This window comes from Miscanthus floridulus, chromosome 6, assembly GCF_019320115.1.
Source record: "Miscanthus floridulus cultivar M001 chromosome 6, ASM1932011v1, whole genome shotgun sequence".
Taxonomy (NCBI): domain Eukaryota; kingdom Viridiplantae; phylum Streptophyta; class Magnoliopsida; order Poales; family Poaceae; genus Miscanthus; species Miscanthus floridulus.
Window position 1 is genome coordinate 66,789,739 of NC_089585.1, and position 71,733 is coordinate 66,861,471.

The 71,733-nt window shown below is 43.6% G+C and overlaps 2 protein-coding genes and 1 long non-coding RNA gene across 3 annotated transcripts; 1 reads left to right on the top strand and 2 right to left on the bottom strand.

Moving 5' to 3' along the window:
* Positions 1 to 16,205: 16,205 nt before the first annotated feature.
* On the bottom strand, positions 16,206 to 19,585 carry LOC136458327 (uncharacterized). Its single transcript, XM_066458283.1, has 2 exons — positions 19,122 to 19,585; positions 16,206 to 17,346 (listed from the first exon to the last, which is right to left on the bottom strand). Exons 1-2 carry the CDS (start codon positions 19,385 to 19,387, stop codon positions 16,575 to 16,577), a joined length of 1,038 nt encoding a protein of 345 aa, XP_066314380.1. The 5' UTR covers positions 19,388 to 19,585; the 3' UTR covers positions 16,206 to 16,574.
* Positions 19,586 to 24,573: 4,988 nt separating this feature from the next.
* On the top strand, positions 24,574 to 33,493 carry LOC136456080 (uncharacterized). Its single transcript, XM_066455842.1, has 5 exons — positions 24,574 to 24,764; positions 27,814 to 27,956; positions 28,106 to 28,226; positions 29,560 to 29,751; positions 33,111 to 33,493. The coding sequence occupies exons 1-5, from the start codon at positions 24,705 to 24,707 to the stop codon at positions 33,321 to 33,323; spliced, it is 729 nt and encodes a 242-aa protein (XP_066311939.1). The 5' UTR covers positions 24,574 to 24,704; the 3' UTR covers positions 33,324 to 33,493.
* Positions 33,494 to 57,424: 23,931 nt separating this feature from the next.
* LOC136456083 (uncharacterized) lies at positions 57,425 to 58,983 on the bottom strand. The gene is made up of 6 exons (XR_010759345.1): positions 58,898 to 58,983; positions 58,718 to 58,773; positions 58,551 to 58,604; positions 58,371 to 58,458; positions 57,781 to 57,836; positions 57,425 to 57,678 (listed from the first exon to the last, which is right to left on the bottom strand). It is a non-coding gene; the product is annotated as an uncharacterized lncRNA (long non-coding RNA).
* Positions 58,984 to 71,733: the final 12,750 nt, after the last annotated feature.

A 71,733-nucleotide genomic window follows, 5' to 3' on the forward strand; every position in this document is an offset into this window, starting at 1 on the left:
AATCATGGCTCGGTGGGTAAAGATATACAATTTCTGTAGAAATATTTGACTTGTTATAACAGCCATGCTCACGAATATGAGCAGACTAGATCCTTCAAGATTAGTGGTTAATGTGGATGGTGGATGGCTGGAAATTGAGATAAACTTGATTATTCTTTAATATCACTTGGGAATTGGGATTGTTCACTAAAGTAGTGATACAGGATGCTAAAATTTGATCAACTAAAATTGTGAACCATAGTCAAACAGTGTCAAGCCTTTTGAACCTCATAGATCCCTTTGATATACTTGCTAATCAATGGTGACCTTACACTTGCTTTACATCCAATGAAAATCCCGGATGGGTACCAGATTGCTAGTCTGGAGGAGCTAGGCTTGTGGTCAACCAGTCAGTCATCCCTGTGGATTTGGAGACTTCACCTGAAGATCGAAGACATCTTTTTGCTATCTATACTTTGAGATTATATTATTTATACTAATATGTTATGTATTTAAGCATTGTCTATTGATATTGCCCTTATTTATGGCTATATGTGAGATTTGACTTCCTAGGCTCACATATAGTGTGTATCTGATTTTGTCTTTAAAACCGGTTGCGACAAAGTGGTATCAGGGCAATACTGACTGTAGGACGCAAGCCTAGTTAGCACTAGTCATTTGTAAAAACCTATTTTACTATAAAACTATTTCTCCACCTCCTTGACTCATTGAATTAAATATTTCCAATCCTTGTCCTATTGTCTCCTCTCCTTTATAGCTCCCTTTGAGCTATACTTTCTTATCTCCTTGAGTTGTTGTTCTTGATCTCTTGCAAACTTTCTAGTATCACCTCTATTCAAAGTATCGAAGCCCTGATAAGAAGTTTTCCCCTAAGAATGTCTACCAAGTAGCTAGAAGAAATGATTAGTAATGAGCTTGTATTTCATGTTTGAATGGTTTATATTTATGTTATGGTTGAGTTGGATCTTTGTAATGAGTGCAGTGAATTTGTGGGTTATGCTCACAATTTCATTTATATTAAAGGTTTAAGGTATAAGGGATAAGGAAATAAATAGTTTGGGTTCTCATTCTCTTGTTTCCTGCTTTTTGTCTTCCGGAGCAATCTGACTTCTATGGCCTATGTCTCCAACCTCTAGGCAACCAAAAATTCTGAGAAAATTCTGGGTGAATGCAGACTTCAAGATTTTTCTTTTCCTACAAGATTCACCTTGATAGATATTCTGGTTTGCGAAATATGAAAATCACAAGGCGATACATCTGTGTTGTCTGGAATCTAGAATAGTTCCTGTTGAACAAAGATTTCGACCAAGTTAACTATAGAATCTGAAGGAGTGGTCTAAAAGAAAGTTGTGGGAAATTTTATAAGCTTTCCAATGGTTTAAGATGCAACTTTATTGGATAAACGGAACTTGAGATATGGATGTTTTTCTACTGCTGCTGTTTTCTATCTAGGGAAGGATCAATTTTTCTCATTCTTATCTATGTCCACAAGCTCTCTAGGATGTCAGAGGATGATAATACACCTTGAAGAAAGTTACATGCTGGATGTTGGTGCCCCTATCCCATCTCTTCTTAAGGGGGGTAGCCAAGCTAAGAGTGTTGCAAGTTGGTGAACCACAAGGAGTTCGGATCTACATCAAGAATGATCTTAGAGCTAGCTATGGTTGGGAGTTCGATCTTCACATACCTAGGATATAGACAGTTGCAAGAATGCTCAAGACTAAGATTAACTCTTAAAACAATTGAATTGGTTTTGATTTCTATTTAAAGCTCTTTCCTTGAAATAAAAATTTTCAAAAGATGTTGGAAAATGAATTAATAACCTTTTGATTCAAGAACTTTGAAATTTTTCTTCAAAAGTTGATTTGAACTAAGTTCAAAAAGGGTTTAAGTTTGTTTTCTCATTTTCAAGAGTTGGTATTCGAAACTTAATTTCAAAAGTGTTTCGCCAAAGAATAAGAGTTGATTGAAAGGAGTATTAAAGTTTAAAAGATTCAAAAAGAGTTGTCAAAGACTATATTTGAGATATTTCAAAAGTTTTGATTTGAATTTTGAAAGACTCTTTTGCTCATTCAAAAGAAAACAATTTGATTTAAACTGCTTCACTCAAGGTTTTAGTTTAAAAATAGATATTCATAAAAGGTTTGAAAGTATCTTATTCCTAAAACTTCAAAAAGTTGAAAGTGAAATCAGATTTGAAAACCCACTTTGCTTTGAACTAAATTTCAAAAAGAGTAAAATGTATTCGGTTACTCTTCAAAGTGTTATTCTAAAAACATGTTTGAACCATTTTATTCTAAAACACTTTGAAAATGACTCTAAAGTGTTTTTAAAATGGGTTGTTTGGAAAAGACCGATTAAAAAAGAACAATTTGAGTTGTCTTATTTCAAAATTTATTTGAAAAGTGTTCAAAATGCTTTCAAGATATTTTACAAAAGTTTGAAAATTTTGGTTCAAAAGTTTGTAACAATTTGCATTTGGAAACAGAGCACTTCTGGCTTTGAATTAGAATTAAGTTTGATTTCAAAACAAAATTTGAAAAGAAAAGGTTTGAGTTGATTTCAAAAGTGTATTTCTAAAAGAAGTCTTCCAAAATAGTTTGAAAGGGTTGAAAATTATTTGATTTGATTTAATCCCCCAAAAGTCTTATTCCAAAAAGAACTTGAACATGTGTGTTAAGTCTTTTGTTTGACTTCAAAGGAAAATGGGAATCTAAAACTTACTCTTTTCATTTCTAAAGTAGTTTTGAAATTGATTTGGTTTAATTTTAGAAATCCTAAAAGAGTTCATTCAAAATGATTTGAAAATGAAGTTCGAATATTTCATTTGTTTTCTAAAATCTTAAAAATCCCTTGTTTGAAACAGATTTCAAAAGAACCTGAGTTGATTTGTCTGCTCTTTATCTGAGATTTGATTATAAAGTTGAGTTTTCGAAAGAGTTTGAAGAACAAAGCTTAGTATGTTTTCCTAAGTTTCCAATGATTTGAAAATGGTTGGGCTTATTTCAAAACCTTAAAAACATTTATTCAAAAGAGTTTCAAAACATGGTTGAAATATTTTCTTGAGTTCTAAACATAAAACATATTTTGAAAGCTATTTCAAAAAGAGTTGAAAAAGAAAATTTGTTCGGTTTTGATTGAAAGTCTTCCTTTTGAAAAGTAAAACATTTCAAAATGCATAAAAAATGAACCATAAAATTCAAAGTTCTAATTCAAGGTAAGCAAGATCTTTTGGAAGCTTAACATATGGATAATAAGATTCATTGGAACAGATTAAGAGAAGCAACAAGATCGGACTTGGAATAAGATGGAACAAAAAACTGCAAGAGTAGCCACGTGATGAATTATCATACAGCACAAGGTGAGTATCAAGATGGTGTTGCTCAAGGAAGTGAAGAAGATCCCAAGTTGAAGTATTCCTCTCTTCTTCGCTCTTCTTCTCCGAATCTCGAGGACGAGATTCATCTTAAGGGGGGTAGAATTGTAGCACCCTAAAATTAGCTACTTTCTAAAAAGAGTAAAATAATTTCTGTTAATTGTTTTGTGCTCATAAAAACATAGGTAAAAGAAAATTTTCTTTAAATTAAAATCCAACATAAGGGTAGCAACATGTTTGCGCATACATGCCGTTGCATTGATACTTTTATGATGAGTGGTTTGGAAAATAAATTCAAATCTCAATATTTAAAATATTGCTTTCAAGTAGTGGTTTAAAAAGATTTTGAAAACTTGCTAAAACAAAAGTTAGATAAGATGCCTTATTTTCAAAATCCAAAGGCTTAGAAAAGGTTTTAAGAAGCATTCGAATGATGCCTCTCTTTCTGGGAATCTTTCTGACCTTTTTCGGGATTAAATTCCTATTTCTTAGAGCTCTGTCTTTTTTCTTGATGAATCCAAAAGTCTCTTCCAAGAGCTAAAACCACTTTGGTCATGTTCCCTATCCTTCCATCTATCCCTAGGATTTTTATGGAATTTTTCAGAGCTCAGAGATATTTTTCGGAGCCTAAATAGCAATTTCATATTTTCTGGAATTATTTTTAATTCCAAAAATCAATTATTTTCTAAAATATCTCAGATTTCCAAAATCTTCCACCCTGTGTGTGTGTGTATATATATATATATGCCGGTGTAGCCCTCAATGCACTGATTCTGAAAGTACGACCGCTTTCGCGAGCCACCACTCGTAGCCCCGCAGATCAGACGTCGAAGTTGTGCACCTCTAGGTTTCCAGTGAACCTTCGGCGAGCGTTTCTGGCCATCTCCGGCGTTCTCTATGGAAACCGTCACTGCTGCAAGGTAGATATCGTCGTCCTCTACACCGTCTTGCCATCCTTTTCACGAATACGTGCCCGTTCGTCGTTTCCCTAACCTCTCTTTTTCTTCTCCGACAACGAACACCATGGACACGGTCTTCTCCTTCATCTCCGGCCACCCAGTGCCACCACGGCACCCTCCTGCATCCCGGCCCCGTTCCCACGCCGTCACCCCTGGCCCGTGGCCCTGCGCCGCCCCGTCCCGTGCCCCTGCTCGTGAGTGAGCAGGATGGCCGCCACCGCCCTGTGCCGTGAGGGTACGGGCGTGCGTGCTTGCTGCCCTGCTCCGGCCCGAGTGGGCCCTGTCCCGGTGCTGCGCCGCCGATCGACCAGCAGGCCCCACGGCCAAGGCTAAGCCCCCTCCCTTCCCTGCGTGGAGTAGCACAGCAGCACTTCCATGGCCATGTCTCTACGTACGAACAACCCAAGGATGAAGATGACCATATTTACAAGAATGCCACTAGTTCGATAAATCTTTGTCGTTTCTTCGTTTTAATTCCGTTTCAGTTCATTCCAGTTGTGTTAGTTTCGTGTCGTGGAGATCTACGCAGTAGTGCTATTAGTTTTCATATTAAATGTTTATGAATTTATTTTATTAAAATATAATTTGTGTTTATAATTAATTAATCGTTGTTTAATTAAAGTCGATTTAGATATTTGATTTCGATTCGATTACGCGAGTTTCATCGCAATGTGTGATACGTGTTAGCAGCATCATCCAATATAATAAATATTTCTAAATTTTAATATAAGGTATTAATTTAATTTATATTTATTCAATAGCTTTTAATTAAAAGCAACTACATAGGGTTAACTTCGTTCTTGTCGTGTTAAATCGTGTCAATATAAGGTACGCGTTAGTAGCAACGTTTATCACGCCCTATGTTCATAATATTATAATTTAAATATTAATTTAATTAATGATTATGTAAACTTGTTTCTAAATAATAGCAATCTAGGACAATATCTACCTTTTATAATTACTTGTTAATTAATGTCAACTTAAATATATATTTATTAATTATAATTTGCTTAGTTTCAACATGATTTATATAAAGTCAGTTAAGATGCTTTCACATGTATTTTTCTCTTGCAAAGTTAAAGTTAATTTGATTAAATGATATGTGCATGTTTATGTATAAAATATGACTAGTTCAACTCGGCTTTTAAATAAAATGTGATTTTATGTAACCTGAATTAATATGCTTCATATAGTTTTGCTTAGTTAAAATAAATCAAGCATATAGGCTTTTTCTCTCTTTTATAATATAAAATCCCGATAGTCGTTTCTTTTTAATGATAGTTCTGTTATCGGTGATTCTTGCATTCCCGTGATTGTAGCGACGTTCCCACTCTTTCAGTATATTGTTTAAAGCTTATGGTTTTCCGTTTTATAAGCAAAATCTTCCGGTAGATGTATCTTTTCAACCGTAGCTCCGATTAGCGTGCCTCTCGCAACTGTGTGTTCGTAGCGATGCGTAGAATCATATTTCAAACGCTTTTACTTATTTTTCTATGATTGGTGTATTGTTCTGATATAGATGCAATTGTATGCTATGCATGTATGTGTATAGATGTTGTGTGGTGTTCTACGATTACGTCTAGTCGTTGAGATATACGTGGTGATCCAGAAGAAGAAGAAGAAGGACGTTGAAGATTAAAGCTTATCGAAGGATTGGTATTTAAGGCAAGTGTACCAAAGGCCCCTTGTACCTATGAATAATTACTATTCATATTCATGCATGTGTTCAATTTGATATACCCTTAAGGACTTTACTTAGATGAATTCTTGTACCACATATCCTTGTTACCTATGGTTTAGGTATGTATTTTGGATAGATGCTGCAGCACTGAATATAGAATAATAGTTAAACATGACTAAAGACATTATGCAATATGATAACATGAAGCTTTTTAGCAACAGATAGGGGGGCTAGAGTATGGGGTTGAGTACTCTAGTGCCTCTCCATAAGGACTTATTCCTGAAGCGGCAACCTAGGAGGTTCTATACAACCTCGAGTGTCATATGGCTCTGACTTTAACCTGTTAACTAGATTGTACTAGCTCGTTTGTAGCTCCAGTAAGGGTAAGAGGGTATCTTTCCTTTTTCTACTAGGATGTGTGTACCATGCTGCGATGCCCATGAGTGCCACTCCTTAGTAGCTATGACTTGTTAGTGCGACTAGCTAAGGGTTTCATAGTAAAACCCTGCCACACTTCCTAGGTAGAGGTGTAGTGGGCTTTACAAACCCCAGCATTGGGAATCACGGCTTGGTGGGTAAAGATGTACAATTTCTATAGAAATATTTGACCTATTATAACAGCTATGCTCACGGATACGAGCGGTCTGGATCCTTCAAGATTAGTGGTTACTCTAGATGGTGGATGGCTGGGAATTGAGATAAACTTGACTATTCTTTAATATCACTTGGGAATTGGGATTGTTCACTAAAGTAGTGATACAGGATGCTAAAACTTGATCAACTAAAATTGCGAACCATAGTCAAACAGTGTCAAGCCTTTTGAGCCTCATAGATCTCTTTGATATACTTGCTAAGGATGGTGAGCTTACACTTTCTTTACATCCAATGAAAATCCTGGATAGGTACCAGATTGCTAGTCTGAAGGAGTTAGGCTTGTAGTCAACCAGTCAGTCGTCCCTATAGATTTGGAGACTTCGCCTGAAGATCGGAGTTGTCTTTTCATTGTCTATACTATGAGGTTATATTCTTTATAATAATGCGTTATGTATTTAAGCATTGTCTATTGATATTACCCTTATTTGTGGCTATATGTGAGATTTGACTTCCTAGGCTCACATATAGTGTGTATCTAGTTTTGTCTTTAAAACTGGGTGCGACAAGGTTTCACAGAGTGCATCGAACGCTAGCCTCAACTGGACCGATACGTCTGGTTAGTGGAAGCAGTGAAGACGCTAGCGTCGGTCTTCGACCGGACGCTGGGTCACTTCATGACCAGACACTAGGTCCGGTCATGAGTGGAGGCTTACTAGAAGTGACCAGACGCTGGGGTCCTACGTTTGGTCATGATCTAACTGACGCGTTCGGTCGTAGCTAGAACCTTACTAGAAGTGACCGGACGCTGGGGTCCTACATCTGGTTGTGGCACTGTGCTGCATTCGGTCATCACTTGACCATTGAGATCGGGCGATCAGCATTTGAAGCTGATGACACGTGGCAAGCATCGAGCGACCGAACGCTGGGGTTCTATATCTAGTCGATCTGATCAGAGCATCCAGTTACCTCGAGCTATGCCCGGTGAAGGTGTACAATAACTCTATTTCATGGGAGCTTCTATTTAAGTCCTATGGCTGGCTCAAGCTCACTCTCTTGGCCATTTGCATTGACATAGCAACCTTGTGAGCTTAAACAAAGCCCTCCCACTCATCTCCATCATTGATTCATCATCTTTGTGAGATTGGGGGTGAATCCAAGTGTATTGCTTGAGTGTTTGCATCTAGAGGCACTTGGTGTTCGTGTTTCGCTGTAGGATTCGCTTGTTACTCTTGATGGTTGCCACCACCTAGACGGCTTGGAGCAGCGAGGATCATCGAGTGGAGGTTGGTGATTGTCTCTGGCTCCAATCATGGTGCCTGTGAGGGGTTCTTGACCTTTTCCCAATAGAGAACCAAAAGGTACTCTAGTGAATTACTCATGGCTTATGTGATTCTCATCTTGTGTTGGTTGTGCGGCACCCTATTGAGGGTTTGGTGTGTGATGCCAATTAGCGCATGAACCTCTAAGTGAGTGAATCGCCACAACAAGGACTACCTTGTCGACAAGCAAGTGAACCTCAATAAAAAATCGTTGTGTCATCATTTAATTTCGAGGTGATTGGTCTTCATTGATATTGATTCTTGTGATTGATTGGTTCATTCCTCGATATGGCGGTATAACCATCTTACTCTCTCTCTCTCTTTTACATTACCGTAAACTAGTTATCAAGCTCTTTAGTGTAGCTAGTTGTGAAAACTTGTTAGTTTGGTTAGTGTGGCTCTTTAGTTAGTCTTTGAGAGCACACTAACTTAGTGTAGTGACATAGTCATTATGTGGATAGAAACTATAGAAACTAGAATTGTGGTAGGTAGCTTGCTTTTTTAGTAGGCTAGCACAACACTTGCTTCGCCTTATAATTGTCTAACCGGTTTGTTAAGTGGTGTTGTAGAAATTTTTAATAGACTATTCACTCCCCCCCTCTAGCCATTAGGACCTTTCACCACCTTTGGGATCGGCAGCCTCCTCTGCTTCCTGGCTAGGCAGCTGTGACATAGCTCGCCAGCATGCTTGATGTGGGGTAGCCCTCGAACCATCTTCTCTAGCTGACTGAGCATGTCAAAGCTGAGATGGCCAAAATGGGCATGCCATAGCCACGGCTCCTCGGTGTGTCGTGCTGCTAGGCACACTGGCTGCTCCACCTTTAAGTCGAGCAGGTATAGCTGGTTTCGGGACCTCTTCACCTTGGCAAGAAGCCACTGCTCCCGGTCCCTGATCCTAAAGACATTGTCCTTGATCAGTACCTCATTGTTGGGCTCATCTAGCTAGCCAATGCTGATGATGCTTGAACACAGCTGCGAGATGTATTATACATCCATCAGCGTACGATGCTCATTGTTCTGGCACCTGAAGATGATGGTGCCGCACCCTTGGATCGCCACCCTTGAGTCGTCACCGAACTTCATAGTGCCGGTCATGTTGCCATTGAGCTCGGAGAAGGCTGCCTTGGAGCTCATCATGTGGTTGCTGGCACCAAAGTCCAGGTACTACCGCTGCTCCTACTTGCCACCCATACGTTTGAGGTGGACTTGGGCGTGCGGTTCATCGAGGTTGACAGCCTTTAGAGCCTTGTCGTGCCCTTCCACCGCCATCACCTCTCCCTTCTCCTTGGTCTCAACGTCGTGCAGTGCACAGAACGTCGTGTAGTGCACAGAACTTCGCCATCAGGAGAGTGGACTCATCATCCTCATTAGCCTGCGCTAAATGAGCCTCAGCCTTCTTCTCCTGCTTATGATTTGGGCACTCTTTTGCCTAATGACCCATCTTTCCGCAGCACCGGCAGGCGGTGGGGTCGACCTTCTTCTTCTTCTCCAAAGAAGCCTTGTCGCGGTGCTTGCCATTGCCACCGTGGCTGGAGGAGGCTTCCCCAGACTTCTTCATCCGGACAGCCCACTCCTCCTCTGTCAGTAGCAGCTTGCTGCTGTCCGTCGTTGCTATGACCTGCTCCATGCGCTCGTCCACCGCCCGCAGATGGTCTGACACATTGATATGGACAAGGATAACTCAACCTCAACTATGATTCAACAGTTTGTTATAGCTGTACCTACAAAACTGGGCCATGTTTCTGCATCCTTATTCTATATCAGCAGAAAGATATTGAAGTCTAGTTTCCAACGCAACAAACAGTGCATCTTTTGGACTTCCGAGCTAAGAGTTATGATCGTTTTAGTGGAAGGTGCACATGCAGCCCAGCACCTGCGCGAGAATTGAAGAGATTGCTTGAGTTCCCACTTTAGTTAGCCAAAAGTAAAGAGGACCTTTGGTATGGTGGTTAGCACCCAGATTAAGTGTCAACTTTTCACATACTTTTTGTCATTGTATAAATACCCATGTAATCCTTCTATGTAAGAGTCTCTTTTGGTTAAAATACAGCCACCTTGTGTGTGTTTTTCTCCTCTCATGGAGAGAATATTTGGAATCTTTGGTAAGGCATGAGTGCTTTACAACTTTTGTTCTTTCGACTCCTAAGGGGGTTGTAGAACACCGAACTTCAGTTCACCCAGTTCGTGCCTTCATGTCTATATGGCGTTATTGCGTGGACTGGTTTTGTCGGCACATGGAAGGGTGGATGTCTCGGCAGTTCGTCGCGGGTGTAAGATCTCATGGTGCGCTACCTCTCCATCAGGTCATGCAACGATAGTTATCAAGTTTACTTATGCTCCACCATGAAGATTGGGCCATACAAGTTGTAGTCGTGTGTTCCATACACGTACTCACATCATTTGGTATTCAGAGCCTTGGTTGTCATGGTGTGAGCTGATTATCCTTACAAGCTTCCTTTGCAGATTGGTATTCAATTCCTAGATAGTGTTGAGTCAAGTCAGAATGCTAATAGGGTGTCTTGAGAGATTTAAACATTGGTTTCCTCTCATTGTGTCGGGTCAATTCGATGGTTTGGTTCTCACTATATGGAGTTGTTCTCAGTTTGCGCTCGAGTTTATAGTTATCTTGCATCGTCAAGTCTTGTTTTCTTTTGTTCTTTCTTGAGTCAAGTTTCCAATAAAGTTCGTCCAATGTTGATGCTACGAGCACGAGTCGAGGACGACTCGTTTCGAAGGGAGAGAGAATGATGTGGACAAGGATAACTCAACCTCAACTATGATTCAATAGTTTGTTACAGCTGTACCTGCAAAATTGGGCCATGTTTCTGCATCCTTATTCCATATCAGCAGAAAGATATTGAAGTCTAGTTTCCAATGCAACAAACGGTGCATCTTTTGGACTTCCGAGCTAAGAGTTATGATCGTTTTAGTGGAAGGTGCACATACAGCCCAGCACCTGCGCGAGAATTGAAGAGATTGCTTGAGTTCCCACTTCAGTTAGCCAAAAGTAAAGAGGACCTTTGGTATGGTGGTTAGCACCCAGATTAAGTGTCAACTTTTCGCATACTTTTCGTCATTATATAAATACCCATGTAATCCTTCTATGTAAGAGTCTCTTTTGGTTAAAATACAGCCACCTTGTGTGTGTTTTTCTCCTCTCATGGAGAGAATATTTGGAATCTTTGGTAAGGCATGAGTGCTTTACAACTTTCGTTCTTTCGACTCCTAAGGGGGTTGTAGAACACCGAATTTCAGTTCACCCAGTTCGTGCCTTCATGTCTATATGGCGTGATTGCGTGGACTGGTTTTGTCGGTGCATGGAAGGGTGGATGTCTCGGCAGTTCGTCGCGGGTGCAAGATCTCGTGGTGCGCTACCTCTCCATCAGGTCATGCAACGATAGTTATCAAGTTTACTTATGCTCCACCATGAAGATTGGGCCATACAAGTTGCAGTCGTGTGTTCTCTACACGTACACACATCACACATCCTCAATGGTGTGGGTGGACAAGTCCAACATCGTCTCTATGGAGAGAGCGATCTGGATGTACTTCACCAGCACGGAGTGGAGGTACTTGGAGACCACCTCTTCTTCGTCGATGGTGATGCCATAGCTCCTCAGCTTGCTGATGAGCGACTGCAGGCGGAGGGAGAAATCCTCCATCGACTCACCATCCTTGAACTTGAGGGTGGCGTACTCCTGCTTCAGCAGCTAGGCCGTCGCCTTCTTTGCGTGGTCGGAGCCGACGCACATCGCTACAATGGCCACCCACGCCTCCTTAGCAGAGTTTTTCGCCCCCAATGGCTCCTTGTACTCCGCTGGCACAGCTGCGATGATAGCCTCTAACGCTGACATGTTGGCTTCTTTATTGTCGGTGCCCTTATCAATGGCATTCTAGAGCCGTCGGGCTTTGAGCTTGACCTTCATGGTCACCGCCCACTCTCCATAGTTGGTGCGAGTCAGCGTCGGTCAACTGGTGTCGCTGACCTCCCGCACCGTGCGCACGACAACCTCCTGTCGTGGCTAGGCAGCCACAACAGCGCCACTGCTGTCGCCCATCTCCAAACCGTTCGTCATCGCCAGCGGTTAGTCCGACGACGGCGCTTGTACAGCTCTGATACCACTTGTTAGTCCCGAGATCTCCCACACGGGTGAGCCGACCGCTCACCGTCATTGCCGACCACACACACTGTGGCTGGAGGTAGAAGAGGGAGGGAGAACAGAGCGCGCACACACACAGCACAAGCACCAGCGTTGGCCAGAGCTCTGCACAGGAGATGGCAAAACTAAACTCACTCTCTTTACTAAGTTGCAGTGGGAAGCTATATATACAACTCTACACATCTAATTCTAGTACAGAGACATGTCAGGCTGCCATGCTGCTACAGTGACTAGATGTGACAGCAGGGCTGACTTTGGCGCCTACTGTGGCTACAGTGCGGCAGGGGAGCCTTTCGGCGCCTGCCCCTACCACGGCTACAGTGCAGCAGCAGAGGAGCCATTTCGGCGTACAGAGGGAGAGCAGCAGATTACTTTACAATACTGTTGTTACTAGGCTCTGTGTTTCACTTCACCTAGGTTGATCAATAATTCTTTGGATTAATATAACACCAAAACCTACGAAAGGCATAGCCCTCATAAAAGAGGTCTTAAGATTGTGCTTTAGAACTCAAGAAACATGCTTTTGGTCTTTGTGAAATAAAATATGTTCATTCTCCAAAAATTGGTTTTGGTTATCACAGGGAATGAAAAGAGTGGTCTATTGGCCGTGCACCTAGCCACCTAGGTCCTAGGTGGATCAATAATTTTTTGGATCTCAACATGACACCAAAAACTTACCAAAGGCATAGCCCTCATAAAAGGACTAGGTGAGTGGTCGACTCACCTGAGGCGGTGGTCGGTAAGACTGGTGAGTGGTCGACTCATCTGAGCTGGTGATCCTGTGAGCTAACAAGTTTTCTGATTCTCCAAAAATTGGTTTTGGTTTTGTCACAGGGAGTGAAAGAGTGGTCAGTTGACCAAACATGATGAGAATAACCTCCAAAGATAGAACGTGAAAGCATGAAGGCTGGAGACATGCTGCAGTTGATTCAGTTTTTATTGGTGAAGTGATGTATCCATGCTTGAGCAACTATCGATGTTTCCATGTCCTCATTTGAGATATACAACAGTAGCAGTGACTGAATGGCTTTTGTAACTTATAAGAAAATTATTCAGTTCATTTTGTTTTATCTGGATGGCTGGGTGCTGTAGCGTGGCTCTCTTGTTTGTTCTTGTCAGAAATTCAGAATCAAATGGCATGCATTCCTTGTGTTGATGCGCTGCTTAACTGCTGGAAGGCCGAGTATTTCTCATGCTTCGCTACGGTTTTAAACGCCAAGGAATATGTTACCTCTTGGGCTCATCCTATGCGCCATTGCCTGCCTCTTGCTCAGTTGCTCTGCATCATGCCTTTATGTTTGTGGCCGGCATAGCTTAACTGCCGCCAGCCACTCTTGGCTTATGTTGCCACCAAAGTCATCTGAACCGGTAATGCTTTTCGATCTAACAAGTCTGATCACGCAGATTGACGGCCTGAATGTGCTCACTATGCCAATTTGTCATGAGGAGATTGACATGGTGATCAAGCATATGCCCAATGACAAGGCGCCGGGACCGGATGGTTTCAACGGGCTTTTCCTGAAAAAATGTTGGCAGCTAGTTAAGAGCGATTTCTATTCGCTATGTGCAGACTTCTATGCTGCAAGGATCAATTTAGAGTCTATCAACACCTCTTACATCACATTGGTACCCAAGAAAGACAGCCCAGAAACGGTTAATGACTTTCGGCCCATATCACTCATGAACATTTCGCTCAAAATAATAACCAAGATACTGGCAGACAGATTGCAAGCAGTTATTTTACGAATTGTTCATAGCAATCAGTACGGTTTTATCCGTTCCCGCACGATACAGGATTGTTTAGCTTGGAGTTATGAATATATACATCAGTGTCACCAGTCAAGGAGGGAAATAATCATTTTGAAACTTGACTTCGAGAAAGCATTCGACACAGTGGAGCATTCAGCCATCATTCAGGTTATGTCACATATGGGCTTCCCCGAGAAATGGCTAGCTTGGATCCAAGCAATTCTATCTTCTGGTTCTTCTGCAGTCTTGCTTAACGGGGTCCCAGGAAAATTTTTCAAATGTAAAAGGGGAGTTCGACAAGGGGATCCACTATCCCCTCTCTTATTTGTTCTTGCAGCTGAACTACTACAAATTCTTGTCAACCAAGCAATGGAGATAGGCTTGCTCAGATTGCCAATACCTCAGTCGATGAGTGAGTTTCCCATTGTCCAATATGCTGATGACACATTGATGCTTCTCCAAGCTGATGCTAGGCAGTTGTTCTTCTTAAAATCACTCCTGCACAGCTTCTCCATTTCGACTGGACTACAGGTGAACTACAGAAAATCACACATGTACTCCATCAATATCTCACAGGACAAACTAGCTCTGCTTGCCAACACATTTGGCTGTGATGTTGGCTCAATGCCATTTACATACCTGGGACTGCCAATGGGTACAACAAAGCCACGTATGGAAGACCTTACCCCAATGATGGACAGAGTTGAAAGAAGATTATCGGCATGCTCCACCTGGTTGTCATACTCCGGGCGACTTGAAATGGTAAATTCAGCCATCACCCCTATCACCACCTATGCCATGTGCACCATCAAGCTCCCAAAAGGTGTGATCGACAACATTGACAGAGCCAGGAAGCAATGCCTCTGGCGTGGAAATGATGCAGAGAAGAAAGGAGGAAATTTAGTTGCTTGGCCAGTGGTCATGAGACCCAAAGAAAAGGGGGGATTAGGTGTAATGAACCTCCGCCTACAGAACGATGCGTTGCTCCTAAAACACCTAAGCAAATTCTACAATAAAGCAGACATACCCTGGGTGCAGATTGTCTGGTACAAGTACTACACTTCTAAAGTACCTCATGCTGCGAGAGAAATTGGCTCTTTTTGGTGGAAGGATGTCCTTCGGCTCAACACTATCTTTAGGCAAATTTCCAGGTGTGAGTTGGGCAATGGTTCCTCAGTCTGCTTCTGGGATGATCTTTGGGCAGATTCAATTCTATCCCAAATGTATCCACGCCTTGCTTCGTTTGCCAGGAATGATGATGCCTCTGTCATGGAAATTATGCAAGCTGAAGACCTTGATAGTATTTTTTTCCTGCCTCTGTCACAGCAAGCTCTTCAGGAGCTAGAAGATCTCCAGGCTCAATTACAGGTGCTGCCATATAATGAAGAGGCTAAGGACATTTGGGTGCCTGCATGGGGGGCTAGGTACACATCAAGGCGCTTTTACTCTCATGTCTTCAGTAACATGGAGTCACACCCAATCTTCAAGGCAGTGTGGAAATCCCGATGCACTCCACGTGTCAAGTTTTTTGCTTGGCTCATCTTGGTTGATCGTCTGAACACCAAGTCGATGCTGCGTCGTAGACATCTAAATATTCTGGATGACACTCTCTGCATCATGTGTGACAGTGGAGCTGAGGAGACCATCGATCATCTATTTTTTGAGTGCTCTTTTGCCCAGGAATGCTGGGCAGCTATCCACTTCGAATGGGATGATTTATTGCAGCTTAATGACAGATTGACTCAAGCAAGAACGACTAATAACCTTCCCTTCTTCACGGAGGCAGCGTTGATAGCGGCATGGGAATTGTGGAAGCTTCGTAATGATAAAGTTTTTCAAAGAAGGAATCCGAGTCTTAGTTTATGGTTAGCTAATTTCAAGAGTCAATGTCTTCTACAGTCTATTAGATGTAAGGAGGATCTTAGGTCATCCTTCTGCGTTTGGCTTGCTGCTTTCAGTTAGAAACTTGTTGTAAGTATGTATACTCTCTTTTAATCTAATTTAAAAAGGTGGGTACTGTGGGGATCCCCCACAGTCTTTTTCGGTCAAAAAAAAAAGTCCTGTCACCATGTGGTGAGTGTTGGAAGTGAATTTTCTTTATTGGAACCATAGAAGTCCTGGTCTTACAACTCGGCTTTTTTTAAGTCGGCCTTTTTTATGTGGCATGGTTCATTTGATTTTGCTGAGAATTGGCTATGTAGTTAAGCTCCTTGACGAGGAAGTGATTTTTCCTTTGCTTAGTTTTTCTACTCCATGATGAGGAAGACTTAAAATGTTTTGTTCTTAGGTTCATCTTGAATGTTGACATGGTTCGTCTAGAATCTGTTGCTGACAATGTCATTTTGGGCGTAACGTGCAGTTGGGTTACCAAGTTCTGGTTGAATGTAGACAATTCCACCGCAACAAAATCTAATGTTGCTATGGCTGATGGCTCGTCTTGAATGTGTTCCCCTTTAATCACATATTGCTAATTCAAAATGGGATTTTTCCCTTATACCTGAGCTGTCTTGATAAAATAATCTGTTGCATGCAACATTAGAACATTCAACCAGAATTTGGTAACCTCATTTCTTCTCTCTTCTCTCTCTTATCTCTCTCTCTCTCAAAATTACATTGTCCTCTCTCTCTCTCTCTCTCTCTCTCTCTCTCTCTCTCCCAAAATTACATTGTCCTTCTCAATAGATAAACTAATGACCAAAAACGATTACAATGTGAGCAAATATTTTAACATTCCACTTACTGCATGAAGAACGGGATTACAAAATTACCCATTTTCTCCTTCCTTTCGAGCTCATCCTTCTCAGCTATCTGTTTCAGTGTCGTCCACCCCTTTCTTGCCTGCTTCCTTGAGCTGCCAGAAACCTGTGAAGAACCCTTTGCTGCATATTTCACATTATTTCTAGAGTCATTTGAGGCAGACCTGCTAGAGCCTGAAAGGGTGTCGGTGACTGAGCCAGAAATCACGCTACTTCCTGTCTTGAGTAGTCCTGCTGAATCTTTAGGGACAGTCAGCGGTTTCTTTTTCTGAGGTGTGATAAATGATGAACCAACTGGAAGTTCTGCTTGCGAAGTAGCTTCACATATTTGAACCTTCTCAGAAGAAATAGGGTCAGTTTCATGCATCTGTTCATCAAGATTACATTTTAACCTTTCGCCATGCTCATCACTTTCAGAAGTTGACCATCTCAACAGAGATGACAATTCCACTTGCAAAATTGCTGCTTGAGAAAGCTCAAGCACTTCTTTCTTATCATGTGTCCATGTGTTGTTATTGTTTCCTCTCATAATTCTATGGGATGAGTTCATAGTAGCATGCTCTCTTGATGGTAACAGGCTCTTAACAACACCCTTCCCACTACCCAATATTAGGTTCTGATCTCCACAGAAATGGCATGCATAGGAAACACTGTTCTGACAACAGTTTGATTTCTTCCGACGTTTTGCTTTATTTCTCTTGTTCCTTATGCGGACAGTGCAGTTGAAGCCTGGCTTTAAGATTGTCTCACACCTGCAATATTGGAAACATCTTGTTACAGATCTGTGTACTGAGATATTTCTGTAGGCTGAAATAAGGGCTGTGGATAGACAGAAGTTACCAAATACTAGTAGAAAACAGACAGAATAGCATGACTATGATCTGAAACAAACACAGCATACTCTACCAGAATTACAGATGATTTTCACTAATTTTTGGAATTCCAGAATCACTTTGGCCTGGACACTAATATTGTATTGTGTCCCATCTGGGATACTTTATTATTTTAATTTAATTTCAAGCTTCCTTCTAGCTCATGAAAGTATTCTTAGTTATTTGATACAACTAAATTTCACATAATATATCTGAATTCCAAGAGTAATGGTTGAATAAGATAGAAATTTTGTCAGCAGGCCATGCTAAATGGAAAAGGCACACCCTCATTGTCATCACAACATTTTAATTTTACTTTGCTGATAATAAACTAATGAGTATGTGCAGACAGGCACACATGATCATTGTCATACATCATTTTCATTTTACTTCGCTTGTCGTAAACTAATCAGGTACATGCAGACTCATGTTTGTCTCACAGCTGACTAGTTACAGGACACAAGGAAGAACAACCAATCAGGGTGCAATGAAACCTTTTGCTTCTATGTAGGGATGAAAGCGGGATGGATATTTCCCAATATCCATCTGTCCCAAAAGGGTTTGAATACTAAATGGATAATCTATATCTGAATCCAGTACCGTATGAATCCAAATACTCAGTCGGAATTATGGGATAGGTATCAATATCCGACAGCATCCGACACTATCTCTATCCAACTCCGAATCCCAAAAAGAAACGACTACCTGCATTCAGCATCCATAATATCCGTTCAGATCCGATACAATTTTATCCCTACTTCTATGGTATTATGAATGTTGACCAAGAACCATCCTGGCATGCAGTGTGTGTTAATAAGCAGCAGGATTATAACTATCACGATCGACCATACATTTGAACCACCCAACCAATGTTTATTAGGACATGTCAAATGGTTATCAGAAACTTTATTGATGAAATGGATTTTTTTATCACATCACATAAACCACTGAAATATATTAATATATTAATTGTTCATCCATGTATCTTGACAGATATTGTTATCTGTGATTGAGTGGAGATTAGCACAAAATCTAGTTAAACATGAGAGTCGAGAAATATCCATTTGCAAAGACAAAGGCTGAGAAAGATATGCTCAAGGCCTTGCAACAGTTACTAAAATCCTTTACAACCTCAGACAAGCTGACATATTGGTTACAGCTGTTTTTTTAATCATTTCCAATAGACCTTAAAATCTTTGATAATTCTGTCTCATAGAAATGAATTATACATAATGGTATGGCTGCTTACAATTTAACAATTACATACAAGTCCTCCACTAGCAGATAATACAGCGCTAATCAAAACATAGAAATGACGTGAACGAAGTATGGATATCAGAAATAATATCTATATCCTGACAAAACAATATAACTGCTTGTTAACTGTCATCAAGTATTGTTGTCGGCGCCACTACGCCACTATGTTTTCGGCTTGATAGGAAAGAATTATAGTTAGTCTAAATGTTACATTGTCGAACATATGCATAGACATAGAGTCACTAGCAGAAGATCAATCTGTCTTACAATTGACAACAATACATTCCCCAATGTATAACAGCCAGTACAAGACAAGGTGCGGTGCCCTGGCGGCTAGAGAACATGCAAAGAGGATGAACAAGGCGTAGTAGTAAAGTAAGCAGCAACTCTCATGTCACCTCTGGCAAAGGAAAGTGGCGGCGTTGAGGGGTACTCCGGCGGCCTCGGCGCTCGCGGCGAGGCGGCGCCCCAGCAGCGCGCCGATCGGGCCCACCCCGGCCTCCGCGCCCGCCCACGCCGCTAGCCTCTGCAAGTGCTTGACCCTCAGCAGGGAGGCATCGTCTACGTGCGTCCTCCCGGAGGTCTCCTCGCGGAGCGACACGGCCTGGTTCATGGACCTGGCCAGCGTCGAGGTGCCATCGGCGCTGCGAATCTTCTTTCCCATGCCGGGCCTGCGGGTACTCTGTCAGCGCGAACGGTTGCTAGCCCTAAGCTTGCGCGTCTCCGGCGGCGAGGCGGGGACAGAGACGGAGGGCAGTGGTGGACGGTGGTGGAGCCAAGAGCAAGGCGGCGGCGCTCGATTCGGGCCGCTGTTGGGCTAGGTTTGTTTTTGACAAATTCCTCTGTCGTAAAAAAAAAAAAATGCTCGCTCAGTCTCTCTGCCATAGAAAAGGATTTTTTTTAATCTGAAAGCGCTTTATTATAGGTGCATGGCACCAGAACGGATCCTCGTTGGTTTTGGCTGGCCCAAACTAGCCAGTCAACAATATTTTTTTCTCACAATAAATCAGCACCATTCAGTCTAAACCAGCTCAGAAACCAATCAGCGAACAGGCCGAACATTTAGCTTAGTGCTCTTCCTGTGCTAGCTTTCTGTAGCACCTGATTTTAAGGATAAAACTAGATACACATCATATGTGAGCCCAGAAAAATCAAATCTCACATATAACTACAAATAAGGGTAATATCATAAGGCAATACTTAATATATAACGTACTTTGTTTAAAGGATATAACCTTAGACAGCAAGCAGCGGTAGGACAACTCCTATCTTCGGGTGTAGTCATCAACACCACAAGGATAACTGACTGGTTGATCATAAATCTAACTCCTCCATACTAGCAATCTAGTACCCATACGGAATTTTTATCCAAATAATAAAAATAAACAAGCAAGTGTAAGTACATATCGTACTCAACAAATATAACATGAGGGTACATGAGGCTCAAAAGATTAACACTGGTTTAACTGCATTAGCTTTTAGTGAGTCATCTTTTAACAATTTGAGTAGCAACAAGTTTATCACAAGCTCATGTAAACACATGATCAGGTAAACATGAATAATGAATAGCATAAATAATTAATTAATAGTGATCGTCTATTTCATAAGGGTTTCAAGGCCGCTCGTGACCATGAACGCAGCTGTTATAACAGTTTTACACTCTACATAGGTTGTATACTTTTCACTATGAGTCGTGTTTCCCATTTACCCGAGGTTTGCAAGTCCCCAAAACATTATCAAGGTGAGCAGGCAGGGTACACTATGAAGCCTTTCAAAGGTTCGTCTAACAAGTTAGGGTCGCTAGGGTTACAATTGATAAACAGATGTAGAGCTTCTCTTCTAAATGGCACATTCCACGCAGGCTATACACATAAAGACAGAGGCCGCGCTATACTCGATTCGGCTAGCCCCTTTTGCGCCATAAAGGTAACCACTAACAAGTTAGAAAAAGGTCCTCATACTTGACTAAAACTAGAGTCATGTGGCCCTTACAGTTGTATTGTAAGTCCTAAATAATCACTTACAGATAAGTCCTTAGGGAGAGGAATCTAGAGCATCTAAAAAGTAGCCAAACACTCCAGCCCCCTTTAACCATGTTGCTAAAAGTTATCTTTTCGTGTTTATTGCATATTCCATTAGTCAAGTTACAAGATCATGGCTTTAGTTGAGCACTAGCATTATACTACCCAATGCAATAACCCATAGGTGACAAGGAATCCAGGATATCAAATAGCTAGGAAAAATTACTATAGTTGTCAAGGTAGACACATGCATATGATTAAGTTATTAAAGTGAATAGGACAACAAGGATGATCACATGCTATACTTGCCTTAAACTCATATCCTTCTACTGAATTGTAACCTCTAAAGGACTTCTTCTTCTAGATTAAACTCATATCCTTCTACTGAATTGTAACCTCTAAAGGACTTCTTCTTCTAGATTACCAGCTTCTTCTATATCACCAACGTACTTCTCACCAACTGGACAAGATCATAAAACACTACACAAGCATCCATGCAATCACACATGAAGCAAACAATAGAACTAAATTATAATAGTACATCAATTCAATAAAAAGGTTTGAAAACTAATCTACGTATTGCTATGAACATACAGACACGAAAGAGCACGGTAATCGAAGCTATGGTAAAAAGAACGTCTACCGAAAGATTTACTTCATAAGAGAGAAAAAGCTTTAAGCTTCATTTATTTTAATCATATAAAAACATGTATAAGATATTTCAGAGAAATATCTAAGTTGTATTAAGCCACATTATATTTATATTAGAAAACCAGCATAGGACTAATCTTATCTTATTTACAAAAGACTAAGGTGGAGAGTCTAAGTTGCTTTTAATTGAAAAACTAATTGCATATAGATGGATGAAATTAACATTTTATTGAAAAGCACAAAGCATGTAAAACATCGATACTAACACGTAGCTTACGTTATTACGAATCTAACGCAACTTTAACGGGTCAAAACGGAGTTAAAACGGAGAAGTTTTGCATAAAATAAGACTAGTGGCACTTTTATAAATACTAAGATTGATTTTTGAATTAAAATAAATCAAAATAGGATTTTAATTCTGAGCTAGGGACTGCAGGTTGGATATCTAGAAAAGGGAGGGACTCTTTAGCAAAAATGCCAGCCAAAAGGGTATCGGCCGATCTTGGCCGCTAGATCTGAGATGAACGGCTGAGATTAGAAGGGAGAGGGAGAGAGAGAGAGGAGTCGACTAGCTATAGCAGCAGCGCGGCGGTGGACAATGGTCGGCGGCGAGTGGACCTCACCGGCACGCATGGCTAGGGTACTAGAGACCACAAAATGGCTCAGGAAAAGCACAGGAAGGACGAGGCGACCACGGCTAACTCACCTAGGTCGATCTCGGTGACGGGGGAGCGGACAGAGATGGCAGGGCTTGAGATGGCGGGCGGTGAGCTCCTGCAAAGATCGGTGGCAGTTAGTGACCAACCGAAAGTGAAAAAGAGAAGGAGAAAAGCTCTGTAGGCGTGCCCACAGTACGGAGAAGCACGGTGGCGAGCTTACGGTGGGTGTGAAGCAGTGGAAGGGTAGGTCCGAGCTCGACGGCGCTTAGGGTTTCACGGCCGCTGGCTCGAGGTGAGGCGGCGGTGCTAGGGTTTGGGGATGGGGGCGGCACGGCGTCCGGACTCAGGCTTTATAGGAGCGCAGGGCTTGGAGGACACGCCAAATCCTAGAAGAAAATCGGGCGGCGGCGTTTTCCTTATCTCGGGATGGAGTCCCGCTTGGCTACGACTAGAGGTAGGGGAAGGCGCTGACAAGCGGGCCCGGGGCATCAACGACACATGTTGCGAGGTCCGCCTATCGGTGTAACACGGAAGGGGAGGGGAGGCCTCCGCGTGGGCTCAGTTCGCTGGCTGGGCTAGCCTGGTGACGTGCGTCGCGCTAGGAGTTGGGCCTGCGGGTGAAGTAGAGGAGCACTGGGCCTCGGCCCGTTGCGTTGGTTGGGCCAAAGGGAGGGGGAAAACCGAGCTGGGTCTGCGGAAAGAGTGGGGGCGCGACCAGCTGGCTGGGCTACCAGGCCGAAGGGAAGAGGGAAGAGGGAGAGAGAGAGGCGAGGGAGCTGGGCCTTCGGTCCAAAACTGAGAAGGGGAGAGTTTTCCTTTTCCTTTTGTTTTTCTTTTATTTCAAACCATTTCAAAACCCTTTTTAAAGCAATTTGAATTATTTTGAATTTGATACAAAGCCACACATTACAACAAATAATATGCACCAGCATATATGCTCAACAATGTTGCTAGACCCTATAATAAATTTTAATTTAATGAAAAATTATTATTTCCCTAGGTTTCATGAGCACAAAAAATCCGAATTAAATTATTTTAGCTCTATTTCCAAATAAGAGAATTTTAGGGTGTTACACTTTCACTTTGGTTGCGAAACCTGACTTCGGGGCTTGTTTGAGCCTTTCAATTTTGCAAACTCATTCAAATGGTATTGCACTGGGTTGCACACCTCCCCAGCAACTCTGCACCCTTTTCTCCCGCATTTGCCCTATTCCTCGCCATCCACCACCTCCAAAGCCATACCACAATTTCCAGTTGAAGATCTAGTTACATTGCCCATATCTTTAGAGCTACTTCCTTCCCCGGACTGCACCGCACCTCCTCCAAATGCATGCCAACACTCCCGGGCCTTTTGCAATAAAAAAGAGGTGGTCGTAGTCTTCGTCCAATCTATTGCACATCGAACAGATTGTTTCGGTTTTGCTACTTCTTTTTAGTTATTCCGAACTGGTAGGCTGTTGTGGACGAAACGCCAAAAAAAAACATTTGGACCTTGTTTGGCACTTTCAGCCACCATATTTTGTGCCAAGGGCATTGAAATTTCGCTAAGCTCCACTCCGCAGACGTCCCAGCTGTCCGCCCAACCTCGTTGTCGCTAATCTGTACAACAAGCTTGTATGTCGATTTTACAGAGAAAAGACCCTTTGAATCGAAGTGCCAAGCTAGCCAATTCAGCATGGCTTCTTCGTTTGGGATTGTCAAAATAGCATCGGCTTCCTCTTTCTAGAAAGTATCACGTACCAACTGTTCGTCCCAACCACCTGTGTTCGGATCAATGAGTTCATCCACTCTTGTTAGCTTCATCAGAGTTTGATTTGTATTTAATAAGCCGTGACATAAACATTTGTTATGATGTGGCAATATTTTTTAGAAGAGAGAGAAGAATTAAGTTTCATGAAAATGAAACTCTTTTGGCATGGTTATCGACTCTATACGAGTCATCAAATTAAATTTTTATAAAACCGTAGAATGAATCTTTCCATTGAAAATAGATGTTTCAACCACATTTCATTTTATTCTATATAACTCTTAGAAATACCGCAATGAAAGTCCTTATTGCATATCATAAACGAAAAGCTCTATAAACATACTCTACTAACTAAGATATGAGAAATACTAATTAGTTAAAGTTGTAAAGATATAAAATGGTGTGGCAAAGATTTTTAAACAGCTACTACTTCTGTCTTGAAAGGAATACAAATTTAGACACATTCTCGATTAAAGTGTTCAAAGTTTAACCAAATAGTATATAAATAAAAATATTAATTTTTTTAATGCACAATAAATATATTATAAAATATATCTAATTATAAATTCAATAATACTTATTTAATGACATAACTATTTATATTTTTATATGTAATTGGCTAAATTTAAATTACTTTAACTCCGTGCTGAGTTATATTTTTCGAGACGAGGAGGGAATATATATCGATAAAAAATGAAAAAAAGAAAAAATTACGCAACTAGCCTGGATTAGGTGCAGTGCGGTGCGGGCCTGCGGGAGCAAGGTCAGGAGTCAGGACTAGGAGGGAAAGGGTTGGCCACAGCGCACCTGCTCCGCCGCGCCTCCTCCGCCTTACTCTTCAGCACCACCAACCCGTTGCGCTCGTGCTCCCCTCTCGTCCGCCTCCAGCACCCCTGCGCCGCCATGGCCACCGACTCCTCGACCGCCCCGTTCCAGAAGATCCAGATCCAGCGCGAGGACACCGTACGTTACCCTTTTCTTTCACTCCCGTCCCCCCTCTCCCCTCCGTCTCTTCGCGCACACAGCCCGTTCGACCGAAAGGGCTCTTCCAGGGTTTATGGTGCCCTTCCTCCATTTAATCCACCTACTCTTCATTCGAATCCGACTTGCATTTGGCGTCGACTGCCAGGCATTGAGGGTTCTCCCAATTACGTTCGATTTCGTTTAGGAAGCTCAAATGATAGTTAGTTTCTCTGTAATAATGAGATGAATTGAGTGTTTGTGGGTGGGCTGTCTTATGCATGATCAATCGATTTTATGATTTTCGTACATAATCCTTTTTTTTTACTTGCATGGATTCTTTTATCATTCTTCCCTGTCCTCTTCCTCTTCAACTTTGGCTTATTTTCTTGGTTCCTCTGCTTTCTCCTTTGCCTTTTCTTTTGTCTATGGAAGGAACATGTTTTTTTTCCTTTGCAAAAGATAAAAGGGCAACACATGTGGTTATGGTGTCGACAGAATACCCGGGCGAGTTTCATTTGGGTCCCTAAAGTACGAAATCACACGTTTTGCTCCTTAATGTATTTAAGTGATCCCATATAGGTCCAAAATAGATACGAGGAGGGTTAGAAGTTGACAAAGTTGTCCACATGGTCAGCCACGTACCCGTGGGATCAAGGCCTGCCCGTCCAGCCGGCCATGGCCACCGCCGGCAGTGACAGCCTCGCCGCTGGCCACCGCTGGCCGCGGCGACCCTGGCCCACATCGCGCTCGACCCCCTCGCACGCGAGCGCTACCCCAACGCCTCCGCGTACGCGCGGCCGCGTGCTTCGGCGCCTCGGTGGCTGAGGCTGACCCTGCCTCGCGTGCCGCTGCTGCCGCGTTCGCGCGTTGCCGCTGCCGCTCCTGCATGCTGCCCGCCCTGCCTGCTCGCTGGCCGCCTGTGAGCGCCGCTGCCCCCCGCGCCGCTGCAAAAAGCAGCTGCCGCCATCCTGTGTGTCGCGCCAGGCCGAGCCGATGAGGCAGCGCTGCGTGCGCCCCTCGCCGAGGCATATTCCGCTCCGTTCGGTCACTACGCGACGACCAACGGCCAACGACGTCTGGCCCATCTGCACCCACGCTGGCACGCTCTCTTAGCTTGGCTGGCCTTGACCGAGCCAGAAACTCGTGGCCCCCGTCACCGCCATGGACGCCGGTAAACACCGCCACCTCCCCGTTTCCAAATTCGTGCAACTCGAGGCCTCCCGCTCCAATTCCTCGCACACATAGCTGCGCCCAGTTATCGTGTAGCCCCTGGAAGTGACCCCGTTGCAAACCATCCACTACGAGTGATGAATTTTGGAATCTCGCCGCTGCGGTCCGCCATGGCCGAGCGAGCTCTTGCTGCGCCGCGTTCCACCGCCAAGCCTCCCCTCGCTCGACCACTGGCACCGTGAGACAGGGTCAGCCACGGAGGCGCCGGATCACGCGGCCGCGCGTACGCGGAGGCGCTGGGGTAGCGCTCGCGTGCGTGGGGCGTCGGGACGGGGTAGGGCGGCGTCTGGCCAGAGGAACAACAGAGGAGAGGTGGCCACGAGGCGAGGAGGTCGAGCGCGATGTAGACCAGGGTTGCCGCGGCCAGCGCGGCTGGTGGCGATGCTGTCGCTGCCGGCGGCGGCCATGGCTTGCTGGGCGAGTGCGCCTCGAGCCCACGGGTACGTGGCTAACCACTTGGACGACCACATCACCTTCTAACCTTCCTCGTGTTTATTTTGGACCTGGATGAAATCACTTAGATACATTGAGGAGTCAAACGTGCGATTTCGTAGTTTGGGGACTTAGATGAAACCTGCCCAATATTTTAAGGACCGGCCGTGCAATTTACTCAAAAAAAAATGGTGTCAACAGAATACCCGTAAGGGAATTGCTACGTTGCTAGGAAACTAGTTGAATCCAATTCTGTTATTTACTGTCTTAAAAATTAGTTGGTAAATCAATGAGTTTTAGAAGTGGCTAAAACATGTTCAGAGCATATTCGTTGGCTTCTCCTCCAATAGTTCGTAGAACCTTGCTCCTAAAATATAGAAGAAAATTTTGCATCGGAAATCCCGAACTATTTCTAAATCACAACACTTTTATACTTTCTTTATCTCTTACTCTTTATTCTTCTCAAATCCTTCCACCTCCAAATTGGCACGTTGATACACGTGCACACCGCGCGATTGGATCGATTTTCCCAAGTGCGGAAAGATTGGGAGTTGAGATAGGGAGTTGTTGGAGAGCAGTTTTTTTTCAATCTTACTAAAAAAATCTAGATTGGGAGTAGGTTTTGGAAACTCTTGGAGATGCTTACCTATCAGCTTAGTTCAATTTTGGATTTTGCTATGTTTGTTCGTCTGCTAATTTTCTATACTATGTACAGCCTTACAGTATTATAGTAAACTACCAGGAAACCCGGATTTATTGAGGATTTTACAGAATCACTATTTTTGACCTTGACTATTTCAGATTTCTATCTTATTTTTGACTTCGTCGCATTTTTATATTTACTTGCCCTATAATGAAATAGAAACACCATTAGTCCTTCAATGATTGGCCAACTATTTATTACCTAATTGACTTCAATGTGATTGGAATAACTTTGAATTTCAGTAATAAGATCTACGTGATGTATGGAATGCTATATCTTAGATTTTCATAGATTTATATACGAAATTGATTCTCTGGTATAACTTATGACCTTATCCTATCCTAGATGAAAGGGTCAGAGTATAAATAGCAAAAATAAGGGAGATGTGATTTCAGCCAGATAATTTGGTGCAAACAGTGTAGCAAAGCTTAGCTTTTGTCTTGGTGACATGTGCAGCTGGCTTGGAGCTTGGAGCTTGGAGCTCCCGACATGGCTGTCTTGTTACCAAAATTTGAATACTAAAAGAATTGCTAGATAAGGATGCTTTCGCTTCTTTTTTTTTTTCTGTGAGCAAAAAGTCTATATGTATAACAAGTTTTCCTGAGACGCTACATATACAGTTCTAACAAGTTCTATTGCTTTGGTCAGTTTATCTCATATTCAAATGTAACCTCTTACCTGTAGACTTTTGATGCCTATGTTGTTGGCAAAGAAAATGCTCCTGGAATTGTGGTTTTGCAAGAATGGTGGGGAGTTGACTATGAGATAAAGAACCATGCGATCCACATTTCCCAACTTGGTGGAGGATACAGAGCACTCATTCCAGAGTATGATCATATCTTGTGTTGCCACCTGTTTATCACTTGAGCATATAAAATGAATGCTTCTTAAGATGTCAATACTTGCTTATAATATAGTGACTTGGCCAAGAACTTCGTCTCTTGACATGTTCTTTTCCCTTATCAGTTTATACCAGTGGAAAAGTTGCTCTTGATGTTGCTGAGGCACAGCATCTGATGGAGGGTCTCGACTGGCAGGGTGCAGTCAAGGATATTCAGGCTTCAGTTAAATGGCTGAAGTCAAATGGATCACCCAAGGTAGGAGTTTCTTTATTTTGTTCTGCTTAGTCATTTGCTGTCTGTATTTTCTGTTATCGTATGTTATATATTCTTACATGGAAATCGTTTCAATGAACTAACTGTTGTGAATCTATCACTAGCACCATACTAGGGTCCTTTCTTGTGAAAGAACCCATGATTGGCCCCCGGATGATATTAAACTCCAAAAGTCTCCAATCCTCTTGTTGAAAAGAATAGATTAGGCTTACAATTATACAGCTACCTTGGGTGTTTCTTTTCTTTACAGGAAAGATATGGTGCTCTTATTCAAGGTCTTGTAGACTTGAATAAAAGGGGTGTATTTCACTTGATTAACATTATGTTAATCCTACAGTTTACTGGCTTGGCCATCCAAACGTGTTGTTTTTGAAGCAGATTACTAACAACTAAAAACATTTACTTTTCCATACTAGAAAAATACTCAAAAATCAAATCTCTTATGTTATCTTCTTTTCAAGCTTTATGAGTAGATCTCCATGCATAAAAAGAACAAAGGCTAATGATAAACTTGTACCGCAAAATTCTATTTTCTGAGATATTTTGTGGTCCTGAATCTCCTTATAGTGTGCTTAAGAATTTCCATCTACAGTATAGGATCCGTGGATCAGGATTAGCCTGATTAATGCACGGTGCAAATTACCTAATTGTGTTAAGGACTCAAGGCTACTGACTAGTGAGTAACAAATTCATGAAACAAAATCAGTGTAAACTTGTCTGAATAACTAAGGCATTTCATGTGCCTGAAAGTTTGCAGGAACTGCTGATCCAAAAACATTTAGAATAGGATTTTGTGCCCCGCACAGAATTTGTGCTATAGAGCAGTCTAACCATAACCAGTACAACATGAATAAAGGTATAACCCATACAGTATTATTTTATACTCCCTCCGTCTCAGGATAGTAGGCGCAACTCAAAAAACGCTAAGACCAAGGAGCATCTAATTACCGCATGAGTCTCTTCAGTTCCATTTCTAAATAAATGCTGCCTCTTCACTTCCACCTCCAAATATAATTGCAGGAAACGTCACCATTAACCAAATTGTCTGGCCCACGCGCATGCATGCGCATGGAAATTTTCTCCCTGTCAACTCTAACTGACGTGCGCTAACGAGACGGGAGTAGTACTAGTCCAACAACCAGCAGCAGTAATTTCTGCATGCAAGCCGAGCAAGCGCCCTGTATCCTGGGAGTAGTAAGAAAAACAGTTATGCCTACTATCATGAGACGGAGGGAGTAGTGATTAACACGCACAGCATCATACATATACACTAATCAGAAGTTGATAACCTTCTTTTCCATCTTTTTGTAACTAGGTTGGTGTTACTGGCTATTGCATGGGAGGTGCTTTATCAATTGCAAGTGGAGTTTTAGTCCCAGAGGTTGATGCTGTTGTTGCTTTCTATGGGACACCATCTTCTGAGCTTGCTGATCCTTCTAAGGCTAAGGCTCCTATACAGGCTCATTTCGGGGAGCATGACAGTTTTGTTGGTTTTTCAGATGTCACTGTAAGGCTATACCTCACAAGTCACTTATCTCTGTTGCTACGGCATTTGCCAAATATACATGATTTCCCTTTCTGTTTTGTATTTTTGTTTTTCACAATGCATACTTTTCACCGATTGATGCTGCTATTTAGCTCTTATTGTTGTCTCTATTTAGCTCAACTGTTGTCCATATCCAAGTTCCTTTTGATTAGAAAGTAGATTATTTTCTATGCTTCATGTGGCAAATGTTGATGAACCTTGGGATTGCACTGCCCCCATGATAGAATCATGACTACACTACAAGAGCAACACACACCAGGTTTCATAAAATTAGTTTTTATCAACAACAACAACATAGCCTTTCAGTCCCAAGCAAGTTGGGGTATGCTAGAGTTGAAACCCACCAAGAGCCCCAAGTCACGGTTCAGACACTTCAATAGCTGCTTTCCAAGTACTCCTATTCAAACATAGATCTCTAGGTATATCTCAAGCTTTCAAATATCTTTTTATTGCCTCTCCCATATCAATTTCGGTCTTCCTCTACCTCTCATATTATTAGCTTGGCTTAGGACTCCACAATGGTGTCTCTGGAGGTCTCCTTTGGACATGGCCAAACCACCTCAACCGATGTTGGATAAGCTTTTCTTCAATTGGTGCTACCTTTAGGACGATCACGTATATCATCGTTTCGAACTCGGTCCATTCTTGTGTGACCGCAAATCCATCGCAACATACGTATTTCTACAACACTCAGTTGTTGAACATGTCGAATCTTTGTAGGCCAACATTCTACTTCATACAATATAACCGGTCTAATTACCGTTCTATAGAACTTGCCTTTTAGCTTTTGTGGTACCCTCTTGTCACAGAGAATGCCAGAAGCTTGTCGCCACTTGATCCACCCTGCTTTGATTCTATGGCTAACGTCCGCATCAATATCTTCATCCCTCTGTAGCATCGATCCCAGATACCGAAAGGTATCCTTCTTAGGCACTACTTGACCTTCCAAACTCACATCTCCCTCCTCCTGTACAACTCCGCCAAAGTCGCATCTCATGTATGCCAAAGTCGCATCTCATGTATTTGGTTTTAGTTTTGCTCAATCTAAAACCTTTAGACTCAAGGGTCTGTCGCCATAACTCTAGTTTCCTATTTACTCCTGGCTGGCTTTCATCCACTAATACTATATCATCAGCGAACAACATACACCAAGGGATATCTTCTTGTATGTTCCTGGTAACCTCATCCATTACCAAGGCAAAGAGATACGGGCTTAAGGCTGACCCTTGATGAAGTCCAATTTTAATCGGGAAGTAATCTGTGTTACCATCGTTTGTTCGAACACTAGTTATAATATTGTTGTACATGTCCTTGATGAGGGTCACGTACTTTGATGGGACTTTATGTTTGTTCAAAGACCACCACATAACATTTCTTGGTATCTTGTCATAAACCTTCTCTAAGTCAATGAAAACCAAGTGAAGGTCCTTCTGCTCTCTAAACCGCTCCATAACTTGTCTTATTAAGAAGATTGCTTCTGTGGTTGACCTTCCGGGCATGAAACCAAATTGATTTGTTGATATATGTGTCGTTCCTCGCAGGTGCTGCTCGATGACTCTCTCCCATAACTTCATAGTGTAGCTCATCAACTTAAATCCCCGATAATTAGTACAACCTTGGATATCTCTCTTGTTCTTGTAGATTGGTACGAATATGCTTCTCCACTCCTCAGGCATCTTGTTCGATCGAAAGATATTGTTGAACATCTTGGTTAGCCATACTATAGCTATATCCCTGAGACATCTCCACACCTTGATTGGGATACCATCAGGGCCCATCGCTTTGCCCCCTTTCATCCTTTTCAAGGCTTCTCTGACTTTCGATTCTTGAATCCTCTGCACAAAGCGCCTGTTAGTGTCATCAAACGAGTCGTCCAGCTGAACAGTGGTGTTCTCGTTCTCACCATTGAACAATTTATCAAAATACTCTTGTCATCTATGTCTGATCTCATCCTTCTTCACCAAGAGCTGCTCCCTCTCATCCTTTATGCACTTGACTTGGTTGAAGTCCCTTCTCTTCCTATCGCGAGCCCTAGCCATCCTATAAATGTCCTCTCCTTCATTCGTATTCAAATGTCGGTAAAGGTCCTCATAGGCCCGCCCCTTTGCCTCACTCACCGCTCGTTTTGCAGTCTTCTTTGCCACCTTATACTTCTCTATGTTGTTTGCACACCTGCCATGATACAAGAGCTTATAGCACTCCTTTTCCTTAATAGCCTTTTGCACATCTTCATTCCACCACCAAGTGTCTTTCGAGTCGCATCTGCTCCCTTTGGTCACTCTAAGCACCTCTGAAGCAACCTTCCGAATGCATGTTGCTATCTTCTCCCACATACTGTTTGCATTGCCTTCATCATTCCAAGGGTCCTCTTCAATGACCTTTTCTTTAAAGACCTTTGATGCCTTCCCTTCTAATTTCCACCACTTCGTTCTAGCAACCCTAGCTTGTTTGTTCCCACAAGCTTGCACCAGAAAGCGAAAGTCAGCCACCACCAGCTTGTGTTGAGCGACCACACATTCTTCTGGTATCACCTTATAGTCCACACATGTTCGTTTATCCCTCCTTCTTGTAAAGACAAAGTCGATTTGACTAGAGCATTGGCCGCTACTAAATGTCACTAAATGGGACTATCTCTTACGGAAGAAAGTGTTAGCTATCATCAGATCAAAAGCTATGGCGAATTCTAAGACTTCCTCTCCCTCCTGGTTCCTACTACCATATCTGAAACCCCCATGAACCGTCTCGAAACCTGCACTTGATGTACCTACATGGCCATTAAGATCATCTCCTATAAAGAGCTTCTCGCTACTAGGGATAGCTTTACTATAATAGACCCAAGCTGGAGCAAGGAATTAGTAGTTTCAGTGTTTGCCACCATGCCATTTGGTTCATCTTTTATATATATACTTCATCATCTGTAGTCATTACCATCAGCATCTCTTTAGGAGACATTTCCATGAGGGCAAACTCATAATTAGGCCTGAAAATTTACATGAAAACTGGGATTGCCCAGATCTCACTCTTCATGTGAACAAGGCCTGGGCAAGAGTGAAGTCAGTGTTGTAGCCTTCATGGCAATCTTTTATAATGTTATGTGCCTAGCATTTGGTGGATCACTAATATTTCTCATTATGTGTTAGTAATAGCAGTAAGTAGAAACATGGTTGTGTACGATATCTGCCTGTTAGTTTTGTATCTGGTGCTCCCAAATTGTCTCTCTACTTGATAACTACTCAAACAAACATAAAATACAGGAAGGGCATATGATGTGTATATTGGATTCTTTGAATCTAACACTACTATCTTATATGATGTTTCAGGCAGCCAAGTCCCTGGAGGAGAAGCTCAAATCTTCAGGGATACCATATGAAGTTCACATATACCCTGGATGTTCACATGCCTTCATGAACACTTCGCCTGAGGCCCTAAAGAGGAAGAAGGGGATGGGTCTGACTGATGAGAACCAGGAAGCCGTCGACCTGGCCTGGTCTCGCTTCTCTTCTTGGATGGGCCGTTTCCTCGGATCTGCTTGAGCCATTCCCCACTTTATGTGCTGTGTGATTATGTGTGGAGTCAGGTCCCATGAATAAAATGTTCAGATTCAGGATGCTCTATCCAAACCATACAAATGGACTGGGTTGTACGGTGCTCTGGATTTGGTCGTCCTGTTTATGGATAAATATACCGCAGTGTCGTTTCCTTATTTTCTGTGGATGGATGCATATTGTGGAATAGCCGTCGATGCCTTCTGGCAGCGAGCAGCGAGAAGGCAACTAACTGCTGAACTTAGTGCTGGCACAGACACAAAGCTGACAATTAGCCTAGTTGAGGACGAGCTTTAGCTGGAGCATCTCCTAGAGCTGTATAAAACAACCTAATTTTCAATAAAAAGAAAAATAACAGACTAACTGTATGACTTTACAAATAGTAAGTACTTCCTCCTTTCTCAACTGTAAGTCTTCTGATTTTTCTATTTATATAGGTTTGCTATGCAACTATGGGTTACGTGCCATAAAAAGTAGTTCACGTTTGATTAAATTTTTAATGAATAATATTCATAGTTATGTCTTTAAATTAATTTATTATAAAAATACATTTCGTAATTAATCTGATAGTTTTTATTTGATATCATAAATATAGATACTTTTTATCTATAATTGATTAAACTTAAGGTACTAAAATGTGATACTGTGCTATAATTGTATTATTTTAGGGACGAAGGTAATACCTAGATATACATTATGTCTAATATATATAGTAAAAGACATAAAACAAGGTAGAATACATTACAATTTAAAACGAAAGGAGCGTCGGGTAATCTCTTGAATTTAAAAATATGTGCATGCATTTTGGCAGCTGCGTTATGTACGCTCTCTTGTCGTCACCGGTATGCATCTTCCTAGAAGCCCTAATTTGATTTTGATAATTGAGTGACAAATATTAAACTAATGTTTTCAATAAATATGATTGAGTTAGGTGCAAGGCTAGGAGACAGTGGAGACCATGATCGTGGCCATAAGCAAGTGCTCAACCTCGGAGAAGAGATGGAAACCAAGGCCGAAGGCAAAGGTATATCGACAGGGCTTTGCTTTTGTAGGCCAAGGTGCAATAGAGGACATGATCGGATTTAGAATAGGTAACCGTACTATAAAGATGGGAGCTCTAAAGTAATTGTAATTGTCTAATGCCACTAGGTGAGGACTAACAATGCATGTGCATTAGAGTTAGTGATGTGGTGAGAAGCAAGTGAAAAAGTTGAAAATCATTTGAAAAATGCTAACTTAATGTGCTTGAAGGTGAGGGTTGACACCTAAGGGGGTGCATTAGACAACTTAAAAACTATTTCTAAACTATGGCCTCTAATTTCAACCTAAGCAAAACCTATGCAAAGATAAACTATCTAGATGTGCAACTATGGTTTTGCTAGGAGTGTTGCTATCTCTACCGCAAAAGAGTCATGCAACCTAGGTTCCAAACCTATCAAGTAAGCTAGGATGGTAAAGCATACAACCAAGGTACACAATGTAAATGCGGAAGGTAAAAGGGCGACAGAGATGCAAACTCCCATTCGACGCCGCTGGTGTTTTTATCAAGGTATTGAGAAGCGTACAAGCTTCTCTCTAGTCCTCGTTGGAGCCTCTCACAAGGGCCAAGCTCCTAGTCAGGTAACTCTATGGATAGCACCGGGCCTTTTCTCATGCGCAAGTGGGTCTCTAGAATGCCTCTCCTGGACTACACCCCACCAGTCTTCACAATCGAGCTTTCAGCCGAACCGTAGGCCTCGTTTCCTCCGGTACACGGTGGTGGTCACACCACAAATACGGTTGGTGTGGTCTCACAAGACTAGAAGCAACTCCGAGTACAAGCACGATGCGTGCAAGCACCTTATGATCAAGAGGTATACAAACCTCAGTAAACACTAGGCCTAAACCTAGAGTAAGTGCTAAAGCGGGGGTCTAACTAACATAAGCACTTCACAAAGCACCTACGCTAATCACGGTGTATCACTAAACACTTTGGTGGCTAGAGCAACTAGAGATGAGTCTCAACTCACACAAGTCTTCCTTGAGCTCGCACTTCATTTGGTTGGTTATTTATAGCCCTAAATGTAAGATGTAGCCGTTGGAGGCACGTAGGCTTTTTTGGCCACCGTCGGACCGTCCGACGCCTACACCGCCAGACCATTGTGTCAGGGTCCGACCCTCACAACGGTCACGAATTGCAAGTGTTGAGAATGCAAACTAACGGGGCAAGTGACACAATGACTTTTCCCCGAGGTCTATTGAGATGGATCCCAAGTTCACCACTTCACTTAGAATGCTAGTAGAACACTAGGGAACTCTCCAAACCTGGATTGATGTCACTATAGTTGCTCTTGGCAAATCTCGTGCAGGGACGAGCACAAAGCCCTCACAATTGCTAAAGACCAGAGACACAAACAATCACCAAGATTTTCTCCATGGTCCACCACAAGCACCAAGCTAGGTGACGATAATCACCAAGAGTAACCAAAAATCCCTAATCACAAAGATTACCTAGTGCCAATGGTGTAGCCAGGCCAAAATGGTGATGGGGTCAGGTGTAATTCACACTGGGGTCTTTGCTTTTAGAGAACAGTGCAAAACAGTAATTCTCACTTAGTTTGCATAAATTCACTAGGGTCAACTAACCCTGACAGCAAAGCATAGCTTCGCCCCTGCCTAGTGCCACCAAATGCAACTCTCAAATGCAAGTACTAGGGTTTCCAACCTCTCACACAAATGAGCACCAATTTTAGAGAGGGAGGAGGTGTTCTTCAAGCTCTCAAGATCAACCACTAGAATACTCAATCTCTCACTAGGGTTTGCACCAACATTTGAGAGAGAGAGGAGAGGAGGAAAAACACAGGCACTTTTTTGAATCTCAATGTCTTTTTTGGAAATGGGGGAAGAGAGTGAGAGACAAGGAGGAGGGAGTGGCCTTATCCACACCCAACCGATAGCCCCTCCTCTCGGCCTTTTGGCCCAGGCGCACACCTCACCACAAAATTTCTGGCCCAAGGAAAATTCTAGGGCGTCCCAACCAGCTCCAACAGTCACAAGAATGAATGCCCTAGTTGTTACACTCACTGACGTGCGGCCCTCATGGTTGGTCAACAACAATGTTAGCACGTGCCCTCATAGCGAAATTTCTGGCCAGCCGGCCCAAAAATTCTGGTGTAGACCCTTAACGCGCGCTCGATCAACGGCCCACACAAGGTCCGCGCACCCCTACTCAGCCCACATTGAAAATATCAGTGCAGGTTGGCCCAATTTCTAGGACAGGGCCACGTGCCTGGCAGTAGCTCACATGCTGTCTCTCTCTCCCTCCCTCTCTCCCTCCGAAAATGCCGAGGCGGCTGAAAGGTTCTAATATGGCTAGAGGGGGGGTGAATAGCCTATTTAAAAATCTACAAATTAACTAGAGCAATTTGATTAGTATGACAAATAGTGTAATGCAAACTTGCTCTAGCTCTATAAGGGTTGCAAGCCACCTATCCAACAATTCTAGTTGCAATGATTACTTAGGCACACAAACTTGCTAGTCTAAAGAGCTCAACTAGATGAATGTAAATAACAAAGCAAGCTCTCAATTCTAATTACACTAAAGAGCTTGTATCAACTAGTTTGCAAGAATGTAAACAAGTAAGTAGGGTAATTATACCGCCGTGTAGGGGATGAACCAATCACAAGATGAAGATCAAGCCAATCACTGGGAGAATGCAAATAACAAGAGACAATCAATTTTTCTCCCTGAGGTTCACGTGTTTGCCAACACGCTAGTCCTCGTTGTGTCGACCAACACTTGATGGTTCGGCGGCTAAGAGGTGTTTCACAAACCTCGTCCACACGATAGGACACTGCAAGAACTGACCCACAAGTGAGGTAACTCAATGACATGAGCAATTTACTAAAGTTACCTTTCGGCACTCTGCCGGGGAAGGTACAACTCCCCTCACAATCACCGAAGGTGGCCACAGACAATCACCGACTCGTGCCGATCCTCCACCGCTGCTCCAACCGTCTAGGTGGTGGCAACCACCAAGAGAAACAAGCGAAATCCACAGCGCAACACGAATACCAAGTGCCACTAGATGCAATCACTCAAGCAATGCACTTGGATTCTCTCCCAATCTCACAATGATGATGGATCAATGATGGAGATGAGTGGGAGGGCTTTGGCTAAGCTCACAAGGATGCTATGTTAATGAAAATGTGCAAGAGTCTACCCTTGAGCTGGCCATGGGGCTATAAATAGAGCCCCAATCAAATAGAGCCGTTATACCCCTTCACTGGGCAAAACACGCTCTGACCGGACGCTCCGGTCATACTGACCGGACGCTGGCCCTCAGCGTCCGGTCGCCCGATGGACGCCACGTGTCACCAGCTTCAAACGCTGTTCATCAGATTTCAATGGCTACGAAGCTGACCGGATGCTCTGGTAAAACTGATCGGACGCTGAAGCCCCAGCGTCCGGTCATTTCCAGTAAGCTCCCTGAGGCATTTTTTTCAACCGGACGTGTCCGGTCCACCTTGACCGGACATAGACCAGCGTCCGGTGCAATACCCTAGCCACTGTGCCGTCTGACAGCTCGACTGGACGTAGCCTTTCAGCGTCTGATCGCTGAGTGACCCAGCGTTCGGTCAGTAGACCGACGCCAGCATCATTTCGATCAACTCTATTTCAACTCTAACTTCTTCACCCTTGTTCAAATGTGCCAACCACTAAGAATTTTGCATCCGGCGCAATAGAAAATAGGCATTTCATTTTCTCTCCCAAACCCATCTCAACCCTGCAAACACCACCTCCTTTGTAGTTGTGCCAACACCACCAAGTGTATCACCTTGTGCACAAGTGTTAGCATATTTTCATAAACATTTTCAAGGGTGTTAGCACTCTACTAGATCCTAAATGCATATGCAATGAGTTAGAGCATCTAGTGGCACTTTGATAACCGTATTCCGATACGAGTTTCACTCCTCTTAATAGTACAACTATCTATCCTAAATGTGATCACACTCACTAAGTGTCTTGATCACTAAAACAAAATGGCTCCTACATTTTATACCTTTGCCTTGAGCCTTTTGTTTTTCTCTTTCTTCTTTTCCAAGTTTAAGCATTTGACCATCACCATGCCATCACCATTGTCATGATCTTCGCCATTGCTTCATCACTTGGAGTAGTGCTACCTATCTCATAATCATCTTGATAAACTAGGTTAGCACTTAGGGTTTCATCAATTAACCAAAACCAAACTAGAGCTTTCAGCGGCCTAGCACAATTGTCGGATCAGTAACATACTCAACAAAGGGTCCTCTAGCCGAGAAAACAGATCGGCTGAGCCAGAAATTCCGGCCTAGCACTAGGCTCTAGCAGCAGCCCTTCAAGCACTTGAAGCTTCTCCTTTTTATATTAAGTGCTAACTTTTCCAAGGGAACCAAAACAAGTTGAGCACTAGAGTTAGCTTTTGACAAAGAATTTCTAGGGTTTTTTCATGCATCTCACCACGTCACTAAGCACAATGCAAATGCAAATGAAACTCACACTTAGTAGCACTAGATGACCATTGCAAGTAAAACTTTTCCCTCATTATAGTACGACAACTGTGCACTCTATTGCACCTTGCTTGGCAAAAGCTAAACCCTATTATATACCTTTGCCTTGTGGCTTGTTTTGCTCCATCTTCTCACTATTTGAAGAACTTTTGCATGTGTGATCATGATCTCCATCTCCATTACCTCCTATGGCTTGTTCATCAATCATTAAGTGGACTCTAGCCAAACATATTAAGTGAAAGCATCAGTCCACATGGTTGGCACTCAATTACCAAAACCAAACTAGGCTTTTAGAGATGCTCTTTGCCTTCCTCCGACAAGGACTAGCTCAATATCCCCACACAAAACCTTCTCCGAGCACCGTACAATTGTAACACCCTCGGTGTTATGCTCTAAACAACTACTAAATCATGTCATGAGCATCATATTTATGTGATAATGTATGTGATGGAATGTGTAGATAATATTTTTGTAACTTCAGATGATCAATAAAAATGTTAAATGATAACCTATTCCATTACTCATATGTATCAAGTAGGGTTTCAAACTAATTTTTATTGAATAAAAATGCTATAGAACATATATGTGGCGCTAAATAAAGTTTGGAATACTAACTTTGTAGATGACAATGAAATACTTGCTGTGGAAAAATAACAGTGATAGCCAACATTTCTAATAGCCTAGAAATGCAACTTGGAATCAAATTCAGCTCAGAGAAGATTTTTAAGTATATAGACACCTAGACAATGCCATGTTTGGCAATTTATTTTGCAAAATTAGGTTAAGAATAGGTGTTATGTTTTAGCTCGGTTTGGTAGCCTCATATGCCATCTTAAGCATGGTGAACATGGTTTAGGTCTAGAAGCAACTGTTTAGTTATTATAGGTGCTTTAAAATGCGTGCACGACACGTTCTTGTGTTGGTTGGCCGGGTGGACGCAGTCACCACGCTCGGGCACACGCCGTCGCCGCGCTGGTCGCTCGCGCGTGTGCGTGCTACCGTGTGTGGCCGGCCACGGCTGCATCTGGCCTGGTCGCCACTGGCCTCTACCGCGTGGAGCCACAGCTGCTGCTGCTTGCGTGGCCATGCGGCGCTACTAGCTGTCCCGCTGTGGTACCGCACTATCGACCCACCCCATGCCATGATGCAGTTGCTGCCAGTACCGTCGCCTCACCGTAATGTCCGTGCTTCTCTCTACACCTCTACGCCACTGCTGGCCCTATTCGACGCCACCACTACCGCGCGCATGTGGCCGTGCTCGCCGTTGCCTTGCCATTTATGGCGCTGCACCGCGTGGGCCATGGCCGGTCGGGGACGTGCGCGCTTGTCCTTTGTGTCTGTGTGCATGCCTTCCCGATCGCGCCAAGCACGTCCCGCCAAGGCGAGGCCGTGCTGTGCCACCTACCGGCCTATCTCTCTCTCTCTGTTGCCACTGTCGGAGTCGCGCCCCACGCAATTGACAAGTGAGTGGTCATCTCCTTTCAATTCCACGCGCCTTTGTCTTCGCCATCAAGTCCTCTTGCTGCCCGACCCCACCCCACCGGGTCGAGCTCCAATTTGGCATTTTTCCCACCACCATGCCGATAAGGCCATGTCCGGCCATGGACGAGGGCACCCCTCCTACCATCCCTCCTAAGCCAATTCACCTGCACCACTAGTTTCGCCTTGCCTCCCTCTCCACCTTGTGCATGCCAGTGAAACCGCTACCGCCTCCCCATCGTTGTTGACGCGACCGTGCCACCATGGTGCGCCGCCGCACATGGCCAGCCCTTCTCTGTCATCCTTCGCTCCAACAGTCACCTCGGCCTGGTCCACGGTAGACTCCAGATGCTCGTGCGCTAACCAATTAGGTCTGTAGCTTCCCTAGCTTGTCAGAACAGTGGCACCGGTGTCGCGGATGGCCGCACGCAGCTGCAGCCTTCCCCAGCAAGTCTTGTCACCCCGCACCGCCGCTTAGCATAGCTGCTCGGGTCAGAGATGGTGACCGACCTGTTAGGAGGCTCAGCGTAGGTCCTAGGTGGACAGCACGGCCGCGCTCACTGAGGGTGCGCGTGGGGGAATTCCAGGAATGCCAGGGGGTTAAGTGAGAAGATTTGAGAGAGGGACAAATAGCATTAGGACTTAGTTGTAATTTAGAAGAAGTGCGAGGTCTATTTTGCAAAAGCACTAGCGCGCGCTGGATTCCCCTGCCGTGGGCCGTCTCACACGCGGCCGACGTCGCGTGGGCTGTTTCAGTGGGCCAATGCGCACGCGCTGCATCACACGGGCCACGCGTGTGGTCCGCGCGGGAGATTCATTTTTCTTTTTCCTAGGAAATTAGTAATGGTTTTTAATTTAATTTTTGAGCTGATCTTTGGTAATTAATATAAAATCATGTAGGTGTCCAAAAATTATGAAACAAATTTTATTAGGGTCCTAAAATTGTGATATATCCATTGGTGTATTTAGTTCATGTTTATATGTGCTGACATTAGGAGCTATTTAATCATTTGAGAATGCTTAATAATATTAAGTTAATTATTGTAGGAATTTTTGTGGTGAATTGATGATAGTTTTGATCCTAAAATTTTTATAGCAGTTTCATTGTATTATTATGTGCTCACTATAATTTTTGTAGCTTTAGAATAGACTAAGCATTAGGGTAGTTAAATGCTCTTTGTTTCAATATACATCAAATCACTAGTAGAAATAAAGATATATCCTTAAATTGCTAAGCTAAGGGTTTGTTAGTTGAACCCAACACTTTGCTTGATGAAAATGATAGTTAGCTTTGTATCTTAGTCATTAGAGCTATCTTAGTAGCTTAGTATGCGTATTCTTATTTTAAGAGTTGTTGCCTAAATACTAAGTGTTGCATCATCATCGCATGCATGTAGAGAACAAATTGGCTGAGATCAGTGACCACCGGTGATCACGAGTTTGAGGAGATCGTCAAGGAGTATGAGGAGGAGATTCTCATATAGGAGGTCCTGAAGCTGCCACTGACTGACTCAGCTGACACCGCACCTGCCCAAGGCAAGTCCTGGTGCATAACCTCTATTTTATAATTCACCTCATATATATGTGTTGTGCATTTACGTTAAAGGAATTTTATGGAAACCACATGCATGATATACCTGTCCTAAGAGTCTTACTAGTGTAGGTTCGAGTAGATGCTATGCTTAGGTCATTGGTAGCGTGAGTAATCTACCGTTGCTCACAATAGGGGATTATTATTACTCTCATAATTAAATGATGAAAGGAAAAATAGAGACAGGGCAGGGATATTGTATGGGTATTGGTGGGTGTAATAGGTTGTGTCCTGTGGCCAACGGGGCTTAGCTTGGCTACACCATTTTCCCTGTTCATGTCGATTAAGGACCGTTCGTTGCTGTGGATGGTAGTTGGGTCACAGACTTATTATCCTAAACACATACCTGCTTATGGGAGCGGAAAGGCTTGTTATGCTCTTGTCGTGGATTCTAGCTCTTTTTGGACCGACTGATTGGAGGCAGGGAAAGGTGGAGGTCTAAGAACCATGTTGAGACCAGGTCTCAAGTGTGGGGGCTTGGAGTCCAAGTTTGGACTGAGGACCTGGACCCCATGATAGGAGTGGATTGGGTTGGTCTTGTTTGTGTCTGGGGTACAAACGAGGCATGTGTTTTGGGGTACCCAGCTGGGATACATTGGTTCACGAATCACTGTTTTCGTGAGACAGTATGACTTGGCTATGGTCTAGCACCGTAGTAAGAACTAGAAGATGAAATATGGTGAAATGGTTCTGATTGCTTAACCCTTGCTTGAAAGTAGAACAGGTGCTTACCTAGAATGGTTAGCTAATAAAGTAATCACAACTGCTAATAAAACATGACTATAAGGATGAACTATTAGTAATGCTTTCTGCAAACAAAAAGAAAACAACAAACCCATATTGTCTATCATAACCTTGAGAGTCGGAAAAACTATTTCCCACTAGTCGGGTAAGTCTTGCGAGTATATTGTGTACTCAGGGTTTATTTTACCTCTGTTGAAGGTGCGACTTGAGGAGTAGCTCTTATATGGAGGATTCTTCTAGGTGGGCATAGACGGATCCTTGTATCGTTTTTGCTAGATGTTTATTTTCATTCCGTTGTTTAATTATTGCACTCTAAACTCTGGTATTGTAATAAATGATTTCCAAGAACTCTTGTTATATGAAATAGGATTAAGTATTGTAAGCTTGTACTCATTATTGGATCCTGGATGTAAAACGTGGATTGTTTTGAGTTCTCCCTTGGGGTGTGCTCAACAAAACTATCCGATGTAGCTCACTTTCGAGGTGCTTAGTGCCTAGTGGAAGACGAGCGCCTTCGAAAGCATGTTATTTTGGTCGGTTCTGCCACAGGTGGTATCAGAGCCAATAATGAGTCTACGAGTTTAAAAACTCTTTTCAAAACCTAAAATTTGATCAACAAAAGCTTTGCGAAAAGTAGGATGCGATAAATTATGTAAATAAGTATAAGCCCTAGTAATATGGTCTATTTAGGATAGTGGCACTGGTTTTATCTAATCAATCTTCTGCAGGTACACTAACTTACGCTGTGTAAGAATCGTTCTGCGTACAAGAAGTGAGTGTGCGCTGTGCCAAAAAAAAATTATATGCGAATGCCGCTATATTTTGGCTTGAGCGAACTGAGTAGGTCGATCCATGCATCATGAAAATAGAATCTTGCTTAAACTAAGCTCCCCTATAGTATAATTTGGGTAGTAAATTGATAGGATAATAAATAAAGAGAAATGATTTACCTCTTAAGGAAAAGTTCTCGCTTGTAACCATTTATTGGCCCTTATCATCTCTCTACCCGTTTGTTTCTAAGTATGGAGGCTTGGTCCCTAACGATGGGTTCCTATCTATTTACAGATGAACCTGAGGTCTGGTCGTAGGAGCACCAGTATTGGGATGGGGCATGGTCTTATTGAAGACCAGGGCGAAAATGGTAGTGGCGATGATTAGGGCAATGCCAACTGGGGAGAGCCACGAGGCCCCACTCCTTGGTCCTTCGCTGCCACCACCATCGCCTCTGATGACCTATGCCGAGATGATTGCTGAGATGTTGGATGCTCGTCGCGAGTCGGCCCTAAAAGCTCTAGTTTAGTTTTGGTGAATTGATAAAACCTTAAGTGCTAACCTAGTTTATCAAGTGATCATGAGATAGGTAGCACATTCCAAGTGGTGAAGCAAATGAAGATCATGACATGATGATGGTGATGCCATAGTGATGATCAAGTGCTTGGACATGAAAAGAAGAAAGAGAAAAACAAAAGACTCAAGGCAAATGTATAAATGGTAGGAGCTATTTTATTTTGGTGATCAAGACACTTAGAGAGTGTGATCACATTTAGGTTCGATAGCTGTACTATTAAGAGGGGTGAAACTCATATCGAAATCCGGTTATCAAAGTGCCACTAGATGCTCTAACTCATTGCATATGCATATAGGATCTAGTGGAGTGCTAACACCCTTGAAACTGTTTGTGAAAATATGCTAACACATGTGCACAAGGTGATACACTTGGTGGTTGGCACATTTGAGCAAGGGTTAGGAAATTCATCGACGCCCTAGACTGAAAAGATGAAGGTCACGGTAAGTGACTGGACGCTGGTCTCTGAAGGACCGGCACGTCTGGTCAGTAGCAGTAGAAGAAGCGCAGCGTCGGTCGTCGACCGGACGCTGGCGCTGAAACGACCAGACGCTGGCTGGCTATGTCTAGTCACACTAACATGGTCATGCACAGGGGAAATGCCAAGTGACCGAACGCTGGATGCGGTCATGAAAAGTCGTCTCTGGATGCTTACTGGAAACGACCGGACGCTGGGGTTCAGCGTCTGGTCACTTTGAGCTGCTGCGTCCGGTCGTCACTTGACCATTGAGATCGGGTGCTCAACATTTGAAGAGAGGGGACACGTGGCACACATCGCGTGACCGTACGCTGAGGTCCAGCGTCCGGTCAATATGACCGGAGCATCCGGTCACCCCGTGTTGTGCCTAGTGAAGGGGTACAACGACTCTATTTTGTGGGGGATTCTATTTAAGCCTCATGGCCGGCTCAAGCTCACTCTCTTGGCCATTTATATTGACATAACAACCTTGTGAGCTTAGCCAAAGCCTTCCCACTCATCTCCATCATTGATTCATTATCTTTGTGAGATTGGGAGAGAATCCAAGTGCATTGCTTGAGTGTTTGCATCTAGAGGCACTTGGTGTTCGTGTTTCGCTACGGGATTCACTTGTTACTCTTGGTGGTTGCTGCCACCTAGACGACTTGGAGCAGTGAGGATCGTTGAGTGGAGGTTGGTGATTGTCTCCGACTCCAATCATGGTGATTGTGAGGGGTTCTTGACCTTTCCCCAACAGAGAGCCAAAAGGTACTCTAGTGGATTGCTCGTGGCTTATGTGATCCTCATCTTGTGTTGGTTGTGCGGCACCCTATTGAGGGTTTGGCGTGTGATGCCAATTAGCGCGTGAACCTCCAAGTGAGTGAATCGCCACAACAAGGAGTAGCTTGTCGACAAGCAAGTAAACCTTGATAAAAAAATCATTGTGTTCATCATTTGATTCCGAGGTGATTGGTCTTTATTGGTATTCATTCTTGTGGTTGATTGGCTCTTTCCTCGACACAACGGTATAAACATATTGCTCACTCTCTTTACTTTACCAGCGCACTAGTTGTCAAGCTCTTTAGTGTAGCTAGTTGTGAGAGCTTGTTAGTTTGGTTAGTGTGGCTCTTTAGTTAGCATTTGAGATCACATTTACTTAGTGTAGTGTCATAGCTATTGTGTGGATAGAAACTATATAAACTAGAATTGTGGTAGGTGGCTTGCATTTTTAGTAGGCTAGCGCAACACTTACTTCGCCTCATAATTGTCTAACCGGATTGTTAAGTGTTGTTATAGAATTTTTAATAGGCTATTCACCCACCCTATAGCCATTAGGACCTTTCACCGTGCCCTGGAGATGCTGGCACAGGCTATTGGTGGCTTTGCTCATGGAGGCCCCGGTGGCAATGGCGGGTAACGGGGGTGGTGCCCGTGGTCCCGAGAGGCCCTGTTCCTATCAGGACTTCTTGGGGACACACCCGCCCACGTTCACGCCAACTGCTGAGCCTCTGGACACGGAGCATTGGCTTCATATTCTGGAGTAGTAGTTTCAGCTGCTCAATGTGACTGACAAGCAGAAGGTGTTCTTTGCCACACAGCAGCTTCTGAGATCTGCTAGTGCTTGGTGGGACACTTTCAATGCCATGTAGCCTATGGACCACCATGTGACTTGGCGGGAGTTTACCACTGCTTTTCCTGCTAGTTTGCTGAATAGGAAGTTGTTCGAGTTTCTAGAGCTAAAGCAAGGAAACATGACTATGATGGAGTATGTGAACAAGTTCAACCATCTTGCACAGTATGTTGGGACTCATGTTGATATTGATGAGAAGAAGGACCGTTTCAATCGCGGTCTCTCTTGCATCTTACAAGAGAAGCTATATACAGGGGACTATTAGACCTTTGGTGCTTTAATGAATGCTGCCATTGCTATGGAGGGACTTCAGCGTGACTCTCGGGCTGAGTGGAAGCGCAAGAGGGTGATCACTGGGTCTTCTAGTCACCCACAGTCTCAGAAGGTACAGGCTATGAGGAGGGTGTCCTATCACTCTCCGGGTGGACAGTCATCTCGCTAGACTCAGCAGACTCACTAGGCACCTCCCACCTAGTATCATGCACCTACTCAGTAGGTGCAACAGCCTCAGAGACATTAGGTTCTGCCTCGTCAGGGATAGGGGAACAAGCCAGGTGCTTGTTTCAAGTGTGGCAAGGAAGGTCACTACAACCGAGAGTGCCCTCAGAATTAGTCTCCCTAGTCTTCTCAGCCTTCATCCAACTCTTGTTTGGTCAAGAGGACTATCATCAGGAAGAAGGTGCTCGTGAGCCACTCAGGATAGGTTAACTTCACTAAGGCTGAGGAGATCCCACAGGGAGAGCCTGTGATGGCTAGTATGTTCACCATTGATTCCCACCCAGCATATATATTATTTGATTCTAGTGCGTCACATTCATTCATGAGTATGGGGTTTGCATAAAGGTACAATATATTTACTATGGCTATTCCTATTGCCTATAGAATCAGAACCCTAGGTGCGCAGTTATGCATTAAAACTCAGACGGACATAGTGAGACTAGTGCTAGCAACTCACTCTTATCATCTCTAGTTCATGGTGCTGCCTGGTCAAGGCATAGATGCAATTCTAGGAATGAATTGGTTGAGAAACTATGGGGTAGTCTTGAACCTTAGATAGAGAATTGTTGAGTTGAAGCTTCCTTCTTCTGAGGATAGACTGTCTCTCCTTATGCCTTCAGTCCCCACCTTGCCAGTTGTGGCTAAAAGGTCCTTATTTGGTTTTGGTAATTGAGTGACAACTTAGGTGGACTAATTGTGTTTATGTGAGATACACAGGTGATTAGTCCATAGGTACATGTGTATGAGCAACATATGCCATGGAGGTGAAAATGGTTTGGAGATGTTGCAAAGCTCACACATGTGATGATGAAGGAGCTTATTGCACATGAGACATGACATTGAGTCATGTGATCAAGGTGGAGAAGATCAAGACAAGACTTGGCTTGATGGACCGGTTGCAAGCGTGAAGGGCAAGTCAAAGGCTTTGGAGTGATGGACCGCGTGGCGGTGAAGCTTGAGCAAGACTTGGCGCCGATGGACGATGGCAATGGTGAAGAGCAAGTGAAGTCAAGATCGATGAACCAATATGATCACGTGATGATATGAAGTGGATCATATCATTGTTGATCATGTTGGTGCATGTGTTGCATCGACATTAGAGGAGATGGAATGGAATGCGCAAGGCAAAGGTATAACCTAGGGCATTTCATTTCACCGGTCATAGGTGTGTAGAGAAGTTTATGACCGGGTTTAGGATAGATGGCCGTACTATCAAGAGGGGCAAACTTGTTTGTATATCGGTCATCTAGTGCCACTCGAGTGATCTAACTTTGCATCATCGCTAGGATCGAGTGGCGTGGCAAGTTGAGTGGCTAACATCCTTTGGGAAATGATTGTGAAAAGCTAACACACATACACATGGTGGTGTACACTTGGTGTTGTTGGCACATTTACAAAGGAGGTGGTGTTTGCAGGGTTGAGATGGGTTTGGGTCCCTCTCTCCCTCCCGCCTTGCAAGCGAGGCGGGATTCGGCGCTTTTAGGAAAATAGAATGCCTATTTTCTATTGCGCCGGATGCAAATTCTTATGGTTGGCTCTTTGGAGCAAGGGTGAAGAAGTTAGAAGTGAAAATGAGTTGATAGCGAAGACGCTGGCATCGGTCAACTGACCGGACGCTGGGTCTGAAAGCACCGGACGCTGGCTGGGTGCGTCCGGTCAGGCTGACGTACGGTGATGTAGAAGCTGGAGTGTGACCGGACGCTGGGCTGCGTCCGATCAAGTGTGACCAGACGTGTCCGATCGAGGTCGGTACCTTACTGGAAATGACTAGACGCTGGGAGTTCAGCGTCTGGTCAGTTGAAGCTGCTGCGTCCGGTCAGGTCAAGTGACCGTTGGAATCGGGACACGTGGCCGTCTGCGGGCGACCGGACGCTGAGGTCCAGTGTCCGATCAACACGACCAGAGCGTCCGGTCAGCCTGATTTTTGCCCAGTGAAGGGGTAACGGCTAGTTTAGCCCTTGGGGCTATAAATAGAAGTGGCCTTCGGCCATGGCTGGCAGGGGAGCACCTAAGGGGACTTAGTGTCCATGCTTGTGAGTGCTTGGGAGCCCTCCATCACACATATACTTGATAGTGATCATGCGATTGTGTGAGTGAGCGATTCTAGTGCGATTGCATTATGAGGTTGCATCGAGTGGCACTAGGTGATCGAGTTGCAAGCCGGTGGTGCTTGTTACTCTTGGAGGTTGCCACCTCCTAGATGGCTTGGTGGTGGTCTCCGTCGAAGCCCGCAAGAAGCTTATGCGGCGCTCCGGAGAAGTGCTTGTGAGGGGCATTGTGCTCGCCCCACGGGAGCCGCGAAGAGCAACTCTAGTAAAGCGTGTCATTGAGCTACCCTCACTCAAGGGGTAGGTTCTTGTAGCGCCCAACATGCGGGCTTGGTGGGTGATGCCAATTAGCCGCCGAACCACCAAGTGAGCGGTCGACACAACGGGGACTAGCGTGTTGGCAAACACGTGAACCTCGGGAGAAAAATCATCGTGTCAACCTTGTTCTTCCCGTTGGTTTGCATTCCCGTTACACAAGCTTGCAATTACTTTTATATACATTGAGCTTGTGTTGTTGCCTTAATAATTAGTTAGCTTACATAGCTTGCTAATTACCTTCTTGCTTGTGTAGCAAAGAAGTAGCTCCCTTGCATGGCTAATTTGGTTTGTGTAACCTTGTTAGTCATATTGTTTAGTTTGTGTAGCTAAGTATTTGCGCTCTCTAATTTGGCATTGGTTGCCTTGTTATTGAGCATTGCTAGTGAGCTTAGTTGGCTTTGTGCTTTTGCTTACTAGCATATGTAGGAGCTCCCTTGTTGCTTAAAGTACTAGTGGCATAGGTTTGTGTGACCTTGCTTCTAGAATTAGTTAGGAGAGCTCTAGCTAGCCCGGCACCTTTGTTGCTTGATTAGTATCTTTGAAAGGTGCTAGTGAACATAGATAGAGGGCTGTAGTCTTGGCTAGACCGATAGTTTTAATTCCGCACTTATTTTGGTTAGCCAACATGATTAAGTTTTAAAAAGGACTATTCACCCCCCCTCTAGTCCGCCATCTCGACCCTTCAGTGGCTCATGCTGAAGCTTCTCCAGACCTTTCTTCTATTCCTATGGTCTGTGAGTTTCTGGATGTCTTTCTCGAGGATCTACCTAGGTTACCACCGGATTGGGATATTGAGTTTGCCATTGAGTTAGAACCTGGTATTGCTATTTCACGGCGTCCCTACCGCATGGCTCTAAAGGAACTGGCTGAAATGAAGAAATAGTTAGAAGAATTGTTAGAAAAGGGATTCATCTGTCCAAGTTCTTCACCATGGTGTTGTCTAGCTATTTTTGTGAAGAAGAAGGACAGCACTCTTCGGATGTGTGTGGATTATCGCCCTCTCAACGCGGTAACCATTAAGAACAAGTGTCCTTTACCTCTTATTGATACTTTGTTCAATAAGTTGGCTAGTGCCAAGGTGTTTTCAAAGATTGATCTTTGTTCTAGGTATCACCAAATTAAGATTCGGCCACAAGATATACCAAAGACAACTTTCTCTATTAGGTATGGGCTCTATGAGTACCTAGTCATGTCTTTTGGTCTCACCAATGCTCCTGCATTCTTCATGTATCTCATGAATTCAGTCTTCATGTCGAAGTTAGACAAGTTTATAGTGGTGTTCATTGATGACATATTGATATATTCTAAGAACAATGAAGAGCATGAACAACATCTTTGCATAGTCCTAACCCGATTACAGGAACACAAGTTGTATGCCAAATTCAGTAAGTGCGAGTTTTAGTTGGATCGAGTACAGTTCTTGGGACATGTCCTGACACCTGACGACATCTCTGTGGATCCTAGCAAGGTGTAGGATTTGTTAAATTGGAAATCTCCAAAGTTAGTGCATCAGATTCGTTAGTTCCTTGGTCTTGCTAGTTATTATCGGTGCTTCATCCTTGAGTTCTCCAAAATAGCTCAACCAATGACCAAGTTGCTCTAGAAGGATGTAAAGTTTGTATAGAGTCTGGCTTGTGAAGAAGCTTTCCAAGCCCTGACGAAGTTTCTTACCTCTGCTCCTGTTCTTGCCCAACCAGATATTGATAGGCCGTTTGATGTGTATTGTGATGCCTCTAGGACTGGACTGGGATGTGTGCTTATGCAAGGAGGATGTGTGTTCGCTTATGCTTCACATCAGCTTAAAAAAGCACAAGTTGAATTATCCCACCCATGATTTAGAGCTGGCTATAGTTGTGCACGCTCTAAAAATTTGGAGACATTACCTATTGGGAAATAAAGTGCATATCTACATGGATCACAAGTCTCAAATATATTTTCACTCAATCCAAGCTAAACATGAGACAACAGAGATGGCTTGAGTTAATCAAAGATTATAACTTAGAAGTTCATTATCACCCTAGAAAAGCTAATGTGGTAGCTGATGCCTTAAGTCGGAAGTCATATCAAGTTGAAGAAGAATCTTTGTCTCTCAACCATTCTAAGGTGTTAGCCCATATTGCTCTAGTCTCAGATTTACTTGAGCAAATTATTATAGAGCAAAGGCAAGATGCTTCGAGAATTCTGCATATCAAGAAGTTAATTGCCGAAGGGCGTGGTCCTCATTTCAGTATTGATGATCAAGGTGTGAAGTTCAAGAACCGATTGGTGGTTCCCTCAAGTGATGAGCTTAGGAGAAAACTTTTGGATGAAGCCCATGACTCCAAATTATCCATTCATCTAGGAAGTAACAAGATGTATCATGATTTGTGTCACTTATATTGGTGGACAAATATGAAACATGATATTACCAAATACATCTCAGAATGTGACATTTGTGGAAGGGTTATGCTTGGATTTCTACAGCCCTTGTCTATCCCTGTTTGGAAATGGGAGGATATTTCCATGGACTTTGTTGTGGGTTTGCCCCGCATGGCAAAGGGGTATGACTCTATTTGTGTCATTGTGAATCGCCTTACCAAGTTCGCTCATTTCCTCCCAGTGGATACAAGGTATTTGGCCAAGAAGTATGCCAAGTTGTATTTTGATCAGGTTGTGACCCTACATGGAGTTTCTCTTACCATTGTTTTTGATAGAGGGTCAGTCTTTGTCTCTCGTTTCTAGGAGCAACTCCAGAAATATCTTGGTACTCGCCTCCTCAGAAGTTCAGCTTATCACCCGCAAACTGACGGTCAAACAGAAAGGGTCAACCAAGTACTTGAGGTTATGTTGAGAGCTTGTGTCATTTCTTATCCAGAAAAGTGGGACGAATGCTTGACTTTAGTTGAGTTTTCCTATAACAATAGCTATCAAAAGAGCATTCGAATGGCACCGTTAGAGGCCCTATATGGCAAGAAGTGTAGAACACCTCTTAACTGTGTTGAAGTGGGTGACCGTGGTTACTTTAGGACCTGATTTCATAAAGGAAGCAGGAGAACAGGTCAGTGTTATTTAGAGTCATTTGAAAGCGGCTCAGAACCGACAGAAAGCTTATGTGGACAAGAGGAGAAGACCTTTGCAGTTTGAAGTTGGTGACTATGTGTACCTAAAGGTATCCCTGATGAGAGGTGTGCATTGGTTTGGAGTCCGTGGGAAGTTAGCCCCTCGTTATGTTGGACCTTATACATTTTTGGAGCGGTGTGGTTCTGTTGCTTACCGTCTCCAACTCCCTGAATATTTTGTTAGCAGCCCATAATGTATTCCATATTTCCTAGTTAAAGAAGTGTCTGAGGGTTCCCGACGAAGTGGTGGAAATTGAAGGACTCCCTCTCCAACCTGACCTTTCTTATATTGAGCACCCTGTCAAAATCTTGGATGAAAAAGAGAGTCACTAGGAACAAAGTGGTAAAATTCTATAAAGTCCAATGACAAAATCATTCGGAGGACAAAGCAACTTAGGAACATGAGAGTTATATTCTAGAGCATTATCCCCATCTCCTTTCTAGTTCACCAAGGTAAATATGTAAATTAAAATTTATTTCTTATCTCTTTCCCACACTAGGCACACACATGAAATCTCGGGATGAGATTTCGTTTAAGGGGGGGTAGAGTTGTAACACCCTCGGTGTTACGCCCTAAACGACTACTAAATCATGTCATGAGCATCATGTTTATGTGATAATGTATGTGATGGAATGTGTAGATAACATTTTTGTAACGTCAGATGATCAATAAAAATGTTAAATGATAACCTATTCCATAACTCATATGTATCAAGTAGGGTTTCAAACTAATTTTTTAAACAAAAATGCTATAGATCATATATGTGGCGCTAAATAAAGTTTGGAATATGAACTTTGTAGATGACAATGAAATACTTACCGTGGAAAAATAACAGTGCTAGCCAACATTTCTAATAGCCTAGAAATTCAACTTGGAATCAAATTCAACTCAGAGAAGATTTTTAAGTATATAGACAGCTAGACAATGCCATGTTTGGCAATTTATTTTGCAAAATCAGGTTAAAAATAGGTGTTATGTTTTAGCTCAGGTTTGGTAGCCTCATATGCCATCTTGAGCATGGTGAACATGGTTTAGGTCCAGAAGCAACCGTTTAGTTGTTATAGGTGCTCTAAAATGTGGGCACGACATGTTCTTGGGTTGGTTGGCCGGGTGGATGCGGTCACCATGCTCGGGTGCATGCCGTCGCCACGCTGGTCACTCACGCGTGCACGTGCTACCGTGTGTGGCTGGCCATGGCTGCCTCTGGCCTGGTCGCCAGTGGCCTCTACCACGCGGAGCCACTGCTGCTGCTTGCATGGCCATGCGGCGCTACTGGCTGCCTCGCCGTGCTGTCACACTGCCGACTCGCCCCACGCCACGGCGTAGTCGCTGCTGGTGTCGTCGCCTCACTGTCACATCCACGCTTCTCTTTGTTGTCCTAAAGAAAGTTGGTGAGCGCGAGTTCCTATTTTACCGAGAGGTAGGCTCTGATGGTTGCCTTTTGGAGGGATCACCGGTGCCCAGGTCAATTTGCTTGACGTCGGCTTCTTTTGGTGGTGCTAGGATGTTGGGTTTTTTAGCTGGTATCACTAGCTCTTCTAGGCTCATTTCTGCTGCAACAGTGGCTATTTCTTTTCTTCCATCGTCGGCCTGTGCTTTTGTTGCAATTTGGATTGCCTGAACATCGCAGTCAAAAGCACGCTTCAAATCACTCCGAAGAGAAAGGACACTGTTAGGCCCTGGCATCTTAAGCAATAGGTACAGATAATGCGGTATTGCCATGAATTTTGCTAGTGCTGGGCGCCCGAGGATTGCGTGATATGATGAATCGAAGTCCGCAACTTCAAACTTGATGAACTCTGTACGGTAGTTCGAGGGAGTCCCAAAAGTAACCGGTAGAGTGATTTGTCCAAGTGGCATTGCCGCCTTGTCGGGTACTATGCCATAAAAAGGTGTGCTTGTTGGTGTAATCATCCCGGCGAGTTGTAGTCCATCTTCCTTAGAGTTTCTGAAAAAATGATGTTGAGTCCGGCTCCTCCGTCGATTAGTACTTTCATAACAGTCATACTGACAATAGTTGGATCTAGAACCAGTGGGCAATGGCCTACATTTCCTACGCTAGTCCATTGCTCTTCTCTTGAAAATTGGATTGGATACTGTGACCAATTGAGATATCTTGGTGTAGCAGGTTCTGTTGCCATGATGGTTCATAACGCTAGCTTTTCTTGATGTTTGCTTCTAGAATCTGAAACCCTGGCAAAGATTACTGCTACCGTCCCCCTAGATTTTTGGAATCCCTTGTCTTTGTGGTTGTCTTCTTCTTTTTTCTGATTGCCTTCTTTGGTATTCTCCTTACTATCTTTCCTTGTATATCGATCTTTGAAGGTGTAGCAATCTCCGATGGTGTGATTTCCTTTGGGGTGCAAGATGCAACGCATGTTTTCAATGTCGTCATACCTTTTTGGCTTGGAAAACTTCCTTGATATGTCAGTCACTGCTATGGTGTTGTCTGGTCCATGTTTTCTTTCCTGTTGTCTGTTGTTTCGATAATTTTTCTTGTTCGGGTTGTCTCGGTTGTTTCTATCTGAGAATCTCTCTAGTGTCTTTTCTTCCGCAGTGATCATCTTTTCCACTGTTCGTCTGAATTCTTCATTATTTCTTGGGTTTTCTTTGTAGAAGTCTTGAAATTGCCACCTAGCCATGATTCCGTGAGAGAAAGCTTCGATTACTTCTCGTTGGGTGATGTCATGTACTTGAGCTCGTAGTTCGCCAAATCGTCGATAGTAATTTCTGAGACTTTCACCTCTTTTCTGCTTGAGTCCTTTTAACTCTGCGTGGGTGATTGGGTGTGTAATGATACCCGTGAAATTTTCATAGAAAGCTCTTTGCAAGTCCTCCCAATTTCTGATTGATCCTGGATTCAATTTGTCAAACCATTGAAGTGGCATGGTTTCTAGGGCCATGGAAAAGAACAAGGTCTTGATGTCATCAGTCTCCTCCGGCCAATTCAATCGATTGTGAGTAAATCCTGAGCCATTGCTTTGGTTTGGTCTTGCCATCATACTTGGAGTGGTTGTACGGCTTGAACTTGTGAGGCAGTCGTATTGAAGCAAGTCTGTTTGCAAAACAGGGAAATCTATCATGCGTTCTGGCTTCAGTGTATTCTGATTCAGCGCCCCCTTCTTGCCAACTGTTGTCTTGGCGAGAGTAGTTTTGCGTGGCTGTCCGAGTAGGTGCTTTGCTTCTGGCCTTTCTTGGTTGTTCGACCCAGTCGTTTTGACTATGATTTCTTCTACTTTCTCTGTTGTGACTTCCACCTGGTCAAGTCTCTCGAAAGCGAACTTCCTTTGATTTTGATCTTCCTGCTCATGAGATGTTGATCTATCAGGTAGTCTTGAGTGGGCCCTTCCGTCATGTGTCCTTAGGACTAGTTGATCGGAGGAAGTCCCAGAGCTGTTCTTGTTTTTCATTGGGATGTGAAGTCGCCCTGAGTTCTTCTAGTGCTTCTCGGATCTTATCGTAGGGTGTATTCGCTGCTTGTCCTTCTTCGACCTCTCGCTCTGATTTTCTTCTATTGTACTCGGCTAGGTCTGACTCATATTTGATCCAAGCTTCCTTGCGCTGTTTAGCACAGCGTTGACGTCCTTGTTTCAATTTGTTCTTTCTTTCTCTAGCTTGCCTCTGACCCTCGGTCTCACCATCGTGCCCCTAGGTAAATGGTGATATGTTGGACTCAGATTCATCTGAAGACCTAACGTCGGGCGCTTCTGAGGGGCCCAATGGTGATCGAGGACGGCGAATCATGAATACTTCTCTAGCGTGAGTTGTTCTATCATCGGCGTTGGTTTCCGTACTACCAGAGTTGCTGATAACTTCAGTTGAGGCTTCAAGGTCACAGATCGAGTCTCCTTCTTGGTAGGGTAGAGTTGTTGTTGTCGTATTGTCAACTAGTTGGGTGCCGCTATCCTCAGGAACAAAACCTGGCTAGTGGACGTGCGGTCTTGAGATGTTATAGTTAAGACGAGACCTTCCTGGGCTCCTTTCAGTGGCATTCTAAGCACCGGATTTGTCGATCCTTCGGGCCATGTCTGATAAGACATTGCCATGTTGTGGAGTCCGAACGGAAGGGGATCCAACTTCTTTAAAGTACTCTGAGTGTACTCCGAGTAGTATTCTTGATAGGTTGATGTCGTGTTCCAGAGCCTTGTCAGAAATGAACTCGGTTTTCCGAAAGAACTCGGATAAGACTCCGTCTCGGAAGCGGAACCTGAGTTTGAATCGGATGCGTGAAGTCGCGAAATCTGAGTTGGATTGGACATCACGAGCTGCGTGAATCTTCTGGCAAGTTGATCTGTCGTTGTTGCCGAAATGAAAAAGTCCTGATGATGATCTGAATCTTCGAGGAGACGACCTCGGAGCTTGCCATCATCGCCTGCCTCACAGATCCACGAACCAAAGATGAAGGTTGATCCAGTCGAGAAGATCATGTTGTCGAGGTCCATCAAGCTCTCGGATGCAAAGTCACCGAAAGCCCCTACCTGGCGCGCCAGCTGTCGATGTTTGACCACCGATAGCCTGCCACGGGGGTCCCCGGGGCAGTATGTTCGGGCTTCAGCGTATGCGGAACTCGACGGTTAACGCAAGGGACAGTCGATTTATCCTGGTTCGGACCCTCGATCTTTGATCGAGTAATAGCCCTACGTCCAGTCGGCGTTAGCCTTTGCGTTGGATTAATTGTAAAGTGTTGTGTTGTAAAAAGTCGTCCGTCCCTAGGATCCCTGCCCTCCTTTATATAGTCAGAAGGTCAGAATCCTAGTCGGTTTACAATGAGAGTTCCTAGTAGGATTACAGAATAATACTACTACTAAGATTACAGGGGAAGAATCCTAGTTTGACTAGATCTTCTCCCTTCCTTACGGGGTATCCTGTGGGTCCCGCACCGACACCAACAGAAAAGGGAAGAGTGAAATTCAGAGGTGAGAAAGAGAAGGACATAGAGTATCCGCCGGGGGCAGGGAAGAAGCATCGATGCTGGGAGGGAGCACAGGTGGGGGAAAGAAGCGTTGAGTCTAGATACTTTGCGTGGTCTAGATCAGAAGCTGGCGAAGCCAACAAAAAGCATGAGCTTCTAACGAAATCCGCTCCAACCAATCTCAGCCGCTGGATTGGTGATCGGACGGCCGGGACAATTTCAGGTGACATGGATGCTAGTTCCTCGGGGAACCTCTAGCTACTTTGTAGAGCACATAACTCAGGTTTTTTATTAACAGTAGTGCAAGGGAACCTAAACAAACACAAATACCCTATTCTAATTAGTATTGCAGTTTGTTAGAATTGAACCTGAGAACACCTCATAATTAGTTGCCAAACTATTATGGAAAGAAACATCCAGGGACTTGTGAACGCGTTGGTCTTTTTATTACAGAAATGAGATGATCAGTTTGATAAACTATAATGGTTTTCTTTAGTGGTATCAAGTATCATGTATCTGTGGACGGTTTGTATTCGAACAGGTATTGTGTTCGTACTTTTAAGATGTACAGGTTTGAAGGCTAACATACTTCCAGAATTTTAGAGCCCGGAAGGTTTGAAAGCGTGTTTAATCCAAGGCAGGTCCAAGGAGAGAATGTAACTCAGGAAGTTGTGAAGCCGAAGCTGAGGAAGCCTTTTTATGAAGACAAGCAAGTACACCATATCATAATTAGGTATGCAAATATTAAATAAAACAGTATTGTAACGTGTGAGGAGATCTGGGAGGCTGGATCACCTTAGTCTGATGTGAAGGGCCAACTTCTTGTTCTCCTATTATGACTTTTTTTGAGGCTGGGAAAGATCGATACATGAAAGGTTAGAGCATAGCTGTTGTTTTTTTCATGGAGGATTCATATATTGTGCTCCTATGTTAATAGCTGGCACTATGTACAAAGTTATGGTTGAGAACACAGGTAGGTGGCGTTGCTCTTGTTTGGATATGTTTATCAGATTTGTGTCTGAATGTAACAGTGGTCAATAAAAAATGCATGAGTAGTTATTTTCCCTTTTTTTGGGTTTCAGTAAGAAACTCTAATGGTAAATAACCTAATTGGGCTGGAAAGGGACCATTAGATGTATAAACGGTGCTGTGTAGGAAAAAACATGTGATCTAAGTAGCAAAAAATCTGTTTTAAATATATGGAGTAAATACAAATATGTATTTCTATGGGAATATTAGTGTGTAGGATTTAGATAAAACATATGAAACAGGTGTTACAATAGGCACAAATATGAGGTGTAAAAGTTCATTCGGTCCTGGTTTGGGGATTTAGGGAGCTTGTTAGGTGGAAAAGAGTGGACAAGAATATGGTGGCTAGTAATTACCTGGTGGGGGTGGCGAACGTAGATCGGATCGAGGCGGTGTTGTGTTTTGTGAGATCTGCTGGTGGCCTGCTGTACATATAAACCTATTCTGCAGTTCCGCATGAATCAGCGGGTGTAAGAGTTAGACCAAGGTTTGATGGAGATGAGCAGGATATAAAGTTTGGAAGGGGAAACAATTACCTGGAATGTGGAGATAGGCGGGTGGTGTTCGATCGGGTTCAGCGTGGATGGCGGCTGAGATGACCATGATGGAAGAGGTGAATATGTGAAAATACAAAAGGGGAAAAAGAAACGGAACCGATCCAAATCTAAATGATTTGATACATCGATGGCAGGCTGTGACTTACTCAAATGGAATCTGTTTTGATGGGGTTTCATCAATATCCATTTGAGATGGACGCATCTACAAAGGAAATAAGATAAAGAACTCGTAAGTATATGTGATTTACTGTGTATTCAATCGTTGTTTGTAGGACCGTGGTCAGGTTTAAGGAGACTAAAAAACACATAGAAAATTGTAGCAGTACTTGCTGAACTTCCAGGAGAGTTAGTGGATTGTCATTGCCAATGTGCTCATGTCATGGATTCTCCACTGCATCCTGGCTGATATAGCAACTGTGTTTGTGGTAATGCAGTACTGTGACGGTGCATTTAAAACCAACATCCTATTAAACAAGGTGCGGTTAAATTTTTTTATTGTAAATAGGACACCAAGGCAGATGGAAACCTGTAAATAAATTACCTTTACCTCATCTGTGTCTACAGGGTTTTGTAGGGATCAAGAAATATGGTGTGGCCACTTGTAGTGGAGCAACAAATTGGGAGGCTGCTTTTGTGGCTGCCATCCTGATGTTGCACCCTGCATACTGGAAAATGGAAAACGAAGCGCAAAGCTGAAAATGCAAACATTTCTATTCAATTATTTGCATAGAAAATAACATATGGTGAAGTGAAATACATACTGAAGCAGTTGAATTTCTTTTTTTGGAGGCTGCTGTGATGGTGGCGGATGCTGGAGTCCTGGGAAGCCGCTGTTGTTGTCTCTAAGTAAAAGGGATGATTTAGAATGTAGCACATCTTAATTGAGTGGCCTTTAGGCTCAACCGCTCAAGCACAAACTAAAAGGATAAAAGCCGGGGAAGGACATTGTGTTCTAGCAAACATCAAGGACTGCTGGTAATCGAGTATAACTAATTATGTACAGGTTGTTAATTCCAAATGGGTTCTTCATTTTCTTTAGCTGAAACCGGACATATATATTCTAGGAAAAGTACGGCTGTTCACTACAATCTAAACACACGCAGTACAGTGCAACTTAATATTCATATAGTTTCGGCATTCCAATTGTCTGTGTGTCGATGTTTGACCACCGATAGTCTGCCATGGGGTACCCGGGGCAGTATGTTCGGGCTTCAGCGTATGCGGAACTCGACGGTTAACGCAAGAGACAGTCGATTTATCCTGGTTCTGACCCTCGATCTTTGATCGAGTAATAGCCCTACGTCCAGTCAACGTTAGCCTTTAAGTTGGATTGATTGTAAAGTGTTGTGTTGCTAAAAATCACCCGTCCCTAGGATCCCTGCCCTCCTTTATATAGTCAGGAGGTCAGAATCCTAGTCGGTTTACAATGAGAGTTCCTAATAGGATTACAGAATAATACTACTACTAAGATTACAGGGGAAGAATCCTAGTTAGACTAGATCTTCTCCCTTCCTTGCGGGGTATCCCGTGGGTCCCGCACCAACAAGCCCCCGAGCACTTCATGGTTGAGTTCTGGAAGCCTCGTCTTGTTCCTTCAAGTCTTGTCCAGCAGAAACAAGCGTCGTCTGAGTGCTTTCTTGAGCGAAACCAGTGTAGCGCTTCGTGAGATCTTTGCGTGGTGTGTACCTTTTTGAAAGAAAAAAGTACTCCCATTTGGATGTAGCCCCCGAGCCTCTTGCTGTTTGGCACAAGGAGCTTGAGGGTCTTTTCTTGAAATCACTCTGATTCTTCGTCGAAGGGCTCCCGAGCATATACCCAGGTTCTTTGTCGAAAAGAGCTCGGATATAGCTATGTTCGGGTTCTTTTTGTCGTGTGGCCTTGAAGTCGTCTGTCTTGAAGAAGTCTTCTGAGTGATGTGCGCTTTTTTGAAGGAAAAAGTGCACTCACTGAGTGTAGCCCCCGAGCCTCTTGCTATTTGGGACAAAAAGTTGGAGGGTCTTGAATCTTATGTCGTTTGAAAGACTGTTGTCCTGAAGTAGTCCTCTTGGTGACGTGCGCTTTTTTAAAGGAAAAAGTGCACTCACTGAGTGTAGCCCCCGAGCCTCTTGCTATTTGGAACAAAAAGTTGGAGGGTCTTGAATCTAAGTTGTTCAAAAGAACTGAAAACCTCTCCTGTTGCAGCCCCCGAGCATATACCCAGGTTCTTTTGTTTAGAAAGAACTCGGATGTAGGATCTTGGCATATTCTCTGATAGTCTGCTATTGTCAGATATAATTGTATGGTGGTGGTTGAGTGTAAATGATGTTTGTTCATGAGTTGTACAGTGTTGGTATATCCTTTCGAATATGCTTGTCCTTGAGTACTGTTCCTTCACGCCTGAGTCCTCTTTCATTGAATTCTGTCTTTTCACTGTGTCCTTTGTTAGGTTTGTTCCGCTGGTGCTCCTGGTCCATGTGCACCGCTTCTTTGGCCTATAAATATCCTCCTCCTGTGCTGTTTTGATTCATCGAGCATTTTTGTTGCGTGGTCTGAAGTCTCTGTAGTCATGAATATGTTAGTTTGTGAAGTAGAGCAGCCCCCGAGCATATTTTACAGTTCTTGTGTATCTTGCCATAGCTGGAGGGAGTCTTGTGATAGGGATTAGAGGTAGGCTAATCCCGCAGCAGCATTGTACTTGGAAGTACGTGGTGGTAATTAGAGGGAGTCTTGTGATGTGGGATGCGATCCTTCATCTGGCAGTTCTGGGTTGATCCTCGTCGCCTGCCCTGAGACTATCTGGTGTAGATCAACACCATATCCAGCATCACATCGGTCTTGGGTAGACAGATGCCTGTCGGCCTTCTCTACTCCATGTTGTCCCGCCGTGCTGCTGATTTCTGCCTTGGATGCACTATGTCCATCCTTTGAAGAAAAAAACAGTGTAGCCGAGGGCGGTTTGTTCTATCGAGTAGCAATTTGGAACACGTAGTCGTTCTAGAGCCTAGCTGTGTCTGGGTTCCTCATTTCTACTTTGCTTGTCGTGGTACCGAGTTCGTTGGGTCTTGTAAGATGTGTAATCTTCTATTTTTTGAAACCATTTATAATGGAAAGAATCTTGCCTTCTGAGTTGTCATTCTTTATTCTCCTGATGTCCCGGTTGTTGATGAGATTTCCGAGTTCTTTCTGTAAGGACCGGGTTGTTGCGCTCCTTGTGAGGTAACCCTTCTTTGCTTTATTGTTGATGAGTTCTTTTTGTGGTAATATGATAACTCCGCCGTGGTGCTGCATGGATAAGTCTGAAATCTGTCCGTTGAACTGTACCGTTGTGTGGATTTGAGCCGTCCGTCATTTTAGCTGCGTCGGTAAATGGACCGTTGCGTCCTCATGCTGTGTTAAAACAGGCCTGGTGGGCCGCGTTTTTACTAGTGTAAAATCTATTTAAAGGTCTTTGTCTTCCTTTTCTTTGGCACCCTGCCTTTGCCTTGAAAACCCTAGCCTTCGAAATTCCACCGTCGCCATTGCTGCCGTCGTTTGAGTGCTGCCATCTGAGTCTTCTCTATTCTTAGTGCCCCATTGCCTTTGCTAGTATATGGATAGGAAGAAGTCGGCAAGTAAGTCCCAGGTGTCCTTTGTCGACGAGGAAGCATCGCTCTCCGTTATTGAAAATCAAGAATTCATGGCGATGAGGGCTGCTCAGAAGATCTGGCCGGCTCCAACAACAATTGAGGATCAGCTTCGCGAGCTCGTGAGTGATGGTCTGCTCCAGAGCAAGGAGTTTGCTGATTGGAGAGCTCCAGGCAAGCATCGGGTCCCTGCTCTAAGTCCTGGTGAGATTATTCTTTTTGTATCCTTTATCCGTACCGGTCTCTGCCTTCCTGCTTCTGCCTTTCTTCATCGATTTCTCAACTATTTTGGGATTAGCCTGAAGCATCTTGCTCCCAATGTTGTCCTTCATCTTTTCGTTTTCATTCATCTTTGTGAAACTTTCCTTGGAATTCCTCCTTCTCTTTCCCTCTTTCGTTACCTTTTTCGTCTGAAGCCCCAACCCCGCCGCGATGACACCAATGTTCTTGGTGGCTGCGGGATTCAGTTTCGCCAGGGTCTTAAGAGCAAGTTCTTTGACTATGACCTGGTTGATTCTGTGAGGGATTGATGTGCTGACTGGTTCTATGCTGCCAACTTGATTCCTCCTCTTTCCATTCATTCTAGATCTGGTCCCTTGGTAAATGACCGATGGGAAAAGAACCCTGTGATAGCGGCTGAGCTCCAGGCGATCAAGCCATTTCTTGAGAGGATTTGCACTCTGAAACAGCAAGACTTGACCAGCTTCGGGATTATATCTAGTTTTCTTCGTCGCTGAGTTCAACCTTTGAAGGAGCGAGAACATCTCGGTTTTGAGTACTTCAGGGCAGAGGACCCTTCTCGTATGGTCCCTGCCCTTGAGTTGACTGATGAAGAGGTGCTCGAGCATCTTCAGAAGATGCTGAAAGGAGTAAGCGTTGTCCCACTTGCTGTCCTTGAGTACAGTGCTAACAATCCGCCCCCTGCTGTGAGTTGTTCTTTTCTTATGTGGGTACTTTTGAATGTCTTTTGTTGTATCCATTTTTTTCCTTAATCTTCCTTGTCTTGTTGTTTTATGCTTTTATAGGAATTGGGGCATAATTTCGCTGATCCAATTCCCCTTGATGATTTTCTTGCAAATGTGGAGGCTGGGGGTAGTCTTGCTGGGGCGTCCTTGACCAGTAAGTTTTAGACTTCCATGATGCTTCCTGGTGTTTCTTCCGCATTTTCTGACGTATATGAAGAGTATGTTCCTCGTCTAGTTCCTCGAGCACCTCGTACTTTTAGAAAGAGGGGGCGAGTGGATAGTTCTTCTTCTACTCCATCTGCTGCCAAGAAGTCTCGCCAGTCGAGTACTCATCCAGGTACTCTAGTTGTAGTTAGCATGCTCTTAGGTGAGTATATTAATACGCTCTATCCTTTTGTTGTTTGTTTTTATCTTTGACCGAGTACTTTTGTCCTTTTTCAGCTGGAGCTATGGTGGCCTTGGTCGAGAGTGAGGAGGAAGAGGATGATGATGCTGCCCTTGTTACTTGTCGGTGAGTTCTTTTCTTGTTTTCCTGTTGTTGAACTCCTCTTTTTGTTTTGACTTTGGTCTTGTTCTCTTGTAGCAAGCGGTCATTGGGTTCGAGTTCTTCTGGGGCTCTAGTACCGGCCGCACCGCTCCTATTCGCAGGGTGGTGGTGATATTTTTGCTGCTGTGGTTCCCCCTGCGAGGTCTTCTTTTGGTTTTATGAAGAAGAAGATAGCTGAGTGAGCGAATTCTGGTTTTATTTCTCTGCTTTTGTTCTCCTTTTTTTCTTATTCTCGTAAACAACCTGGCTTAGGTAAATCATTGTCTTGATAAACTTTTTTGATCTGTTGAGTGCTTCTAGCTTTTAGTTTGTGCCTTGTAAATAACTCAGTATATGTAGATTGATGTTTTGGCAGACTTCCTTGATTTGTCGATTGCTTGTCTGGCTTTCATCTATGAGTTGTAAACAACTCGGTATAGATCGTTGACAAACTTTGTGTTCTTGTCAGTACTGAAAAGACTTAGGACACCTCCAGCTTCTTCTTTTCGGCTTAACTCAGAGTGTGGTTAGCATCTAGTCCTATCTCTGGTTGCAAAAACATCCTAGGATCGACAAGCCCCTGAGCACTTCATGGTTGAGTTCTGGAAGCCTCGTCTTGTTCCTCTAGGTGTTGCCGAGCAGGAATAAGCATCGCTCGAGTGCTTTCTTGAGTGAAACCATGTAGCGCTTCTTGGGATCTTCTGAGTGTCGCCCTTGAGCCTCTTGCTATTTGGAATAAGGAGCTAGAGGGTCTTTGTCTTGGAATTGCTCTGATTTATGCTTAGGCTTAGTTTCAGTCATTTTTCTTTTTGGTTCGGGTGTTAGCTTATTAGCTACCCTCATCGGTGGGCTCCAGCATCTTTTTGGCTCTTTTGCTCTCGGTCGGTATGCTCAGGCGTCTTTTCAGCCATTTTGCTTTTTGGTTCAGGTGTTAGCTTATTAGCTACCCTCATCGATGGGCTCAAGCATCTTTTTAGCTCTTTTGCTCTCGGCCGGTATGCTCAGGCGTCTTTTCAGCCATTTTGCTTATTTGTTCGGGTGTTAGCTTATTAGCTACCCTCATCGACGGACTCAAGCATGTTTTCAACTCTTTTGCTCTCGGCCGGTATGCTCAGACGTCTTTTCAGCCATTTTGCTTATTTATTCGAGTGTTAGCTTATTAGCTACCCTCATCGGTGGGTTCAAGCATGTTTTCAGCTCTTTTACTCTCGGCCGGTATGCTCAGGCATTTTTTCAGCCATTTTGCTTTTTGGTTCGGGTGTTAGTTTATTAGCTACCCTCATCGGCGGGCTCAAGCATGTTTTCAGCTCTTTTGCTCTTGGCCGGTATGCTCAGGCGTCTTTTCAGCCATTTTGCTTTTTGGTTCGGGTGTTAGCTTATTAGCTACCCTCATCGGCGGGCTCAAGCATGTTTTTAGCTCTTTTGCTCTCGACCGGTATGCTCAGGCGTCTTTTCAGCCATTTTGCTTTTTGGTTGGGCTCATTGGAAACAACTCGGGGAAAGCCATAATAAGACATATGTTGTCTAGAAAGAACCATCTTTATTGATCATGAACATTGATAAGTCATAATAGTACATATGTTGTCGATGAGCACCATCTTTATTGATCATGAACATTGATCTCTTGTAGCTTGTATATATATTTTCCCTTAAGTTGTTTTCATGCGTAGAATCTTCTTAGCTGACTGATGTGCCATGTATTATTGACTTCTTTTCCGTCTTCGGTTGTCAACTTGTATGTGCCTGGTCCGGTGACTTTTGTGACGATAAAAGGACCTTCCCATGGACTGAGTAATTTATGGCGTCCGTCAGTTTTTTGTATTCTTCTTAGTACTAGGTCTTCAACTTGTAATGATCAAGACTGGGTATTCTTGTTGTAGTGGCATCTTAATCCTTGGAGGTATCTTGCTGATTGAAGAGTAGCGTTTACTCTGACTTCTTCTGTACTGTCGAGTTCTAACCTTCGGGTGTGTTCTGCTTCTCCTTCGTCATATTGTTCTATCATTGGTGACGTCCAGATCAAGTCGACAGGTAGTACGGCTTCTGATCCATAAACCAGGAAGAAAGGTGAGTATCCGGTGGCTCTACTTATTTGAGTCCATAGCCCCCATACGATCTTGGGTAATTCTTCAATCCATTTTGATCCATAGTCCACTAGTTCTTCATACAATCTTGGTTTTAATCCGGCTAGTATGAGTCCATTAGCCCTTTCTACCTGTCTATTGGCCTCTGGATGTGCGACTGATGCGTAATCTATTCTGAACCCGCAGTCCTGTGCCCAACTTTGGAATTCAGTGGCTGTGAAGGGAGAACCCAAATCTATGATGATTCGATTGGGCATGCTGAAGCGGTGCATAATGTCTTGGCTGAACTCGACTGCTTTGGCTACGCTGTATTTTGCGAGTGGTTTGTATTCAATCCACTTGGTGAACTTGTCAATTGCTACGAAGATGTACTCAAAACCGCCTTTTGCTTTCTTGAGAGGTCCTACTTGATCCAGCCCCTAGCATGAGAAAGGCCAAGCGAGTGGGATGCAGATGAGGTTGTGAGCTGGCACATGAGCTTGTCTTGCGAACATTTGACAACCTTTGCATCTTCTAACAAGTTCTTCTGCGTCTTTTAAAGCGGTTGGCCAGTAGTAACCGGTGCGGAATGCTTTACCGACTAGTGTTCTTGAAGCAGCGTGATTTCCACAACAACCTGAGTGTATTTTGTCTAGGGTCTCTTTGCCCTCTTCAAATGAGACGCATTTTAGGAGTACTCCTAATGATGCGGCTCTTCTATAGAGCTTGTCTCCTACTAGGACGTAATTCTTGCTTCTGTGAACAACTCGGGTAGCTTCCTCTTTTTCCGCTGGCAACTAATTCTCTTTGATGTAATCAATAAAAACCTGGGTCCATGAAGTGGTGATTACCAAAATCTGGGTGTCTTTAGCTGAGATTTCAGGGGTTATTTTACCGGGTTGTTTGATAGAGGGAGCTGATAACTCCTCTATGAATACACCAGGTGGGACCTTCGCCCTGTCTGATCCAAGCTTAGCGAGGACGTCTGCCACACTATTAGAATCGCGCAGGACGTGTAGAATTTCTAATCCTTAAAAATGTTTTTCGAGCTTTCGTATTTTAGCATAGTAAGCGCCTATGTTTTCTTTGTTGCAATCCCAATCTTTGTTGACTTGATTGATGGCTACTGCTGAATCGTCGTATATGAGTAAACTGCTTGATTCCGAGGGTAATTGCCACTCGTAGCCCGTGGATGAGGGCTTCGTATTATGCTTCATTGTTTGTAGCTTGCCATAGTATCTGAAGGACATACTTGAGTTGTTTTCCATCTGGAGAAATGAGGAGAATGCATGCACCAGCTCCGCCTAGCTTGAGTGATCCATCAAAGTACATCTTCCAATGATCAAGGATGTTATTTAACATGGGTTGTTGAATTTTTGTCCACTCGGTAATAAAATCGGCCAGGGCTTGAGATTTAATTGCCTTCCGTAGGGTGAAATCGATATTGAGAGCACCAAGTTCAACTGCCCACTTAGATATGCGCCCTAGTTGCGTCTTTGTTGTGCAGGATGTCTCTGAGTGAGAAATCTGTCACCGCGGTAATCTTATGGCCTTCAAAATAGTGGCGAAGCTTGCGTGAAGTGATCAGTAGGGCGTAGAATAGTTTTTGTACATGCGGGTACCGAATTTTTGATTCTGACAGTACTTCGCTGATGTAGTATACGGGGCATTGTACTTTATATACACGCCCTTCTTCTTCTCTTTCTACGACAATCGCTGTGCTAATCACAGTAGAAGTTGCCGCAATGTACAACATCATGTCTTCATATTTCTTTGGAGGTATGAGAATGGGCGAGGAGGTGAGGTATGCCTTGAGCTTCTTGAAAGCTTCGTTGGCTTCTTCTGTTCACTCAAACTTGTCTGTCTTCTTTAGCAATTTAAAGAAATGTAACCCTTTTTCGCCCAGTCTTGATATGAAATGATTGAGGGCCGCCATGCAGCCTATTAGTTTCTGCACGTCTTTGACACTTCGAGGAGGGCTCATCTCTGTTATGGCTCAAATTTGCTTGGCGCTTGCTTCGATTCCGCGATGACTGACCAAGAATCTGAGTAGTTGTCCTGAAGGAACTCTGAATATACACTTGTTTGGGTTCAATTTCCACCTCCATCTTTTTAGGTTTTTGAAGGTTTGCTTTGGGTCTTCAATTAGTGTATCCACGTATGCTTCTACGTTTTCATCGATCTAATCACTGAGGCATGTTTGGATAGCTCTTTGGTAAGTGGCTCCAGCATTCTTGAGTCCAAATAACATGGTTTTGTAGCAGTAAGCACCGAATGGAGTGATGAAATATGTCTTGCTCTGGTCTTGTTCCTTTAATGTGATCTGGTGATATCCTAAATAGTAATCAAGGAAGGATAATAGGACAGATCCTGCTGTTGAATCAACTATCTGATCAATGCGTGGTAGCCCGAACGGATCTTTTGGGCAGTGTTTGTTGAGATCTGTGTAGTTGACACACATGCGCCACTCGTCCATATTCTTTTTCTGTACTAGAACTGGGTTTGCTAGCCAATCTAGATGGAGGATTTCTCTGATGAATCCAGCTGCCATTAGCTTTGTGATTTCTTTTTTAATTGCTGCCTTCTTGTCGGGTGAGAATCGTTGCAGTCGTTGCTTCACAGGCTTGGAGCCTTCATTGATATCAATTCTGTGCTCAGCCAACTCTCTCGGGACCCCTGGCATGTCGATCGATTTCCTAAGTGAAGATATCTTTGTTGTCCGAAAGAAAATTGGTGAGCGCGAGTTCCTATTTTGCTGAGAGGTGGGCGCTGATGGTTGCCGTTTTGGAGGGATCACCGGTGTCCAGGTTGATTTGCTTGATGTCGGCTTCTTTTGGTGGCGCTAGGATGCTAGGTTTTTTAGCCGGTATCACTAGCTCTTTGAGGCTTATTTCTACTGCAATAGTGGCTATTTCTTTTCTTTCATCGGCGGCTTGTGTCTTTGATGCAATTTGGATTGCCTGAACATCACAGTCAAAAGCGTGCTTCAAATCACTCCTGGAGAGAAGGGACACCGTTAGGCCCTGGCATCTTAAGCAATAGGTACGGATAATGCGGTATTGCCATGAATTTTGCTAGTGCTGGGCGCCCAAGGATTGCATGATATGATGAATCGAAGTCTACGACTTCAAACTTGATGAACTCTGTACGGTAGTTCGAGGGAGTCCCAAAAGTAACCGGTAGAGTGATTTGTCCTAGTGGCATTGCTGCCTTGCCGGGTACTATGCCATAAAAGGCGTGCTTGTTGGTGTAATCATCCCGGCGAGTTGTAGTCCCATCTTTCTTAGAGTTTCTGAAAAAATGATGTTGAGTCTGGCTCCTCCGTCGATTAGTACTTTCGTAACAGTCATACCGGCAATAGTTGGATCTAGAACCAGTGGGTAATGGCCTGTGTTTCCTACGCTGGTCCATTGGTCTTCTCTTGAAAATTGGATTGGATACTGTGAACAATTGAGATATCTTGGTGTAGCAGGTTCTGCTGCCATGATGGTTCGTAACGCTAGCTTTTCTTGATGTTTGCTTCTGAAATCTGGAACCCCGGAAAAGATTACTACTACTGTCCCCCTAGATTTTTGGAATCCCTTGTTTTCGTGGTTGTCTTCTTCTTTTTTCTGATTGCCTTCTTTGGTATTCTCCTTACTATCTTTCCTTGTGTATCGATCTTTGAAGGTGTAGCAATCTCCGATGGTGTGATTTCCTTTGGGATGCAAGATGCAACACATGTTTTCAATGTCATCATATCTTCTGGGCTTGGAAAACTTCCTTGACTTGTCAGTCACTACTACAGTGTTGTCTGGTCCACGTTTTCTTTCATGATGTTTGCTGTTTCGAAGATTTTGCCTGTCCGTGTTGTCTCGGTTGTTTCTATCCAGGAATCTTTCTCGTGTCTTTTCCTCTGCGGTAATCATCTTTTCCACCATTCGTCTGAATTCTTCATTGTTTCTTGGGTTTTCTTTGTAGAAGTCTTGAAATTGCACCTAGCCATGATTCCGTGAGATAAAGCTTTGATTACTTCTCGTTGGGTGATATCATGTACTTGAGCTCGTAGTTTGCCAAATTATCGATAGTAATTTCTAAGACTTTCGCTTCCTTTCTGCTTGAGTCCTTTTAACTCTGCATGGGTGATTGGGTGTGTAATGATACCCGTGAAATTTTCACAGAAAGCTCTTTGCAAGTCCTCCCAATTTTTGATTGATCCTGGATTTAATTTGTCAGACCATTGAAGAGGCATGGTTTCTAGGGCCATGGGAAATAACAAGGTCTTGATGTCATCGTCTCCTCCAGCCAATTCAATCGATTGCGAGTAAATCCTAAGCCACTACCTTGGTTCAGTCTTGCCATCATACTTGGAGTGGTTGGACGGCTTGAACTTATGAGGCAGTCGTATTGAAGCAAGTCTATTTGCAAAATAGGAGAATCTATCGTGCATTCTGGCTTCTGTGTATTCTGATTCAGCGCCCCCTTCTTGTCAACTGTTGTCTTGGTGAGAGCAATTTTGCGTGGCTGTCCGAGTAGGTGCTTTGCTTGTGGCCTTTCTTGGTTGTTCGACCCGGTCGTTTTGACTATGATTTCTTCTACTTTCTCTGTTGTGACTTCCACTTGGTCCAAGTCTTTCGAAAGTGGACTTCCTTTGATTTTGATCTTCCTGCTCATGAGATGTTGATCTATCAGGTAGTCTTGAGCGGGCCCTTCCGTCGTGCGTCCTTAGGACTGTTGATTGAAGGAAGTCCCAGAGCTGTTCTTGTTTTTCATTGGGATGTGAAGTCGCCCTGAGTTCTTCTAGTACTTCTCGGATCTTATCGTAGGGTGTATTCGCTGCTCTTCCTTCTTCGACCTCTCGCTCTGATTTTCTTCTATTGTACTTGGCTAGGTCTGACTCATATTTGATCCAAGCTTCCTTGCGCTGCTTAGCACGGCGCTGACGTCCTTGTTTCAATTTGTTCTTTCTTTCTCTGGCTTGCCTCTAACCCTCAGGTCTCACCATCGTGCCCCTGGGTAAACGGTGATATGTTGGACTCAGATTCATCTGAAGACCTGACATCGGGCGCTTTTGGGGGGACCAATGGTGATCGAGGACGGTGAATCATGAATACTTCTCGAGCGTGAGTTGTTCTGTCATCAGCTTGGTTTCCGTACTGTCAGAGTTGTTGATAACTTCAGTAGAGGCTTCAAGGTCACAGATCGAGTCTCCTTCTTGGTAGGGTAGAATTGTTGTTGTCGCATTGTCGACTAGTTGGGTGCCGCTATTCTCAGGAACGGAACCTGGTCAGTGGACGATGCAGTCTTGAGATGTTATAGTCAAGACGAGACCTTCCTGGGCTCCTTTCAGTGGCATTCTAAGCACCGGATTGGTGGATCCTTCGGGCCGTGTCTGATAAGATGTTGCCATGTTGTGGAGTCCGAACGGAAGAGGACCTGACTTCTTTAAAGTACTCTGAGTGTACTCCGAGTAGTATTCTTGATAGGTTGATGTCATGTTCTGGAGCCTTGTCGGAAAAGAACTCGGTTTTCCGAAAGAACTCGGATAAGACTCCGTCTCAGAAGTGGAACCTGAGTTTGAATTGGATGCGTGAAGTCACGAAATCTGAGTTGGATTGGACATCACGAGCTGCGCGAATCTTCCGACAAGTTGATCTATCGTTGTCGCCGAAATGGAAAAGTCCTGATGATGATCTGAATCTTCGAGGAGACGGTCTCGGAGCTTGCCATCGTCGCCTGCCTCGTAGATCCACAAACCGAAGATGAAGGTTGATCCCTTCGAGAAGATCATGTTGTCGAGGTCCATCGAGCTCTCGGATGCAAAGTCGCCGAAAGCCCCTACCTGGCACGCCAGCTGTCGATGTTTGACCACCGATAGCCTACCACGGGGGTACCCAGGGCAGTATGTTCGGGCTTCAGTGTATGCGGAACTCGACGGTTAACGCAAGAGACAGTCGATTTATCCTGGTTCGGACCCTTGATCTTTGATCGAGTAATAGCCCTACGTCCAGTCGGCGTTAGATTGAT

What these genes read in the sequence shown, in the direction of transcription:
- LOC136458327 (XM_066458283.1), bottom strand. Translation starts at nt 19,387, where the DNA reads ATGGGAAAGAAGATTCGCAGCGCCGATGGCACCTCGACGCTGGCCAGG. An exon ending in GCCACTTTCCTTTGCCAGAG is followed by an intron (nt 17,347 to 19,121) that starts GTGACATGAGAG and finishes CCAATATTGCAG; the next exon opens with GTGTGAGACAATCTTAAAGC.
- LOC136456080 (XM_066455842.1), top strand. Translation starts at nt 24,705, where the DNA reads ATGGCCACCGACTCCTCGACCGCCCCGTTCCAGAAGATCCAGATCCAG. An exon ending in AGTCAAATGGATCACCCAAG is followed by an intron (nt 28,227 to 29,559) that starts GTAGGAGTTTCT and finishes TTTTGTAACTAG; the next exon opens with GTTGGTGTTACTGGCTATTG. An exon ending in TTGGTTTTTCAGATGTCACT is followed by an intron (nt 29,752 to 33,110) that starts GTAAGGCTATAC and finishes ATGATGTTTCAG; the next exon opens with GCAGCCAAGTCCCTGGAGGA.